Genomic DNA, 50,663 nt, shown 5'->3' on the forward strand with positions numbered 1-50,663 from the left:
TGGAGGTTTTCTGATGTATGTGAGGCGGTGTTACAGGGTGACAGGACCTTATTCATGGTAATGCTACACAATGTCATGTTTCTCTTGATGTAATGTAATGTCGGCCTCCTGTGAACTCTTATGTTCTGGCAGCCGCTGACGGCTCTGGCTAAACTTAGTGCAGCCAAGAATAGCTGTAATAACCAGGCACACAATGAGCGTGCTATTAACCAGCTGCGTCTGACATTTCTGCCGTTCCTGGTGAGCTCTGCTTCCTGGTAAATGCCACTTGCTCTATTTAGCTTAGTGTATAGATTATAGAGCGCTGCGCCAACTACTACTCTCATCATTCTCCTCACTCCTGTCTTCAGGGACCTCAAGAATGGGGATTATTCTCCTCTAAAGCATTAATAATTCTTACATAAAATATTCTACAATCTGAGTCTATTATAGTGAACATACACAGAGCTATCGTTTTATGTTATATTATCATATATGACATATCATAATATATCATGATACATATGTATATATACAAACAATCATATTTTATATTTTTCTATTTAAGTAGTTTACATTGAAGGTCCTACTTTACATCCTGTATTATACTCCAGAGCGGGGTCATTGTGTACATATATTACATTACTTATCCTGTACTGATCCTGAGTTACATCCTGTATTATACTCCAGAGCTGCACCCACTATTCTTCTGGTGGAGTCACTGTGTACATACATTACATGACTTATCCTGTACTGATCCTGAGTTACATCCTGTATTATACTCCAGAGCTGCACTCACTATGCTGCTGGTGGGCTCACTGTGTATATACATTACATGACTTATCCTGTACTGATCCTGAGTTACATCCTTTTCTATACTCCAGAGCTGCAGCACTAATGCTTCAGGGCTGATATCTCCCAGCCTCCTAGTTTGTTCTGTATAGTTATATTATGAGGTTTGATGTTTATTCTGTGCCTGTGCCCTTTCTTATATATGGAAACTCTCTGCCCCCTGCAGCCCTGTGCAGCTGTAGACCCTGGTGTAGTGGTGCTGGTTTGGTGTTGCTCTGTAGCTATCGGCTTCCTCCGTTGTGTGGTTATGCATCCTGTGGTCCGGTGCTGTGAGTGCGGTCAGTCCCATCATGTGCGTCCGCAGCTTCCTGTGCGGTTTCCTTGTACTATAACGCTCGCTCCGGCAGTCACTGCCACAGCTGTATATTTGACATCAACCTTACATTACTGTTATCTACATGGGATCAGCCACAGGAAATCATCTGCTGCCTGCTGATTGTCAGCGCCCGACAGCACCACACGGCACAGTAGAGAGGTAGTATAGAGAAGAGCGTCCACCGCTCAGAGGATGGTGGCCTGGTTAGCGGAAGTATGGACTGAGATAATATAAAAATAAAGTACGCAGTCTTACTGTGTTGTTTCTGTTGATAAGAATTACTTTTTAGAATTTTTTATAGGACTCAGGGTATGACGGATGTCCACCATACAACTGTGCCCCGCAATCCCCGAACCTCTAGAGTCCGATGAGGGGCATTGGTAATACATCTCATACGCACATAGCAGCGCCACCTGCTTCTCTACATTTGCCTTCCAGCCCATAGCTGCATCACTGAAACTTCCCCCATGGTAGCACAAGCCTGTACCTCTTTTTTCAAAGCAATGTCACCCATGCAAAACCCTCCTCTCACTATTGTAGTGTCACCCATACCTCCCTTCCCCATAGCTGTGTCACCCATTCCTCCCTTCTCCATAGCGGTGTCACCCTTACCCACTTTCTCCTTAGCATTCTCACCAATGCCTTCCTTCCCCATTGCGGTGTCACCCATACCTTCCTTTCCCCATGGTGGTGTCACCAATTCCTCCGTTCCTCATAGCGGTGTCACCATTCCTCCGTTCCTCACAGCGGTGTCACCCATTCCTCCCTTCTCTATAGCAGTGTCACCCATTCCTCCCTTCTCTATAGCGGTGTCACCTATTCCTCCCTTCTCTATAGCGGTGTCACCCATTCCTCCCTTCTCTATAGCAGTGTCACCCATTCCTTCCTTTTCTATAGCAGTGTCACCCATTCCTCCCTTCTCTATAGCGTTGTCACCCATTCCTCTCTTCTCTATAGCAGTGTCACCCATTCCTCCCTTCTCTATAGCGGTGTCACCCATTCCTCCCTTCTCTGTAGTAGTGTCACCCATTTCTCTGTTCCTCATAGCGGTGTGTCATCCATTCCTCCCTTCTCTGTAGCGGTGTCACCCATTCCTCCCTTCTCTATAGCGGTGTGTCACCCATTCCTCCCTTCTCTGTAGCGGTGTCACTCATGCGTCCCTTCTCTGTAGCGGTGTCACTCATTCGTCCCTTCTCTGTAGCGGTGTCACCCATTCCTCCCTTCTCTGTAGCGGTGTCACCCATTCCTCCCTTCTCTATAGCGGTGTGTCACCCATTCCTCCCTTCTCTGTAGCGGTGTCACCCATTCCTCCCTTCTCTGTAGCGGTGTCACCCATTCCTCCCTTCTCTATAGCGGTGTCACCCATTCCTCCCTTCTCTATAGCGGTGTGTCACCCATTCCTCCCTTCTCTGTAGCGGTGTCACCCATTCCTCCCTTCTCTGTAGCGGTGTCACCCATTCGTCCCTTCTCTGTAGCGGTGTCACCCATTCCTCCCTTCTCTATAGCGGTGTCACCCATTCCTCCCTTCTCTGTAGCGGTGTCAGCCATTCCTCCCTTCTCTATAGTGGTGTCACCCATTCCTCCCTTCTCTATAGCGGTGTCACCCACACCTCTCTAAAATAGTGCCGTTTTTAAAAATGCAGCAAATGAAGCGTCACCCTTACATCACACAGTTACCCCAAGATGAGATCATACAATATGAAGAACAAAGGCCTATAACATAGACCCTTCATAAAAAGAAGATTCCCAAAATCCCAGATGGTTGTCACATTGATCACTATAGGGGGCAGTATGAAGTCCTCACTATTGTTTATGCTGATCAGATGTCGTTTTCCTGTATTATAGGGGACATCATGTTTAATGCACAATACCCAGAATTACCTCCGGATTTCATCTTTGGAGAAGACGCTGAATTTCTACCTGAACTTCTGCTCTCTCTCCCGTAAGTTTTGTTAGAGAACAGGCCATGAATATGAGATCAGTGGAGCGCTCGCTCCCAGCACCCCCACCATCAACTGGCGACAGGCCCGTATGTGCAGGTGCTGTTACCTCCTCATCACCTACCGTGCTCTGTTCTGTACATCTATACATCTTTGTTGCACCTATACCTGGTGCTGAAGTTTACTGTAAACAGGACTTTAGGCAATGGCAGGTACAGCCCTGCCCAGTGTACAGAGCTGAGCTGTTTTTCAGAGGCAGGCCCTTCAGTCAGCCGGACCCCCCAGATCTGATATCCTGAGGACAGGCCATCAACATGAACGGTGCATCACACGTAACGCATCCGCAGCGGATTTCACTCTGCAAGATCCGCAGCGAAATACGCTGCGGTATACGGTACAGTTATTCCCTATGGTCACTCCATTCTTGCAGCGGATTTTCAATCCGCTGTGAGAATGCAGCCCCTCTGCCAAAATAAACTAATTGTCTGCTGCATGTCGGGCGCTTGAAGTGGTACATACGTTACCTGCCTACTCTCCGGCTTGTTTCTCCAGCTCCTGAGTTAATGACAACACTATGCCAATCAGTACGTTGCGGTGGGACAGTGCACTGATTGGCTGAGCACCATCAGTAACCCTGGAGCTGGAGAAACAAATATTATAAAAAATATTTAACATCCCTGTAAAGGATATCTCATTTTAACAAAGTCTGGCATTTTTAATAGGGAGGGGAAGACATTGGGAGCTCAGATCTTGATTGGTTGTTAAAATTTCTGCTTTGCTTGTAGTATATGGATTTATAAAAAGCCACATGGGTTTATTGTTGCAATGAAAAAAGTTTTGATTGGTCAGGGTTTGTCCAGACCGTCAGTGATCCCTGAAAACAAATGAGTAGAAGTGCTCTGCTAAGCACAGCCCTCCCCATCTTCCTGCAGAAGACTGGTTCTAAAGTAAGACCATGTAAGTAAGTCTGTGTAGTCTCCTGGTGCAAGATGGAGACTTCCTATAGACATCTTAAAGGGGTTATTTGGCCTTTAGACAATTGTGTATATACTGCAAAGCTGCCTTGCTAAAGAACATAATAATCATGTTATGCTTACCTCTCTGCGCTTCCTCAGTGTCCCCTGCTGACTGCAGCCCTGACACTTCCGAGACTAACTCATCTTGTCATCTTGGGGTGACAGCCCGCTCAGCTAATCACTGTTCGCAACGATATCCTGCCTCGGCCAATATTGGCTAAGCGGGCTGTTACTTCCAAGATGAGTTAGTCTCGGAAGTGAAGGGGCTGCAGTCAGTTGGGGACATAGCGGGAGCATAGGGTAAGCATAACATGTTTATTCTGTTTTTTTAATAGGGCTTCATTATATACAAAATTGACTAACACTAGATAACCCATATGAGAGTCTGACCCAGACCCCAAACTTCATTTATTTTTAAGTGAAAGGACACTTTAAAGTGTCATGGTCGGTATAACTTTCAAAATTTGAATCAGCAGGAAATGTGATATAAAGCAAGTTTGCAATTTACATTATTATTATTTTTTAGTTATCATGCTTTAAAACAAAGCTATACTTACTGTATCCAGGTCCAGTCTCCTGAAGGCAGCTTAGTAACAGCTATACTTCTGTATCCAGGTCCAGTCTCCTGAAGGCAGCTATATAACAGCTATACTTACTGTATCCAGGTCCAGTCTCCTGAAGGCAGCTTAGTAACAGCTATACTTACTGTATCCAGGTCCAGTCTCCTGAAGGCATCTATATAACAAAGCTATACCTACTGTATCCAGGTCCAGTCTCCTGAAGGCAGCTATATAAAAGCTATACTTACTGTATCCAGGTCAAGTCTCCTGAAGACAGTTATACTTACTTGTATCCAGTCCAGTCTCCTGAAGGCAGCTATATAAAAGCTATACTTACTGTATCCAGGTCAAGTCTCCTGAAGACAGTTATACTTACTTGTATCCAGGTCCAGTCTCCTGAAGGCAGCTATATAACAGCTATACTTACTTGTATCCAGATCCAGTCTCCTGAAGGCAGCTATATAACAGCTATACATACTGTATCCAGGTCCAGTCTTCTGACGGCAGCTATATAACAGCTATACTTACTTGTATCCAGGTCCAGTCTTTAAAGGTAGCTTTTTAGTCTTGTGCTGGTTAAAAAAAAAAAAAGTAGTGCCATCTTTTCTATGATAAAATAAAATTAGCAATTTACATTCATTTTTTGTCATCACATCTACTGATGATTTAGATTGTAAAAGTTATAACAAAAGTGACACTTTAAGAAACAAAGCGTTATTGTTGCTATTACCTCCTGCAGATTCATAACTTTTTGTTTTCTTGTTAGTAGTTTTTGTTGGGTTTTAAGACAAACACTTTTTTTTTCCCTCAATATGTATAATGAGATTGCTATACAAGGTTCTATGAAAGGTTGTCATAAGCAACCCTCCTCCAACAACTACAACAGAAAAAGAGTAGTAAAAATAAAAAGATTGTCCTATACTTCAGTCTGGCATCGCCACTGCTTCTGCTTTAAGCATGGTCACATTGTGGAGACGCCTTGGATCTCAGTTACAGATTTCGTAATAGCGATTCTCTGTGTATGATTTATTTTTACTTCAATAAACTTTCAGTAATGTTTTTGCAATATTTTGGAGCAAGAATTTTATACAGTAAGCCGTAGCCACTATTCTACCACTGGATACATAGCTGTTTCTCAGTGCAGATAGGGTTAATAAACAGGAACATTGCTCACAGTGTCACAAGCTTCCCTATTAGAGTCCTAGTAGGTACTATACCTGCTCAGCGGGCAACTTCCTCATTGTCACCTCTGGCTGGTGCTGGGAAAGTCACAGGAAAATGAGACTGAGCAGTATTTCCTGGTAGAGGAATAAGTGATGTAGTAAGGCGTCCAGCACGTGACCCTTACCTGAGGTTGTTACAGTGACAGACAGATAATCCCTGCAGGACCACAGTGTAGCAGCCGGAGGGGCTGGTCTCCATGGCATGCACTTACCTGCTCCATACGGCACCAACCAAGAACGTCAGACAGAAAGAATGAGGGAGCAGAGTGTGAGACGTGTTCACATGTGTGCGTCATTGCCTCTGCCAAGTGCCAACACCACACATTCTATCTTTTTTTTTTTTTTTTACATCTCCGTAGCATCAATGTATAAGTCAATGGGGTCCATCATGCAATAGATTCATCGCTTTGTTGTTACTCTGAAGAGACCTAGCCATCAGCCCTTCTCCCCTTCTTATACGTTCTCCCTTCAAGGCCTGGAAACTGTATAGAGACATGTGTGCAGTGTTACCTTTCTACCTTATAATCAGTACACTAGAGCAGAAGCTGGTCCTGTTCTGCAGAGCCTGCCCAGCATGACAGTGGTTGTCACTAAATGTTGTGTTACTTCTCTACCCGTTGTCACTGGGAATTTACTCGAGAGGAAACGGTGTACGTTCTGTTTGGCATAGCCTGCACAGCATCACAGAGGATATTGGTTTATCAGGAGTGTGAGCTCCCCCTGTGCTTATTTGATTATTAGAAGTCCCTGTCTTTTGTTCCTATACACCTTCCACAACTGTCAGCTCACCCAACCATTCCCTTTATCAACATCATCTGTCGCTGGAGAGTCAGGATGCCCCAATACACTTTATACTTTCAGCAGAACCCACTGCAAGTCTACGGGATCCTTCTATAGGGGTACTCCGAAGAAAAAAAAAAATTAAATCAACTTGTGTCAGAACGTTATATAGATTTTTAAATTACTTCTGTTTAAAAATCTCAAGTCTTCCAGTATGTCCTGCAGAGAAACAGAGACGCCCATCTGGTTGCTTCCCGGAGGGATATCTGGCTAGTCCTGTGTTTCGAGACTCTTCAATGAGGCTCCACTGACTCTTCTTTTGCATATATATGTTTCCCAGGGGGCAATGCACCTAGGACTTCACTGCATTGAACGCTTTTACTAGCAAGCGGCAGTTTGGCTGGTCTCCCTGAGATCAGTGATCTGTTTCTCTTATGGCTCTACTAGGCATTGCTCCCACCAAGCCAGAATTCTGCTCCACATAGATGAGGGGCAACACCCCGAAACAGCTGTATGTGAATGGATATCTGGCCTTGTTTTTTCCCTTGCCATTACATTGACTTATAGGGCCACTTAATATGGTGGTTTTGGTGGTTTCCCTACAGGTCCCCCCCTTGGCTGGGTCCTTCCCGGAGGGATATCTGGCTAGTCCTTTGTTTCGAGACTCTCCAATAAGGCGCCACAGGCTCTTCTTTTGCATAGTATGTCCTGCAGGAAGTGGTGTATTATTTTCAGTCTGAGACAATGCTCTCTGCTGCCTCGTCTGTCCATAGCAGTAGCATTCCCCTTAGAAAACCCTTTCCTGCTCTGGACAGTTCCTGACATGGACAGAGGTGGTAGCAGAGGGCACTGTGTCAGACTGGAGAAAATACACCACTTGCTGCAGGACATACATCAACTGAAAAGTACTGGAAGACTGGAGATTTTTAAAAGGAAGAAATTTACATATCTGTATAAAGTTCAGACACCAGTTAATTTAAAAACATTTTTTTACTCTTGAATACCCCTTTAAAAGGTATGAGCATACAGTGGCATTACCCCAAACAATCTGCTTAGTGTCAGGAAGCCTCACATCACAAAGGGCTTTGTACTGATATACTGTTACCCTCTGTAATGCTGGGCAGGCTCTGTAGAACAGAACTTGCCCTGCTCAGCTTCTTGCTCAGTCAACTCACAGGTGAGAATTCATATAGTAGACACATAGTATAGTACATATAGTACAGTATACACATCATCTGACATGACCCTGATAGTTGCATCATATGTGATGGTGTGTATGCTGTGTTTCTTCCCTGTGTGTAATGACTGGGAGTGCACCATGGACAGGCTGGGCAGGACAAGTCCTGTTCTGCAGAGCCTGCACAGCATTACAGAGGTTGCTGTATATCAGAGCAGTGATCTTTATAGTGTGATTCCGATATCAGTCTGATTGTTTGGGGGCCGTCTTCTGGATAGCCTGAACAATGATTGGTTAATAGGGCGGCTGTAAGCATGGAAACAGTAGTATTACATAAAGCCCATTAAAAGTGCTTAAAGGGATGACTGTTGCCTTATTTTACGCTAGCATCTGTTTACCTGACTATGTATTTCCCACCGTATATATTTGCAATATGAACCTTTAATATAACTATTTATATTTAAATGTAATAACAAAATAAGTATGCATGAAACAGAGGACGTTGTGTTCCCTTTAAGCAATGAGACAAGTCAGTTTCCTTATTTACTGTACATATTGGTGATGTGGGCAATGTACAATGTCATCATCTATGGGGTTAATGATCCTCTGTCCCTGTGATTCATGGCTGATGACATCACTGCTGGATGACTCACCCCTTGTGTAATTGTGATAGCACTTACTGAGAACACAAGCGGCACTACTACAAATAGACAGATGTCACAGTGACGTGCGCGTCCCTGGTTGCAGGAAATGGCACTTTTTATTATCTGACTGAATGGAAAAGAGACTTTGCCATTCTTCAATACATTCCAGGCTTTCTATGCAATACACCCCCAGTGAGCCTGTAAGAGATTGTAATCCCACTCACCCATCTCTGCACCATCCACACCGGTAACTGCAGTTACATCATCCAGAGATGACATTGTGTAGGAATCACTGAACACACAGAGCATCATAACGTCTATTACACTGCATCATGTCCTGTATATCCAACATGTGATTTTTTTTATATGCAGGTAATGTAAGATGTCCTCAGTTACATAACATAGAAAAATAATACTGAATCATTCCTATCTGCCTCAGTGAAGGACATTTTTTCTGTGTTTGTCACCCATAATACTGCCTGCTATGTACAAGAATATAACTACTATAATATGCTCCAATACACAAGAATATAACTACTATAATGCTACCTCCTATATACAAGAATATAACTACTATAATACTGTTCCTATATACAAGAATATAACTACTATATAATACTACCCTATATACAGGAATATAACTACTATAATACTGCTCCTATATACAAGAATATAACTACTATAATACTGCCTCCTATATACAAGAATATAACTACTATAATACTGTTCCTATATACAAGAATATAACTACTATAATACTACCCCTATATACAGGAATATAACTACTATAATACTGCTCCTATGTACAAGAATATAACTACTATAATACTGCCCTATATACAAGGATATAACTACTATAATACTGCCTCCTATATACAAGAATATAACTACTATTGTTACATTATATATAAAAAAAAATAATAATAATAATAAAAAGTAATAAAAACCTCCGAGCTACACAGAGATGGTATTAATAAAAAAAAGAGATCATGGTGCAAAAAATGACACCTAATACAGCCCTGTAGGTGAAAAACTAAAACCGTTATAAGCGTCACAATTGGCCCATTTTTATTATAATGAATTGCAGAAGAAAAAAGGATTTAATTAAAAAAATATAACATAAGAGAATCTGTGTAAACCTACATATGGTGGTGGTCTGAATGACCTGTAGAATAATGGTATCATGTCATATCATGCATTCTTTTTTACGTTTTCAACAATTTTTATTTTCATAAATGATATTTTTGGGGTTCCATCATACATGTTATGGTAGAATAAAAGACGCCATTACAAAGTACACCTATTCCTGAAAAACAAGCCCTTACATGGGTCTGTAGATTACGAGCATGGTGCCTTGGATTACGAGCATAATCCGTTACGGGACTGTGCTTGTAATTCAAATCACTCTCAAACCAGAGCATATTTTCCCATAAGAAATCACTGATATGCAGACAATTGGTTCCACACCCCAAAAATAATGATTTATTATTCTAAATAACATGTAGAACAGATGAAAGAAACAATGAGAAACAGCTGAATATGTGATATTATAATTTACTGTACAGTATAGCAATTAGCATGTGGAGTATAATGTACAGTGACTGCATAAACCAGGAAAAATAGCAGCAGTTTGTAGATACAGAATGGAGGTGCAGATCCCCATAATGCAGTAGCATAGTGCAACAGGCTAGAATAGAGAAGCAGGGCTGCTGGCAGAGGTCTGTGTGGTCACATGACAGCAATGGGGAAGGGTGTGCGCTCAGCATGCACCAATCAGGGAGTGAGAATCACAGAGCTGTGCAGGAGGACAGTGACAGAAACTTTTCTATGCAGCAGTGTGAGTGTTAGTGCAGGCAGATTATAGCAGCAGTGTGTATAGCTGAGTGTAAGTGCAGGCACATTATAGGGTATTATAGGATTATAGGGCACATTATAGGATGGGAAACAAGGGCTGACAGAGACTGCAGGAAGAAATGAGCAGGACATATGTGGTCACAGCATAGCAGCACTTTCTGTGCGGGGAGAGGGGTTACAGCTATGGAGAGATTACCTCCACAGTCCTGTCCCCTGATACAAGCCTTAGCCTGAAGAGGATCTGCCATGATTTAGAAGGTGAGGGAGACTTCCTGGGTCAGAGTACAGAGCTGTAGACCCCGCTATGCAGACCATGCCCCTCCCCCTCTCACCCAGTACAGGGAGCTCTTACACCAAGAAATGCTTTAATCCAAGTTACAATTTTGAAAAACTGTGAGCTCTTCTTGCAAAACGCTCCTAATCCAAGTTACTCTTAAACCATATATACACATATAGTTGAAGAAGTCATTGACCGGTCATATGTGTCTGCTTGCAGAGTCTGGCAGAGTGGGACCCCTTGGATCCGGAGTGCCTCCTACAGGTGAAGGAGCTGGTCCAGCAGTATCACCAGTACCAGTGTAGCCGCCTAAATGAGAGCTCGCGCCTCATGTTTGAGTATCAGACTCTGCTGGAGGAGCCGCAGTACGGGGAGAACATGGAAATATACGCCGGGAAGAAGAACAATTGGGTAAGAGGACAACTCGTTTGTATTATCTGCTGTGTATTGCACAATGTTCATTTATGGTTAATAGGCTGATTCTGTCACCTGCAGGGGCGTTATACCTTATCATTTGCAGATTGGCGTTATACCTGATAAGAGTCTGGCAGATTGTTTTCCTCTATGGTTCTTGTCTACTCAGGGTAGCCGCAATGATCATGACTCAGCAGTGCCAGGCTTGTTGGACATATGGTTGATGCCATGTTTAGACTTACTGAGCCTATAGAAATGTTACATGGGACTGACAAAATCGTTCTTCATTAGGACTTCCATCCACGCAAAGATTTTCTTCATGGTCTCTCGCTCTGCATGTGGTATTATAGGCCATGGATTGCAATGCGCTCCATGTAATTTTCCCTCTGGGTTTGCTGCAGTTGGGTAGAACACTCTCTCCTGCTGGTTTCAGTCTATGGCCGGGTTTTCACCTTGCAGTCAGAATATTTTTGACCCCTGGTCTGTACTTCATTTGTATATTCGGGTATCAGTGCTGAATATCTTAGGGCCCTATTCCACCGGACGATTATCGTTCAGATTATCGTTAAATCGTTCAATTCTAAACGATAATCGTTTGGTTGAAATTGAAATGCAGTTAACGACCGAACGAGAAATCGTTGATCGCTTATAAGACCTGGACCTATTTTTATCGTTGCTCGTTCGCAAAACGTTTGCAAATCGTTCGCATTGAATAAGACATCGTTCGGTCGTTCGCAATAGATACCAACGCAATAGCGAATAAATAGCGAAGAAAAAAACTATCGCAATTACGATCATAAGTAACGATTATCGTTCCATGGAAATGACTGAACGTTTTCAGGTCTTTCGCAATAGCGGTCGTTTGAGATCGTTAATCGTTAACGATTATGCAAACGATAATCGTCCGGTGGAATAGGGCCCTAAGGTTCTCTAGTGATGGGTTCAGCTCTGTACCCCACACACCTCAGCTCCTCGGCCATATATCTCCTCCAGGATACACAGATCTTCTCCTTTGTCTAGTATGTAGATTCTGAGGATCTGTGGTGACTGCAGGAAGTACCCGCCTCATCCGCCAGGGCGCACTTTGTTGGGCTTCCCCAGAACCTTTTCCTTCTTGTATCTACAGCAGGCATGTCCAAACTTTTTTCGAAGAGTGCCAAATTTGATGAGTGAAATGCTATATGCTTTATAACACAGGCAGATAATAGCAAGCTGGATACCTAGGGGGCCGTAAAAGTTCGGAACGCGGGCCGCAAATGGCCCTCCGGACGGACTTTGGACATGTCTGATCTACAGGAAGTAAGCAATTTCCTAATTTCAGAAGTGTGTAATCTCTGTCCTGGGATGTTTTGTGTAGTCCATGATGGAAGGTGCTGCACGTGCGGCTTCCTGGTCCTCAGCTCTGCTGATGTCATGTGATGGGGAAATCTTGGGCTAATATTATACCAGTAAACAGGACCTCTATAGTTTTTGGTAAATGAAACCTAAAGAAGTCTGGGCTCTGACTTTTTTTTCTTCTTTCAAAAGAGCCAGGGAGGAGGTGGCTGAACATAAGAACTTGCACCTACCACCCCGGCTCTAGGGTTGGGGTCCGCTCTCCTCCGCTCTGTTTCCCGGTCCCCTAGCCGCTTCCTGTTCTGAGTGGGGACCTGGGTCGTGACGTGTCAGGCCCCCTCAGTAGCCTTAGCGTGGTCTCTGCCACTGACTGGCTGAACGTGTCTGACATGTTACCACTGGAATAGACATAAACACTGGGGAAGCTGTCTGTGTCACTAGTGCTGCAGCCTCCCCTGATGTCTATATATTGTATGTTATCATTAGAATAGACATTACACTTGGGAAAGCTGTTTGTGTCACTAGTACTGCAGTCTCCACTGATGTCTGTATAACACGTTATGGACAGGATAGACATTACACTGGGGTAGCTGTCTGTGTCACTAGTTCTGCAGCCTCCCCTGATCTCTATGTAGCACAAATTACTATTGGGATAGACATTACACTGAGGGGAACTGTCTGTCACTGGTGCTGCAGCCTCCCCTGATGTCTATATAGCACATTTTACCTTTGGAATAGACATTACACTGGGGAGCTGTCTGTGTCACTAGTGCTGCAGCTTAGTGGCACAGTTTAGCAGAATGAGCAGGGATAGCTGTCAGTCTGCACTGTGCTTTGGCCACTGAATTATATAACTTTATACCCCTTTCAAGAAATATTCTGGTTTCAGGAACATATCCACTAGATGCATATATTTAAAATCTCTACATCATTTTATCCACTAGGAGTAGTGTTGAGCGAACACTCGAAAACCTGGGTGCTTGGCTCAAATAACAAACTATTCTGAAATCAATAGGACACTTGGGCATTTAACTAGGCGCCCTCTGCTTTGCAGAGCAGAATGTGCCTGGTTTACCTCAAAGTAACCTATTGCATTTTTTCTTTCTAATTTTTGTGTATTTCGTCCCTTGAAGGGATGTGTAAAGGAAATATACAAAAATTCAAAAAAAAAAATGCAATAGGTTTCTGCAAGACACATACTGACAGACTTCCTATGTGTCTTGCAGAAACATCTTGTAAAACCTAAGCTATAGTGAAAAAACAATAAAGCAGCAGTACTTACCTGTCTACGCTCCTCCCGATGCCTTCTGGCTTCAGTCCCCCACTCAGTGACTACCCACTAGAGCCAATCACTGCGCTGTCCTGCCACAGCGCAGTGGTTGGCTGAGCAGGCTGTCACTGAGTGGGTAACTGGAGCCAGACGGCAGTGAGAAGAGCGGGGACAGGTAAGTATGGCTGCTTTATTGTTTTTGACTGTGATGGCACCCGTAAACAGTTACAGAACTATAATAAATGATGATGCCAGGAGCTCAGAAACTGTTAAAATATTAGTGTGAATATTTAAAAAGTGCCCAGAGGTACTTGAACGAGTATCAGACTCGATTGAGCAACCCAATGCAGTATGCCCGGCCAAGTATACTCATCCAATAATTTGGAAATTTGGATGCACCCGCATTCAAGTTTAGCAACAGTGAGGATCATCCGGCCAGTACTGCAGTACCGGCCGGGATGATCTTCACAAACACCGGCCGTTCTGTGATCTGGCCGATGTTGAACATAGCCTTAAAAGGGAATCTGTCTGGTCACGGAACGGCCGGTGTCTTACTACATGTGAACATAGCCTTAGTGCATTCACTCTTAGGGGTGGTTCACACTGAGCAAAGGTCATGACACTGACATGTCAATTAATTGAGCGTAGAGTGGCTGAAGCGGATGTGCGCGAGCCCTCCCATTGAGACAGACAGCAGGCAGGAGCTCTCTGCTGCAGAATTCTGAGAATTTTATTCTGTGTGAACAGCCCCTTATGCTGATTTTCTACAGTAATAAGATTCCAGTTTTTTTTCTCTTTGTCCAGTTGTCCACTTCTGTGATCATCACTTGGGAAACAATCTCTAACTTTTCGCTATATACCTTCCCTTCCTTTTTTCACCAGCTTCATTATGTCGGCTTGCAGTCAGTGAATGGAAACATTTTTCCCCTGATCATGTTGACATGGCAGAGCTACATGGCTGCGTATAAAGGAGAAAGAAAGCTGATACGCTGTCCTGAGCCCTGTATACATAGACATAGCCTTATACATCCTACAGCAAGCAGAGGACATGATCTGACAAATTGTACACGATCCTGACCCAGACCACGTCTCCTCTAAGGTGACAACCAATATGGCAGCTATTACATCTTCATCAGGAGAGCTCATGTGAGGCAAACCCATTTCACCACCTAGTTTTGGTGATACTCTTGGGTATAACTTGGTTGGTGCCTGACCTGATCTTGTCTTGTTCTTGTCTCACAGACTGGGGAGTTTTCTGCTCGATTCCTCTTGAAGCTTCCGGTGGACTTCAGTAACATCCCCATCTACCTGCTGAAGGTGAGTGTTTGTTCATGTGTGTGATGTGCAACTGATGCTTAGTGCAAGCGTGATGATGTGTTGGGCTCAACAAGTGGGGGAGGATTGTGGGTGCAACATCATGCTCCAAAATTACATTGACACCTCATAGGGGTTCCAAACATATACTACACAGTGTGACAATACACCAGCGGCTCAGGCTGTTTGATAAATGTCACACTTCTATACACAGTCTAGCTGTAAAGTTTACTGTCGTTAAATTTTTTTTGCAGAAATCAATAGTACAGGCTATTTTAAGAAACTTTGTATTTGGGTTTATTAGCCGAAAAATGCATTTTTATCATGAAAAAGCAGTTTGAAGCTCTCCCCTGTCTTCATGGTTCTCTTATGGAGAAGGGAGGAGTGGAGAGAGATGAGGCACCAAAACAGGTCAACAAACAATTAATTTACAGCTACATCACTGGGCTATCTCCTCTGAAGTCAGCACTGACCTCTCTGACCTCTGAATAGAGGCTTCCCATAGCTCTCGCTGTGTAATCCTATGCTCTCTGCTCTCTGCTGCCGACTAATCTTCCCCCTCCCCTCTCCATAGGTTACACAGGGCTCGACTGATGTAAAAGAGTCAAGATTTCCTGATAATGAGCAGTCAATGAGAGAGAGGAAGGTGGTGGGGGGGGGGGGGACCTGGCGAAAGTCTTTTTGAATGCAGATAATGGCATATTTGCCTAATAAACCCAATTACAAAGTTACTTAAAATCGCCTGTACTATTGATTTCTGCAAAAAAATAAAAAATACAACAGTGACACTTTAAGAGCATGATGATGTAATTAAAGTGAATGTACTGTCAGGTACATCATGTTAAGATTTTTACATCAATAGACCTGCCACTGGTGCTGGAATGCCGCAGCTGCGATCCTTTTTTTGAACAGCGGCCTTGTTCCCACACACAGCGCCAGTCTATTCCTGGGCACCGCCCCTGCCTTAAGCAGTGGATGCAGGCCTTCCCTCCCCCAGTGTGACAAACCCCCTTCCCTCTGTGATGCTGCTCCATTGGTTCTATTGGAGCTGCGTCACAGAGGGGAAGGCAGGCCTGCCTTCAGTGCTTCATGCCAGGCCAGGACCTGGGAATAGACCGGCACTGTGCATGGGAACTAGGCCGCTGGTCAAAAAAATGCCACACCCACTTGTCAAACAACCACCACAAGTGTCTAACAAATAAATCTGGTATCTGGCCTCTACTCCTTATAGAATGAAAATCTAATAAATCTGCGGTGTACATAGATCATAACTTGACCACTTTCACATCTCATCCACTTTGCTGCTACAGTAAAGGCTGCAGGTGTTCAGCATCATAGAACACTATATAGTCACTGCGTAGCAATACTGTATGGTGGTATTGCTGGTTGATAGTGTGTATTATGTAATGGAGGTTACTATGCACTGTACTCATACAGTAGAAATATTACTTATGTGTTGTATGGTGGCGTTAAATCACTATGTGGTGGTTTTTATTTGTGACTGTATGTGACTTCATTGTTCATTTAGGGTCCTGTAAAGCCCCCATTACACAGGGCGACTGTGAGGAGCACAGTCAGGGCGACTATAAGGAGTTTTGCTCCTCGTTCCTTGCTCGCTGCCGCCGCTATAACACTTGGCGGCATCGAGCGGGTAAGTGCAGGAGGGGGCACGGGGAGGTGCGAAGGGGCTGCCTGGATGATCGCTAGATCGCCCGGGCGGCCCATAGGGGATAGCGGCGGTCTGCTGCTGCCGCTCCTATTTCACAGAGCGATGGCAGCAGATCGCTGCTATCATTGTTGTTTGTCTTTCAACATGTTCAAAGACAAACGACCGCAACGATCGGCCGATATCGTTCTTGTCGGCTGATTGTTGCCTTCTACGGCTGATAATCGTTACATGTAATAGGGCCTTTAGGCGAAGTGATCTACAGGATGAAGCGTGTGCAAACCTGTCAGGTCAGTGCTTTCTTCCTCCTCATTCCATGCTGCCTTGACAATCTTTAGATAGTATTATATAGTACTGTGTGGTAATATTATTGGATCACTGCCTGGCTGTAGTATATGGTGACTGTATAGAGGTATAATTTCAGTGTATAGTCACTGTGGTGGTAATGTTTAGTCACTGTATAATGCTATTACATTACTATATGGCTGCATTATTTTGTGGCGTTATGATGTTATTGTGTAGTCTTTCTATAAGAATATTAGTTAAGCATAGTATCGTTATATTACCTGTATGATAGGCAGTATTAATTGGTCACTGTGTGACTGTATTAGTTTGTTTAGCATAGTATAGTTATAGTACCTGTACGCAGATGGCGGTATTATATAGTCACTGTTTGACACTGATAGAATGCTGTAGTATGCCAGTCTGTTTAGTGGACAGCTTTTACATCATGTGTGGTACGGAACAGTACAGAACGTCAGGCTATCACATTAGTTGTGAGTCCTTTAGCCGGAACCCCCATGAGTTCACTTTGATTTAAAGCTGTGGAGATTTCCTTCCTCTTGGTGCCAGTGACACAACTTCCTTCTCCTAACCTGAGTGACATATCAGAAGATACAAAAAGGTGTGCAATCCCTTTAAATCCCTGTTCTTCCGCTTGACAGCCCTTAGGCTTTCTTATAAAACCTGCAGTGAAATCTCTGGAATAAGACAGACATGTGTGAGCGGTGGTGACCCGGAGCTTGGCAGCGTCACGTGGCACTAGCCGGCTATACATGAGTGCAGTGATGGATCTGGTGTGTATCTTCGCCGCAGGCACATCCCTGGGATTTCCTATCAGGACCAGTTCTGGCAGCTTACACATCTGGCCCAGATCCTGCCGATCGCTGAGTGGAAACCGGTGCACGTGACTCATCTCCTCTATCTGTGCTCTGGGACCAGACTCCTCTCTCCTCTCTTTTTGGGACTCTTTTTTGTTTGGGGCATTTGCCCAATTGCTTTTGTCTAGACATCATGCTAAAGGCAAATGAGTTCCTCCTGTTTCTTGCTCAGTCTCTCGGTGTAACAGCAGGATCTTCTCTTGTCTGTTTCCTGTCTTCCTCCCAGCACTGTTAAAGTCATCCTGGTGCTGTATCTGAGACTTTCTGGCACATAACCGGGGGGGGGGGGGTGTAAGATACACAGCAGATTCTCTTGTTATAAGATGCAGGGTAGTCGAATCCTCTACATATATAAGGCATTGGGACCTGCACCTATATGGGACCCATATGGTCCGCCTATATGTGCGGCTATGTCCATTCACTTTTGAGGGAAATATGGAAAAAGGCAGGTAGGTCTGGGGCCTCTGTTCTTGCCACAGATGCAAACCTGTCATCATTTTATTCTGCCTGACCTCGAGGATAATCCCAAGTGGCTTCTCCTCACCAGCCTTTGTTGATGGATGCTTTCTTATGAATGGATAGGCTGTATTCTAATCTAAGTGATGTCACTCCTGATCTCTACTGATGGATAGGCTGTATTCTCAGTGATGTCACCGCTGATCTCTAGTGATGGATAGACTGTATTCTCAGTGATGTCACTGCTGAGCTCTAGTGATGGATAGGCTGTATTCTAAGTAATGTCACTCCTATATTCTCACTGATATCACCGTTGATCTCTACTGATGGATAGGCTGTATTCTCAGTGATGTCACCACTAATCTCTAGTTAGTGGATATTCCTTAGGTTCAGGCTTTCTTTACCTATGTAACATAGATCTCGGTTTATCACCTTTTCTGCGGTCATAGTCTCATCTGAGGTTGGATCTGATCTTTAGGCCTCTGTATTTTTCTCCTGTGGTTATTAGTTCTTTGTTGGAGAATATAACCTGAGCGGATCAGAAGTGAAATCGCTCAGGAGTCATCTAAGGAAGCCGTATTAATTCTGTGCGGTGACATGGTAATGATGTGCGTCAAAAGTGGCTGGAAATGTGTTTGTAATGAATTCCTTGTGCTGTGCTGCCTGGCAGCGCCCGAGATCGGCTCTGCAGAGCAGAAGAGATAATTGGATGTTATTTATATGTGATTCACGGGCAAACTAGTGGCAGTGCAGACTGCTGGCAACGCCGGCCGCCCGGCAAACCTGTCACTGACTACAGGAACTGAGATGAAGAGTATCAGAACTAATGACAGAGATTTAACAGTGTTTGTTTTGCAGTTATGTTCTGTAAGTTCTTGTAATGATCCAGTCAACATGACTCAAAGTTACAGAAACCTGATGTTATTCCTACAGAAAAATGCCAGATCTGAACTTTTACCCATTACTTCTACTTTAAATTCTGCATGCTAACCCCCAGTGTAATCTGACATGTGCCATTCTCCATGGCTATGCTGAGAACCATGATGCTTTGTGGTAAATGGCAGCTTTTGTACATAATATGGGTTTCTACGATTAATGATGTCACTACTTATGACTGGTGAATGGATAGGGGGATTTTCTGAACACTTTCAGTACGCTACTACGTATGACAATGCTTTTTTCCCTGCCCTAATTCATGGTGTAAGCATCGGAACTAAGGCGTCATTCACCCAATACGTGCCACGATGACCAGAGGAGGATTGCGGCACGAATCCCCTACCAGTGCAGCCCCCCCCCCACCGCCTGGTATATTGTGCGCTCTTGTCATCACATCTGACTACTCACCTACTCCCCCATGCCGGCCGGCTTACACACGCTCCCCGGAAGTGGCCTGGACTACTCTGCCAGGAGAAGAAGGCAGCATAGTCCACGCCCCTTCTGGAGAATATGTAAGCTGGCCAGCACGGGGGAGTAGCTGCTGGACAGCGGCACGGATTATGTGAATGGCTGTATTCACTTGAATATTTCCTAAAATTGTCCGAGATCGCGGATCCGTGACCGCGGACAATTTTACGGGATATGTGAAAGCAAGCAACAAGCAGTACCTCAAAGGGTACTATTACACAAAACGATTCGGCTGATTATTACTCAGTTAATAAATACAACGATCAGCCGATGACAACGATCATCAGCTGATCGTTGACATAGGTTTGAACCTTTAATGTGGAATAGCGGTGCGTGGCCGGCGCCTGACGATATACATTACCTATCCAGGCTGCAGGACTCCTCTTGAGGTCTTCTCCCCGGGTCCCGCGTCCTCCAGCTTCAGAGCAGCCTGTCCGCGGCCAGTGATTGGCTCTGAAGCTGGAGAGCGCGGGACCCGGGGAGAGACGACCACAAGAAGAGCCCTGCAGTCTGGATAGGTAATGTATAAAGTTAAGCAAGGGCTGCAAGGACATTGGTAAGATGTCACTGCAGCCCTTGTTAACGACAATCGGGCCGTCTAATAGGCCCAGTAAATGAGCGCCGATCTAGCAGATCGGCGCTCGTTTACAGTTGTTATCAGGCCCCCCATTGGCCCTTGTAATAACATCCAAACAAATAGTATAATAACAGAGAAACGTTCTATACTGCCACACAACACTATACCATGGGTCACACCTCTCCCTGTAGGCGAGCGCTCTGGAAACTTTTTTCTGCTCAGTTCTCAGGTTGCAGCTTAGGTCCCATTCTTAGAACTATATGGGAAAATATAGATAACTAAAAAGAAAAGGTGCATATGCCTATGGTGGACAGTTGGGGCCGGGGCATGGTCACATGTCGGCCATCTTATGGACAGACTCACCACAGGGCAGGGCAGCCCAGCCTGGAGGAGGGAAGTCTGATGTCAGTACAGCATAGGGATCTGACGTCAGTACAGCATATACAGTGAGTACACTTACGGACATGGAGAGAAAGGAGCTGCTGCACCTCACACCTATGGCTGACACTGATGCCTCTCGGCTACATTTACAAACCAACGCCAGGATGTTGGTATATAATTTGATCAAACCATATTGTCTCATGTACCACGTGAAGGTCCCCTGGCTCACTTGAGTGCCTACACTAAATTAACACTGTGTCGGTCAGCGATCGCCAACCCTGCAAAGCGAGCGCAAGCAGGGAAGGGAGACCACGGAATGGCCCTGCAACCCGCTGTCACAGGAGCAATCCCCAAGGGCCCCCCCAAGCCCAGCAGGCGCCAGCGGCGAAGAAATCGGCCACCAAGCAACACACGTGAGAACAAGGTCTAACCACTTACCACTGCTCTTGCAGGTAGAATGGGAAGAATAGGAGGTATTTGCCATGTGTGCATAGATGCTTCCTGCTAATTGGGGTCACATTGGTCTTACCAGGAGGAGTGCTAGCGACTCAGAAAAGGGGAGAAAAGTAAAATACGCACATGGAGAGAGGAGCTGCTGCACCTCACTTCTATGGCGCAGGTCTCAAACCAATTTGATGTCTAATTGTCTAATTTGATCAAACCATATTGCCTCAGGTACCAAGTGCAGGTCCCCTGGCAAACAAGAGCTATTTAAAATCGTTCACCATATTACACTGAACGATAGTTATTACGATCATTACTACAATTGATTACTCCATCTGATCAATAGAGCGATGGATTACCAATGATTTTAGGCTCAACTCAAATTTTGCAATCAATGACACGTGAACGATTTTTTTTATTGTTGCCTGCATTCACATATCATTTAAATTTGAACGATATAACGATTTTTGCACAATATTCGTCCCATGTAATAGGGCCCTCACAGCAGTGTCCTATGTGATGAGCTCAGTGACACCTGCGTCCCTGGGCCCCACAGCTGGACTGGATCCATTGATCCTCCCCACCATCCACAGCTTGGATTTTGACAACTAAATGACATTGCGTGACTGGTTCCAGTTTCTTCGCCTGCTGTGGCTTGTAATCTGTATCATTACTGTATATAGGGCCATAAGATTGGATAAACCGCAAGGAATGTCGCTGAATAATTGAAGGATAGCGTCATCTCTCTGCTCTTTCATCCTTTCCTTGGCAATGGAAAGCCACATTGTCACCGCTGGACTCCTGGAATTACAAGGAAGTTACAACCAAGTGCCAGTGTCTAACTGGTACTAACTCTATGAGGCTAAAAAGTTTACATGAGCTGTCAGTTTCCCATTGTGCTACAGTACAGCTCCCTGTGTAAATAATACAATTTCTATAATACTGCTATGTACTCCTATGTATAAAAATATAACTACTATGATACTACTTCTATACACAATAATATAACTACTATAATACTGCTCCTATTTACAAGAATATAACTACTATAATACTGCTCCTATGTACAAGAATATAACTACTATAATACTGCTCCTATGTAAAAGAATATAACTACTATAATACTGCTCCTATATACAAGAATAACTACTATAATACTACTCATGTATACAAGAATATAACTACTATAATACTGCTCCTATATACAAGATTATAACTACTATAATACTACTCCTATGTACAAGAATATAACTACTATAATGCGTAAAGGTAGATAGAAAGTCCAGCACTCACCGATATCAGAGGTATGCAAGCTTGTATCTTTATTCCATCTTACGAAGTTGGCAGGGAGGGAGAGGGTGCGCGGCGTGACTCAAATGGCGACGGCCGTTTCTGGCCTCTGGGGCCTTTCGTCTAGCCGAGAGTATGCGCCGTGTAACAGGAAGGGGGTGTGATATAGGTAAAAGTAACACACGTGATCAGTGACAATATAAAATCATTCAAAGCAATAAAACATTACAGGAATACAGCCAAATCGTTTCTTTCGTTGAGGCCAAGGGGGCCAGTAGCTTCAAGACCTGCAATCCATAAAGACTCCCTTTTCAGTAGAGTCCGATGCTGGTCTGTACTGTTGCCTCTGGATTAACCCGTTCCAGACCTAAAAATTTAACGCACTTTGTGTCGCCCCCGTGTTCCTTTCGGATGTGTTCTATTAAGCGTGGTACTCCCTTTCCTGTGTGAACAGAGTACATATGCTCTTTATATCGATTCCAGAGAGGGCGTTTTGTTTTGCCACATAGAATCTTCTACATGGGCAGACCAGGGCATATACTGTGTACGTAGTTCTGCATGTGATGAAATCTTTAATGTAGCATTCTTTCCCTCCTAGATGAATATAGGAGGTACTCAACATTTGTGGGCAGTAATTACAGTGGCCGCATTTGCGGTTACCCTCGGGGAGAGATGCGTTAAGCCAGTGTGTTGTTTTCTTTTTCTTTGTGTCCTGCCTATTGTTGCTACTGAGCATATCCCCTTGTGGTTTTAGATGGTCTATGGGTAATACAAGGTTTGCGACTGGCAATATCGTGTAAGTCGGGGTCGCTCTCTAAAAGGAACCAGTGGCGGTTTATGGCTTGTCTTATAGTGTCGTTGAGTGGTGTTTTGAAAAATAAACATAAATCTTTTTTCATTCACTTTTTTACGGGAGGAGGATTGTAATAAACTGGATCTTTCTGTATCCAGAGCACGATTGAATGCTTCTTTAACCATGGGTTTTGGGTAGCCTCTGCGTGTAAGTCTCTCCTCCAAATCACCAGCCTGTTTTTTGAAACTATCAATGTCGCTATTAACCCTTCTGAGGCGCAGCATTTGGCCATATGGTATGGCTTTTTTGACAACTGGGGGTGCGAGCTGGTGAAATGTAGGAGAGAGTTACACGCAGTAGGTTTTCTATATACAGAGGTCTTGATACCATCATCTATTAATTCTACAGAGATATCTAGAAACTCGAGTGTGGGGCCACCGAACTTGGATGTAAGAACATATTTCTGTTATTACAGTTGTTGAGATATAGGACAAACTCTGAGAACAGGTTCTCATTACCACCCCATGCAATAAAGATGTCGTCCACGAACCTATAATAACCCTTTATATATGGAATAAAGGGATTATTTTCTGTGTATATAAGGTCGTGTTCAAGCTTAGCCAGGAATAAATTAGCGTACGTGCAGGAGACCGGCGTGCCCATAGCAGTGCCGATCTCCTGCCGATGCCATACATCTTCAAATTTAAACACATTGCTCCTTAAAATGAACATAAGGGCCTCCTTTACAAAGTTTCGCAGGGCCACGGGATTGCCCCCTTTTTTGAGGAACCAATCTACTGCCTCTACACCCGCATCATGTGGGATGCGGGTGTAGAGGCTCTCCACGTCTATGGAGGTAAGGGCCGTTCCAGCCTCCCAATGTATATTTTTAATTGCCCCGAGGAATTCACCAGAGTCCTTATGTACGACGAGGTGTGTTCAAGTATGGGTCTGAGGATCCATTCAATGTATTGGGATAGGCCCTCAGTAACCGAATTGATCGCTGAGACAATAGGGCGCCCAGGTGGTTTCTCCAAAGATTTGTGGATCTTGGGAGAAAATACCACCTGGGCGCCCTAGGGGAGTCGGGTATCAGTTTCTCTGCCGTCTCTCTATCCAGAGCCCCTGCAGCTACGTGTCTATTCAGAAGTGACCTGAGATCTTCTTTAACTTTCCCTGTCGGGTCTTTGCTCAGAGTAGAATAGGTGTTGGTGTCACTAAGCTGCCTTTGGGCTTCATGTGTATAGTAGGCTTTCGACATGACTACCGCTGATCCCCCTTTATCTGCCCTCTTTACTACTAGATCTGGTCTAGATCTAAGCCAGTGTAGGGCTCGCTTCTCTTTATGTGTCAGGTTACTGACTGGCTCGGGATATGTCATGCCTCCGATGACTCCACCAGAGGGGCAACGGCCGGAATACCAGGATCTACAGATCGAAATACATCTAGCTCTCGCCCTTTAGGAGGGGATACAGGAGAGGGGGCCGAAAACACCAATCGAGGAGCAAAGGACCGAGAAAGCGCAAGCAAGTCTCATGGAGGAGACACCCTACCCCCCAAATGTGATCAACATATCTGGGGTACCCATCGACCAGGACGTGGAATCACTACTGGCAAAGGGACTTAACTATGGCCTTACAGAAGGCTTTTCACCCCCGGACTTTGAGATAGATCTATTCAAGGCCATAAGGAAAATTAATCTTACCAAACACTTCGCTATCAATAAATCATCTTTGCAGCATAAGGCACCTGCCTCTAGAGGATCTATCGGGCCACTAGGATTTATCCCACCAGAGGGCTCTAATGAACAGGAGATAGCTTGCCTCCAATTGCTAATGCACGATCAGACCCCAGATACCACCGTACATGAGCCTCAACATGCACACTTCAGAGGTGGCAAAAATCTACCTTCACGCCCCAGGTCACACCGGCAGTGCCCTTGATCTTTTCCATAAATTAGTGAACCGGGACGTAAAGGCATTGACATATCCCGAGCCAGTCAGTAACCTGACACATAAAGAGAAGCGAGCCCTACACTGGCTTAGATCTAGACCAGATCTAGTAGTAAAGAGGGCAGATAAAGGGGGATCAGCGGTAGTCATGTCGAAAGCCTACTATACACATGAAGCCCAAAGGCAGCTTAGTGACACCAACACCTATTCTACTCTGAGCAAAGACCCGACAGGGAAAGTTAAAGAAGATCTCAGGTCACTTCTGAATAGACACGTAGCTGCAGGGGCTCTGGATAGAGAGACGGCAGAGAAACTGATACCCGACTCCCCTAGGGCGCCCAGGTGGTATTTTTCTCCCCAAGATCCACAAATCTTTGGAGAAACCACCTGGCGCCCTATTGTCTCAGCGATCAATTCGGTTACTGAGGGCCTATCCCAATACATTGAATGGATCCTCAGACCCATACTTGAACACACCTCGTCGTACATTAGGACTCTGGTGATTCCTCGGGGCAATTAAAAATATACATTGGGAGGCTGGAACGGCCCTTACCTCCATAGACGTGGAGAGCCTCTACACCCGCATCCCACATGATGCGGGTGTAGAGGCAGTAGATTGGTTCCTCGAAAAGGGGGCAATCCGTGGCCCTGCGAAACTTTGTAAAGGAGGCCCTTATGTTCATTTTAAGGAGCAATGTGTTTAAATTTGAAGATGTATGGCATCGGCAGGAGATCGGCACTGCTATGGGCACGCCGGTCTCCTGCACGTACGCTAATTTATTCCTGGCTAAGCTTGAACACGACCTTATATACACAGAAAATAATCCCTTTATTCCATATATAAAGGGTTATTATAGGTTCGTGGACGACATCTTTATTGCATGGGGTGGTAATGAGAACCTGTTCTCAGAGTTTGTCCTATATCTCAACAACTGTAATAACAGAAATATGTTCTTTACATCCAAGTTCGGTGGCCCCACACTCGAGTTTCTAGATATCTCTGTAGAATTAATAGATGATGGTATCAAGACCTCTGTATATAGAAAACCTACTGCGTGTAACTCTCTCCTACATTTTACCAGCTCGCACCCCCAGTTGTCAAAAAAGCCATACCATATGGCCAAATGCTGCGCCTCAGAAGGGTTAATAGCGACATTGATAGTTTCAAAAAACAGGCTGGTGATTTGGAGGAGAGACTTACACGCAGAGGCTACCCCAAACCCATGGTTAAAGAAGCATTCAATCGTGCTCTGGATACAGAAAGATCCAGTTTATTACAATCCTCCTCCCTTAAAAAAGTGAATGAAAAAAGATTTATGTTTATTTTTCAAAATTCACCACTCAACGGCACTATAAGACAAGCCATAAACCGCCACTGGTTCCTTTTAGAGAGCGACCCCGACTTACACGATATTGCCAGTCGCAAACCTTGTATTACCCATAGAAAAAACAAAACCATAGGGGATATGCTCAGTAGCAACAATAGGCAGGACACAAAGAAAAAGAAAACACACACTGGCTTAACGCATCTCTCCCCGAGGGTAACCGCAAATGCGGCCACTGTAATTACTGCCCACAAATGTTGAGTACCTCCTATATTCATCTAGGAGGGAAAGAATGCTACATTAAAGATTTCATCACATGCAGAACTACGTACACAGTATATGCCCTGGTCTGCCCATGTAGAAGATTCTATGTGGGCAAAACAAAACGCCCTCTCTGGAATCGATATAAAGAGCATATGTACTCTGTTCACACAGGAAAGGGAGTACCACGCTTAATAGAACACATCCGAAAGGAACACGGGGGCGACACAAAGTGCGTTAAATTTTTAGGTCTGGAACGGGTTAATCCCAGAGGCAACAGTACAGACCAGCATCGGACTCTACTGAAAGGGAGTCTTTATGGATTGCAGGTCTTGAAGCTACTGGCCCCCTTGGCCTCAACGAAAGAAACGATTTGGCTGTATTCCTGTAATGTTTTTTGCTTTGAATGATTTTATATTGTCACTGATCACGTGTGTTACTTTTACCTATATCACACCCCCTTCCTGTTACACGGCGCATACTCTCGGCTAGACGAAAGGCCCCAGAGGCCAGAAACGGCCGTCGCCATTTGAGTCACGCCGCGCACCCTCTCCCTCCCTGCCAACTTCGTAAGATGGAATAAAGATACAAGCTTGCATACCTCTGATATCGGTGAGTGCTGGACTTTCTATCTACCTTTACGCATGGTCTGAACTGCTCCATTTCTGCCCGCGCACCACCCATACAAGCCATTGATTCCACGGAGACCGCCCCCTCCACCTACACCTGTACTCCACACTGACTAAGGTTTGGTTTATTCATTACCCGGTTGTGCTGAGGTCTCTTGCTCCATACATACAATAACTACTATAATACTGCTCCTATATACAAGAATATAACTACTATAATACACAAACTGGAGAGAATGGAACGGCTGCACATCCCATCTATGGCTGATACTAATGGCGCTTGGCCTATATTAAAAATCAACACCAGAGTGTCTGTATATGAATTGATCAAGCCATATTGCCCCGTGTACCACCGCGCAGGTCCTCTGGTCCACACGGGTCCCTATGCTAACTCCACACCGTGACGGTCAGCGACCGCCACCCCCCACAAAGCGTGCCCGTGCAGGGAGGGAGGCCATAGAACGGCCCTGCAACCCCAATGTCACAGGACCAGACCCAAAAAGCCCCACCAAAACCCGGCCGACCAGTGTGAGGTGCAGCACTCTTTTTCTTCCCTGAACCGTATTTTGTTTCTCTCTTTTCTCCGTGTTTTGCACTCCTCCTGGTGAGACCCACATGACCGCAATTAGCAGGAGATACCTGAGTGCTCATGGTTTTAATCCCTCCTTTCTGTCCCATTCTATCCTTGATAGCTATGGTGAGTGCAATACCTTATCCAGACTTGTGCTGCTTGGGGGCAGCTTCCTCCGCCGGTGGTGCTTGCTGGGTTTTGGTGTGGCATTTTTGGGTCTGGTCCTGTGGCATGGGGGTTGCAGGGCCGTTCCATGGCCTCCCTTCCCTGACTGTGCACGCCTGCAGGGGTGGTGGTCGCTGACTGGCACAGTGGGACTTAGTGTAGGGACCCATGAGTATCAGATACCTGCACGAGGTACATGGGGCAGTGTGGCTTGATCAATTCACATACAGAATTCTGATGTTTTCTATGCAGCCGAGAGGTACTAGTATCAGCCATAGGTGTGAGGTGCAGCACTCTTTTTTCTTCCCTGAACCGCATTTTGTTTCTCTCTTTTCTCCGTGTTTTGCACTCCTCCTGGTGAGACCCACATGACCGCAATTAGCAGGAGACACCTGAGTGCTCATGGTTTTAATCCCACCTGTCTGTCCCATTCTATCCTTGATAGCTATGGTGAGTGCAATACCTTATCCAGACTTGTGCTGTTTGGGGGCAGCTTCCTCCGCCGGTGGTGCTGGCTGGGTTTTGGTGTGGCATTTTAGGGTCTGGTCCTGTGGCATGGGGGTTGCAGGGCTGTTCCATGGCCTCCCTTCCCTGACTGTGCATGCCTGCAGGGGTGGTGGTCGCTGACTGGCACAGTGTGGACTTAGTGTAGGACCCATGTGTATCAGATACCTGCACGAGGTACATGGGGCAGTGTGGCTTGATCAATTTACATACAGAATTCTGATGTTTTTTATGCAGCCGAGAGGTACTAATATCAGCCATAGGTGTGAGGTGCAGCACTCTTTTTCTTCCATGAACCGTATTTTGTTTCTCTCTTTTCTCCGTGTTTTGCACTCCTCCTGGTAAGACCCACATGACCGCAATTAGCAGGAGACACCTGAGTGCTCATGGTTTTAATCCCTCCTGTCTGTCCCATTCTATCCTTGATAGCTATGGTGAGTGCAATACCTTATCCAGCGAGAGTTACTAGTATCAGCCATAGGTGTGAGGTGCAGCACACTTTTTCTTCCCTGAACCATAACTACTATAATACTGCTCCTATATACAAAATTATAACTACTATAATACTGCTCCTATATACAAGAATATAACTACTATAATACTGCTCCTATATACAAGAATATAACTACTATAATACTACTCCTATGTACAAGAATATAACTCCTATAATACTGCTCCTATATACAAGAATATAACTACTATAATACTGCTCCTATATACAAGAATATAACTACTATAATACTGCTCCTATATACAAGAATATAACTACTATAATACTGATCCCTATATACTGTACAAGAATAAAACTACTATAATACTGCTCCTATATACAAGAATATAACTACTATAATGCAACAGCGAGAGAGAGTAGAGACTAGGGCACTCACCGATACCTCCAAGCTAATGTCTTTATTCCGATAGACACAGATCCATGGTGAGGGAGGACAAATGGAATGGCGGGCGCCTATACCCCGGAACGATGTTTCACGCCCACTCGGCGCTTCTTCCTGCCGGGAAGGTCACCTGACCTCAGGAGGGGGGTGTGTTAAATACCATCACCAAACAAAATAACAATGTGCAAACAAAAAGTGATAAACATGAAACATAATATGACGGCTGTTGTTATAATCATTTCGCTCATTGAGTCCAAGCGGGCACCGCAAGTACAAGCATATCAGGTCGGTTTCCCTATCATACCTCCTTTATTGCTAGCATTGCTGACAGTGCCGACTGTACTCTACCGCTGCATAACTACTATAATACTGCCTCCTATATACAAGAATATAACTACTATAATACTACTCCTATGTACAAGAATATAACTACTATAATACTGCCTCCTATATAAAAGAATATAACTACTATAATACTGCTCCTTTATCCAAGAATATAACTACTGTAATCTCTGGCATCTGGAATATGGACTGCAAACAGGTAGTTGTACCAATGAGACAGCTAAATCAGGCGGTGCTCCACTAAATAAAAGGAACGCAATGTGAGAGAGAGGAGAAACAGAAGCGGGCTCTTGACGGCAATGTGTGTCTTCAAATCGGTTTATTGAGGGTTCACTTCACCATGCGGGGAGGGGGGAGTGTGGAGCGGACACATCCTACAGGTAGACAAAAATATAACTACTATAATGGAGTACGGCAGATATAGCTAGCCCGCACTGCTGCCAGGAGTATCCCCTTAATCAGGTGAGCGGTTGGGCATATGGTGTGGATGAATGAAGACAATGGGGTGCTTGATGAAAAGGCAGATGTGAACAATGGTAAAGAAGAGATTCCAGCACTCACCAGTCAGCGTCTTTTAAACTTTATTCCAAATAGAACATCGCACAGGGAGGGGATGGTGGATAACTACTTTAATACTGCTCCTATATACAAGAATATAACTACTATAATACTGCTCCTATATACAAGAATATAACTACTAAAATGTGGCTCAGGGAAGAAACAGAGTGCTGCACATCACACCTATGGCTGATACTAGTGCCGCTTGGCTAAATAAAAAACACATCAGAATTTTGTGTATGAATTGATCAAGCCATACTGCCCCATGTACCTCGTGCCGGTATCTGATACACATGGGTCCCTACACTAAGTCCACACCGTGCCAGTCAGTGGCCACCAACCCCGCAGGCGTGCACAGCCAGGGAACGGGGCCATGGGACGGCCCTGCGACCCCCATGCCACAGGACCAGACCCAAAAACACCACACCAGAACCCGGCCAGCACCGCCGGCGGAGAAGGTCGCCCCCAAGCAGCACAAGTCTGGATAAGGTATTGCGCTCACCATAGCTGCAGCAAACAGAATGGGAAAAAAACAGGAGGGATTAAAACCATGTGCACTCAGGTGTCTCCTGCTAATTGCGGTCATGTGGGTCTCACCAGGAGGAGTGCAAAACACGGAGAAAAGAGAGAAACAAAATGTGGCTCAGGGAAGAAACAGAGTGCTGCACTCACACCTATGGCTGATACTAGTGCGCTTGGCTAAATAAAAAACACATCAGAATTTTGTGTATGAATTGATCAAGCCATACTGCCCCATGTACCTCGTGCCGGTATCTGATACACATGGGTCCCTACACTAAGTCCACACCGTGCCAGTCAGTGGCCACCAACCCCGCAGGCGTGCACAGCCAGGGAACGGGGCCATGGGACGGCCCTGCGACCCCCATGCCACAGGACCAGACCCAAAAACACCACACCAGAACCCGGCCAGCACCGCCGGCGGAGAAGGTCGCCCCCAGCAGCACAAGTCTGGATAAGGTATTGCGCTCACCATAGCTGCAGCAAACAGAATGGGAAAAAAACAGGAGGGATTAAAACCATGTGCACTCAGGTGTCTCCTGCTAATTGCGGTCATGTGGGTCTCACCAGGAGGAGTGCAATACACGGAGAAAAGAGAGAAACAAAATGCGGGTTCAGGGAAGAAACAGAGTGCTGCACCTCACACCTATGGCTGATACTAGTGCCGCTTGGCTAAATAAAAAAACACATCAGAATTTTGTGTATGAATTGATCAAGCCATACTGCCCCATGTACCTCGTGCCGGTATCTGATACACATGGGGTCCCTACACTAAGTCCACACCGTGCCAGTCAGTGGCCACCAACCCCGCAGGCGTGCACAGCCAGGGAACGGGGGCCATGGGACGGCCCTGCGACCCCCATGCCACAGGACCAGACCCAAAACACCACACCAGAACCCGGCCAGCACCGCCGGCGGAGAAGGTCGCCCCCAAGCAGCACAAGTCTGGATAAGGTATTGCGCTCACCATAGCTGCAGCAAACAGAATGGGAAAAAAACGAGGGATTAAAACCATGTGCACTCAGGTGTCTCCTGCTAATTGCGGTCATGTGGGTCTCACCAGGAGGAGTGCAAAAACACGGAGAAAGAGAGAAACAAAATGTGGCTCAGGGAAGAAACAGAGTGCTGCACATCACCCTATGGCTGATACTAGTGCCGCTTGGCTAAATAAAAAACACATCAGAATTTTGTGTATGAATTGATCAAGCCATACTGCCCCATGTACCTCGTGCCGGTATCTGATACACATGGGTCCCTACACTAAGTCCACACCCGTGCCAGTCAGTGGCCACCAACCCCGCAGGCGTGCACAGCCAGGGAACGGGGGCCATGGGACGGCCCTGCGACCCCCATGCCACAGGACCAGACCCAAAACACCACACCAGAACCCGGCCAGCACCGCCGGCGGAGAAGGTCGCCCCCAAGCAGCACAAGTCTGGATAAGGTATTGCGCTCACCATAGCTGCAGCAAAACAGAATGGGAAAAAAATACAAGAATATAACTACTATAATACTGCTCCCTATATACAAGAATATAACTACTATAATACTGCTCCTATATACAAGAATATAACTACTATAATACTGCTCCTATATACAAGAATATAACTACTATAATACTGCTCCTATAATCAAGAATATAACTACTATAATACTGCTCCTATAATCAAGAATATAACTACTATAATACTGTTCCTATATACAAGAATATAACTACTATAATACTGCTCCTATATACAAGAATATAACTACTATAATACTGCTCCTATATACAAGAATATAACTACTATATTACTGCTCCTATGTACATAATATAACTACTATAATACTGTTCCTATATACAAGAATATAACTACTATAATACTGCTCCTATATACAAGACTATAACTACTACGGTATAATAGTGCCCCTATCTACAAGAAAAGAAGTGACATTGATACCTATAGGGGGCAGTACTATGTTAGATATCTTCTAGAAGAAGTGGTGTACACAGTCCTTATCTTTTAGTCTTCAGTCACTGTGGGTCTTTGTTATGATTTATAGTCGAGCTGATTTGCTTTTTAATGTAACTTTTTCACCTTTCTGGATACATAATAAGAGTACACACGACTTTCGGACTCTTGCCCATTGTTTGTTTCCCACCATTCATCTTCCTGAAGCACTCTCTGCCATTTGAGTACATCTGGTACACTGTGAGGGGGATGAGGAGCGCTCGGTGTTGATCTCATGGTTATAGTGAAGTATTAGTATCCCGCATTGTTTGAGTAACCCGTCCGGGGCGGCCGCTCATTTGCTGACTTGCGGCGCTCGGTAATTGTCTCAGTATGTGCGGCTTTATTACCAGGGTAAACATCAATGTCTCCTCTCTGCAGTCACTATTGTTTACAGACTTGAAAAGAAGTGGCGGTATAATAACCCTTTCATAGTGAACTTTTGACATGCTTGAGGCGTGATAATGCACCGCCTGTGTCATACAGTGCAGTGGCCTGTAGTTACCTACTATCAGATGGAAATAGAAACCTAGAAGATTGTCGGCAGAAAAAGACCACTGGGTCAGTCTAGTCTGCCCGTAAGTTAGGGGTCTCACCATTACTGAACATGGAAGTTTATGTAAAAAACTGGGTAGTCCCTTTTAAGCTTTATTTTTAGTGATGTCACCGCTGATCTCTAGTGAATTGCTGCCTTTTTTATTGATGTCACTGCTGATCTCTAGTGATGGATAGGCTGTATTCTCAGTGATGTCACTGCTGATCTCTAGTGATGGATAGGCTGTATTCTCAGTGATGTCACCGCTGCTGATCTCTAGTGATGGATAGGCTGTATTCTCAGTGATGTCCCTGCTGATCTCTACTGATGGATAGGCTGTATTCTCAGTGATGTCACCACTGATCTCTAGTGATGGATAGGCTGTATTCTCAGTGATGTCACCGCTGATCTCTAGTGGTGGATAGGCTGTATTCTCAGTGATGTCACCACTAATCTCTAGTGATGGATAGGCTGTATTCTCAGTAATGTCACTGCTGATCTCCAGTGATGGATACGCTGTATTCTCAGTGATGTCACCGCTGATCTCGAGTGATGGATTGGCTGTATTCTCAGTGATGTCACCGCTGATCTCTAGTGGTGGATAGGCTGTATTCTCAGTGATGTCACCGCTGATCTCGAGTGGTGGATAGGCTGTATTCTCAGTGATGTCACCGCTGATCTCTAGTGATGGATAGGCTGTATTCTCAGTGATGTCACTGCTGATCTCCAGTGATGGATAGGCTGTATTCTTAGTGATGTCACTGCTGATCTCCAGTGATGGACACTTACCACCAGCTTAATTAAAAAAAAATATGGAGAAAATTCATTGTGAACATGAATTCACAGTGATCGTTTCAGAACTGTATAAAAGCCCCTAACCTCTGATAATGTGTTCACTGTCCTCGTCCCCGCTCAGGTAAGTGTCTGTGTCTCCTGCTGATCAGGTGATGTGAGACAGAAAGCAGACATTGTGTAACCGGAGGAATATCTGATCTGAAAGGCTCCCAAAATTCCCCTTCCCCTTGTTGCTTATAGGAAACCTATCCTCATCATACATACTGTTACTTCCTCCTCATGTCTCTGTTTGGGTAAATGAAGCTTAGCAGCCTGGGTGGTAAAGATGACATCACGTCGCTATTTCACAGGGCTGTAATATTTGCTGATCATCGCATTTCACTATAATTTCCCAGGTGGTTTAAGGGGAACAACCATTAATGGATATTCAGATCTGAAATGTTTCTGTTATAGTTTCTTGCAGTGATATCTTTCTCATTAGTTTGTATTTAGTGATGTCACAGATCTGGTAAATGAATAGGCTGAGTGATGTCACTGCTGGTGAATGGATAGGTTACATCCATAGGTATTTCCATCACTGATCTTATAAAATTATTCTCAGTGATGTCACCGCTGATCTCTAGTGGTGGATAGGCTGTATTCTCAGTGATGTCACTGATCTCTAGTGATGGATAGGCTGTATTCTCAGTGATGTCACCGCTGATCTCTAGTGATGGATATGCTGTATTCTCAGTGATGTCACCTCTGATCTCTAGTGGTGGATAGACTGTATTCTCAGTAATGTCTCTGATCTCTAGTGATGGATAGGCTGTATTCTCAGTGATGTCACTGCTGTTCTCTAGTGATGGATAGGCTATATTCTCAGTGATGTCACTGCTGATCTCTAGTGGTGGATAGGCTATATTCTCAGTGATATCACTGCTGATCTCTAGTGATGGATAGGCTATATTCTCAGTGATATCATGCTGATCTCTAGTGATGGATAGGCTGTATTCTCAGTGATGTCACTGATCTCTAGTGATGGATAGGCTGTATTCTCAGTCATATCATCACTGATCTCTAGTGATGGATAGGCTATATTCTCAGTGATGTCACCTGCTGATCTCTAGTGGTGGATAGGCTATATTCTCAGTGATATCACTGCTGATCTCTAGTGATGGATAGGCTATATTCTCAGTGATGTCACTGATCTCTAGTGATGGATAGGCTGTATTCTCAGTGACGTCATCGCTGATCTCTAGTGATGGATAGGCTGTATTCAAGATACATCTCCTGTACAGATACATTTGCACTTCACACATTTGATAACTAAGTCCGTCTTTATGTCACGTGGCAGAATATACCAGCATCCCCAAGGTATCTCCACTGACCTTGGCTCTCAATGACATCATGGCGGCTCCATTCTCAGGCTGAGATACGTACATAGCCCCGCCTTATGTAACTTTTGTAATGTACACAGGTATATTTATCCAGGCTCCACTGATAAGCTTAGTGGAATTTTCCATTAATATCCTATAGGGAACGATTGTGTGTAGTAATAAAACACAAGGTCTGCTATCAGATAGAGAAATCCCCTTGATTCATTTCCTATAAGTTAACAGAGTCTTTTCTCTCCACCATTTGGTCTTTTTCTTTCTACCATATTGTTCTGTACATCAATAAATCATACATTTACTTTTCAGGGTATTCACCATAAAGCCCCTCTGCTCACTCTGTGGACATTCTCTTGACTATCCCAGATGTCGGACTCCAAACCATCAGTTCTTTATCTCCTTTCCTGTGGATAAAGTCTATGTATTAATCTTAGGATAACCCATTTTAAGCGGCCATATACATTGCATGACTAGCTTCCTAACCTAGTGATTTAGGCAGGATTGGTCAACCATGTAATAGAAAATGCAATACCACTCACAACCTGAGGACAGGGGTGGCGCTGTTTCTTGAAGAATGCAACTTTACTGAACAATGTTTCTTTGCTGAAGATCCCAAAGTGTGAACAATGGTGTAGATTCCCATTGAATACGAATAATTTGGGCACTTTTCCTAGGGTTCCCATGTTTCCCACCGCCTCCCATGACCTAATATTTTGTTAAAAAATTGTATCTTATGTCCTCAAAGAAAGCTGAAGAGTTCATTGTTTTCTGAAGGATTTTCTCAGGTTTCAGTAGAGGCAGAGCAAACACTCGGCTCCGGCCGTCCTTACAGATTACAGGGTGGGTCCCGGAGATGCCTGTCCCGACACGAGGAATATTATTCAAGAGACATAACCCCAGAGAGATCCATTAAATGTATCAATGATTGACTGTGGAGGCTGCTACAAGGCGGTCACGTCTGGGAGCTCCTGACTAACTTGTCTCTGCGTATTGCGGAGCAGGGTTTAAGGTTTTTATAAAGGGTACTTCCACCGAAAAAAAATTTCTGAACAACTGGTGTCAGAAAGGTATACAGATTTGTACATTACTTTTAAAAATCTCCAGTCTTCCAGTACTTCTCAGCAGCTATATGCCCTGCAGGAAGTGGTGTATTCTTTCCAGTCTGGCACACTGCTTTCTGCTGCCACCTCTGTCCATGTCAGGAACTCTCCAGAGCTGGAGAGGTTTTCTATGGGGATTTGCTACTGCTCTGGACAGTTCCTGACATGGACAGAGGTGGCAGCAGAGAGCACTGTGTCAGACTGGAAAGAATACACCACTTCCTGCAGGGCATACAGTAGCTGAAGACTGGAAGACTGGAGATTTTTATATAGAAGTAATTTACAAATCTGTATAGTAAGTATATCTGTAAGTGAATGGGGTTCAGTGTATGACTAAACCAGAAGTGCATCAGTAGAAACCCATGTGAACAGCGTGCTATTCCCCTCTTCTATCCCCCTGGAAAAAGGGTTAACTGGTAGCAACACTTAAGCACAGGGTTTATCGCTGCACTTTGCTCATGTGCTGCACATAAAAATCTGCTCCTATCAGTCAGATACAATCACAGAGCAGATTATTATCCCGCCGTTGCCGCTGTCCTCAGATGACAGACAACTGGAGACAAGCTCCTCCCAGTGTCTTAAAGGAGCCGAACGGAAGAAAATGCGAGAGAGACAGTTTAAAGGACAATCACTCCACTTTTCCCTGATCATGGGATATCCTCCACATCAGCTGTGATTTGTGGGGAACCTGGCAGTTTGGTTCCCTGCAGCGCCACCACAGGTGAAATGGAGCATTACACGTGCCCATTGACATCACTGCCTGTGTAATACTACAGGATAGGTCCTACATAGAAACAGATGATCTCTGCAACTTCTCTCCACTCTGACCTATGGATGAGGATCCTGAACAGAGGACCCCTAATAGGTTGTATGACATTGGGTCTTCTCACCTGGACTGCCCCTTTTATTGTATGTTGTAGACTTCGTTTTAATTTCTTACTGTAGGAAACTGCAGGTGTAAGCACTACTGCACTACTGAGAGAAGATGCACTACTAGGAGAGGCTGATGACTTTGTGCCTTTCTGAATTCTGTAACATACGGTGTTTTCATGAGGGGGGCGTTTGAAGATCCAGAAGCATGATTTCGGGGATATCCAGCCTGTTTCTAGCTAAGGTCCTTATTCTGACATTTCTACGGATCAGGGATTTCAGGGGCTTTGTGCCTCTTCACTGTTTACTTGTGCTGGTCCATGTGTTCCCCTACTGTCCCTAGTGACAGTGCAAGGTACTGCAGCCTTTTACTTGAATGGGACCTGCCCACTTAGACAGCTAATGTGAAGTGAGTCAGGTGCTGCTCACCCTCAAATCTAATATCGATAGCCTATCTTGAGGGTAGGCCATAGGTTTTTGTAGGGTAGATGACTCCTTCAAAGTGTTTTGGCATGTCGTCCAGATTGCATTGGGTCCTGAGATCTGCCATGATCTGGTAAGTTGCGCAGTCACGAGCTTCCAAGTCAGATATGGTGTCCAGCCGGGAATTGAAGCTTGTGGCCACATGCTTTCTCTGGTTATAACACTCAGGACTGGGACACATCATGTGCACATATCACAAGTTTAGACTGCACTGGGTTTAAGACCTCTCAAATGACTTTAACTTAAGACCCTATTACACAGAACGATTATCGTCCGTATTCGGCTGATCGTTGTAGTCATTTGTCTTTCAAATTGTTGAAAGACAAACGACTCATACAGCAACGATCTGCTGCCGTCGCTCAATGGATTAGGGGCAGCGGCAGCAGACCGCTGCTATATGCTATGGGCTGCCCGGATGATCAAGCGATCACCCAGGCAGCCCGCAGCTCCCTGTGAACCCCAGCCCCCCCCCACACACAGGCTTCGTAGTCGCCCCGTGGAATGGGGGCTTTAGAAGAGTTGTTGTCTTGACGGATGTGCAGGTGGGGGGTCCTATATGAACCTGTTCTCGGTGTTCCCCACAATCACAGCTAAGCTAATGTGCAAATGCAGCAGTGCTGAACTTACTATCTAGCTTGTGTCCACTCAGATGGGGTCGATGGGAGTCACAGATAATACTCCATCAGCTCTAGTACATCCGTCATCACTGAGAAGGTTACCAACTTGATGTTTTCAGCTTCAATTTCTCTATCAAAGGAGCCACAAGCAGTCAGGGTTAAAGCCAAGGGGATGGCAGAGGGACACTGAGGGACACAAGGCACTGGAGTGACACTGAGCATCCCTCTGCCATCATCCTCTCCTGCAGCCACAGCCCGCACAGCTCTGGGAGTCTGGTCGTGACATCATCATGTTATCCAGAAAGTGAAGCCTTGATGCAGTAGTAAGTGCAGGGAAAGAAGCATTTCCCATAATAAGTGTATATTGGGGATTTGTATAACTAAAAATTTTCTTTAGACTTCTCCTTTAATCACTTTTTTTTTTTTGCTACATTTTGTATAAAAGTGACAAGATGACAAAACCCCCCATAAGTCCTGATGTAAGGATGTCCCATAGAGCGAGAACACCTGTGACCTATAACAGTGAGGAAATCCTGAAAACCTGACCCAGGGCATCCCCTCTTTCCATCTGGCCTGTCCCACCGTCATCCATGGCGAGCCCCGTCAGGTAGCGTAACTCCACATAACCCCATCCAAGCTGTAACCACAAACCGACGCGCTGCCAAGTCTAAATATAGAGAAGGTGGGAATGTGTCAGGACTCTAATAAGTAAATAAATCCTCCGCCCGGTTTGGCCGCACACTTGTTTTTAATGCTGAGAATGTTGAAATATCACCCAGCGCGCTGTTTATTGCTATTTCAGCAAATGTCCCTCCCCCACGCAGTCACTTTACCACTAGCTCATATGCCAGTGTGTATACAGCCCAGACATCACTCCTTAAGGGAACCATTCACCCCGTGGCCCCCGGCAGAAACTGACATACAGTGACAGAAAGGTCATATACTTACCACATCGCTCCCAGTCCCGTCCCGGATCCTGTTGTTGATACTGAGAAATTGCCGATTCTTCTTCTCCCGCCCATTATGGTAATGAGCTGAGATGAGTCCAACGTCCATAGGAAACGACGGACGAGTCCAACTTATTCATGAGGTCCTCTTCTCGTCGCCGCCCATCCACGCCTCCTGGAACTTGATTGACGTCTTCAGTCTTCTGACGAATTCCCGCGCAGGCGCCGCTGCGATGGTCTTGTCACCTCTTCTCGCGCCTGCGCGGTAAACAGGATACGTGTTCGAGACAATCGGCGCACGCACAGTAAACAGTGAGGCTGCGGAGCGGCTTCAATTGTGAACTGCGCATGCGCCGAAAACAACTGTCACGGCGCCTGCGCGGGATCCGGCGAAAAGAAAGAAGACGAAGAAGAAGAGGACCCGGCGTCAATCAAGTGTCGGAGGCGGGAGAAGGCTGGACTTCGGACCCGGCGGCGCTCATTACCATAATGGGCACGAGAAGAAGAATCGGCGATTTCTCCGTGTCAACACGGTCCGGGACGGCATCGGGAGCGATGTGGTAAGTATATTGACCTTTATGTCAGTTTCTGCCGGGCCACGGGGTGAATGGTTCCCTTTAAAGGAGTAGTCCAAGTCATAATCAGCTTTCAGGTACCAGTCCCACCTCTGCGAATGAGGGTCGCCTCAGATCACACAGGACATGGCAGCTTGCAGTGTGTTGCACCCGTGAGACCAGTCAGAACCCAAGTAACCCCTGTCCACCCCCAAAAGTGTCTAGAGTGGGCATCAGAATGCAGTATAGAGCAACGGAGGAAGGCATCTGGTCTGATGGATCATGTTCTCTATCACAGTGATTTTCAACCTTTTTTGAGCCGCGGCACACTTTTTATACTTAAAAAATCCCGGGGCACACCACCAACCAAAATGGCACAAAATAACACTAAAACAGTACATATTATACATAGTTAATAATATAGATTCTAAATGTATTTATACTCACTCAGTGTGAAACCTGGGCCTGTTTTCTTCTCCCCCTGTGCTTCTCTCCTGTGCTTCTCTCCACCATACTTCTCCCCGCTACTTCTCTCCTGTGCTTCTCTCCACCATACTTTTCCCCCCTACTTCTCTCCTGTGCTTCTCTCCACCATACTTCTCCCCCCTACTTCTCTCCTGTGCTTCTCTCCACCATACTTCTCCCCCTACTTCTCTCCTGTGCTTCTCTCCACCATACTTCTCCCCCCTACTTCTCTCCTGTGCTTCTCTCCCCCCTGCTTCTCTCCCCCCTGCTTCTCTCCTGTGCTTCTCTCCACCATACTTCTCCCCCCTGCTTCTCCTGTGCTTCTCTCCCCCCTGCTTCTCTCCACCATACTTCTAGCCCCTGCTTCTCTCCCCCATTGTTTTCTCCTGTTTCACAGGGGCACCATAGTTTGGGGAGCTTTCCCCGCGGCACACCTGACCATGTGTCGCGGCACACTAGTTGAAAATCACTGCTCTATCATGTGGCCTGGGGATGGGATGGCATCAGGATGCACTATGGAAAGAAAACAAAATGGCAACCGTGATGGAAACCTTGTATCCTGGCATGTCAATCCAGTTGATCTTCTGTGAGATATGCTGGAAAAACAAGTCCCATCCATGTAGGCCGCACCTCACACCTTACAAGTTCTGCTGCTGGTTAGTGTACAGCGAACTTCAGAAAAGTGTCCATGTTGAACCTCAATGCTTAGCATTCAACTCCCGGCATCTGGAGAAGTTGGATGCTGCTCTAGGGAGTTCTAGAAAACATGGATACAGCCTATGGTCTCCTGGCAGCCTTAGGGCAGCATCCAACTTCTTCAGATGCCGAGAGTTAAAGGGGTACTCCGGCGAAAATCTTTTCCCCAGTAATTGAAACACATTACAAAGTTTTATAATTTTGTAATATGCTTCAATCACCTATCTTTTCCCCCCTCAACCCGCCACCAGGAAGTGAAGTAAACTCATTCTTACCTAATGACTGTTGTCACCAGGCTGCTCTGTGGCAGCCATTTTGTGACAATGATGTCATCAAGAGGGAGGCGGGTCTAAACCCTGTTAGGCCAGCCTCCCTTTGTCGGATGGCTCAGGTTGCTTAGGTCTGATTGGCTGAGCAAGCTGTAAGCCATCTAACAGTTCTACAGAGTCATAGACATCACAGGAGACAAAGTGCATCATGGGAAAGCCCAAACCAGGAAGTGAAAAAAAAAAAGAAGCCACCAACCGGAGCTTTAGTTCAGGTTTTTTTTTTTTTTTTTTTTTTAATCAGCGCCGGAGTTTTCCTTTAATTGCCAAGCTGTCATATATGGGGATTGGGGTGGCGGGGGATTTGGTGGACACACCACAGCTAGGGGAGTTCTGGGCCCAAGGAGGACAAATAACAACCAATCACAGCTCAGCTTTTATGGACTGTGATATCAGACCGCACTGTGTAATACTACATCACTCCTATGGTGGCGCATCAGGGAGACTGCCAGGTTTCCCCACAAATTACAGATGATCGCTGAAGATCACAGCATGGGGGTTTGCGGGAGGTGGACTCTTTTTGATCATTTTATATTTAAAGGGGTTATCCAGCGAAAAAACTTTTTCTTTCATATCAACTTGTTTTAGAATTTTATATAGATTTTTCATTTACTTCTATTTAAAAATCTTAAGCCTTTACATACTTATTAGCTGCTGTATGTCCTGTAGGAAGTGGTGTTTTCTTTCCAGTCTGACACAGTGCTCTCTGCTGCCACCTCTGTCCAAGTCAGAGACTGTTTGAAGTAGTGGCAAATCTCCATAGAAAACCTCTCTTGCTCTGGACAGTTCCTGTCTCTCAGACAGAGGTGGCAGCAGAGTTCACAGTGTCAGACTGAAAAGAAAACACCACTTCCTGCAGGACATACAGCAGCTAATAAGTATGGGAAGACTTGAGATTTTTAAATAGAAGTAAATTGAAAATCTGTATAACTTTCTGAAACCATTAATTTAAAAGAAAAAGATTTTTGCCAGAGTACCCCTTTAAGGGATCTTCCAAGAAACAGTGATTGTCCAGTGTGGTGACTCCTCTAAAGGTGTAAAGTCTTTTGTATGTGTCAGCCCTGCAGCAGTGTGAGCTGTGGTGTTATGTCAGTGTGTATACAGGATTTGGTCAGTCCACACTCGGGGTCCTCATCCCGCTGACGGTCATGCTCTTTTGTGTCAGGGATGGATTTAGAGCTATTGTGACTGTGTGGAGCAGATGTTTTAGCTCTATGCCCGGGAGCAGGCGCCGCTGTCAGTAATCCCCGCTTCCAGTAAGTGAGGAGCAATCTTCCAGTAGGTGGGATTTTGTCCTGTGACCTGCGCTGCACAATATACAGGTCACCAGGGGTTCACTCACTTTGTGGGGCTTTATCGTATACAACACCCCATAGATATGAGACAAATATAAGATGGATAGATAGATAGATAGAAGATCGATAGATAGATAGATGAGTCAAATCATCATATCTTTTCTTTTGCCTTTATTTAGCAGTCACCAGAACACAGTGCGCAGCTTTAGATGTGACTGGAGTAGATGACCTGATGTTTTTGGACTTCTATCCTCCTCAGTGATATTTCCCTGTACATTACAGCGGCTGTGTGGGATTAGCCAGTTATGCAGCGTCTGTCTGGCCGGCACTGCTGGGAATGTGCGGATGCATTCCACAAGCCCACCATATCGCATCAGCAGTCATATACATCCTATACCTGCCTGTCTTTGCCGTCATAATTTCCTGGCATTGACGTTGTCGTCTTCAGCAAGTGGCATATGTTCCAGGATTTATGTCAAATGGTTTGACAGCATCTCCTCTGACGCAGGATCTGTCACCAGTTGTCTCTTGATTTCTTACACGTAAAGGCTATGGACACCATTGCAATTAAATTTTTTTTTTCTACTTTTTATTTGCTTCCTAAATAACTTTACATGTAGGACTTTATATATTTTTTATATATATATATATATATATATATATATATATATATATATATATATATTGTGACAATCTGGGGGTTACTCACTTGCTGGGATCGCCATCTCCTGGGCCTGAGACGGTTGGCACATCACAAATTGCAGTCCAGTCAGCGCTGTATGCTTTATACTGACCTCAGTCAGCTTTATTTATCAGTTCAAAGAAAACACAAGACATAGGCAACACTGCCAATAAAATAAAGCCTAGGCCGTCTAGCCACTGACTAACACCACAGCTTCCCTAGCTGTCACTTATGAGCCTAATGCTCAATATCACCAGCTCCACTGGTCTCACCCAGACTTGTCTGCAGCTCCCACAGGCCTAGCACTGCCTGTGTTCTCCCACCCTGGGAGTCTTCACCTGGGAGCCATCACCTGAAAAGCTCTGGAGTCTCTAATAGAGCTCCACCAGGTGGTTTCAGAGCCTAATTAGCTCTAGGGCTGGAGTGGAGTATCTGGACCAGGAGCTCCACCTTAACTCCAATTCCCACTCCAGAGGCATAGAACTGCCTCTTACAGCCCCACCATGCCACACAATATATATATAATATATATATATATATATATAATTATTTTTTTTTTTTTTAATTATTATTATTTATTTTTTTTTTACTGTTGTAGAAAATGTGTAACACCTTAACATAGCTGCTCCTAGCCGTCTCTCTCTGCTGTACCGCTCCCTTCTCTTATTGTTAGAGGTAGCAGCGGGGGGGGGGGGGGGGATATACAAAGCAGATCAGCAAATGAAAAGGGAAATGCATCCAAGTTATCAGGGAGGGCAGATCACAAAGTCTATAGATTAGGGAGGAAAGCTCAGATAAGTGTAGATAGAGGAGGGCACCTACATAAGACTCTGTGGAGGAGAGGGGAGGGTCCGTAGACCCCGCAGCACCATTACACACTGATTTCTATAGGAGAGTGTTATAGGCATGCTCTGTGACCTGTGAGGTAAGCTGTGCCTGTCAACAGCTGACCTCTATGCAAGAGTGTTGGAGGTGTGCTATATGAGTTACTCTAATTACCTGTTGTCAATAATGGATCCTGTGTTATCTATCCACAGCTTTATAATTGAGATATTACTTTAATTGTAATCCAGATGCGATTTAAGCAGTGGTTGAAAAAGGTCTCATTGACAGAGCTGAAACGTTGCACTGTTGTTTCATGAGCAAATAAAAACCCGCTACCTTTTTTTCACCATTCTTTGGATGGATGGATGGATGGATATGTGAGATAGATAGTCGTATATGTGAGATAGGAGATAGATAGATAGATATATAGATAGACAGGTATATAAAATAACAGACATGATGCATTCTGTGTGACGTTCTGTATCTTTCCCTCCTCAGGACGCTAATGAAGATCCTGGAGAGGATGTGGCGTTGTTGTCTGTTAGCTTTGAAGATGCAGAAGCGACACAAGTGTTTCCTAAACTCTACCTGTCCCCCCGAGTAGAACAGTAAGTGCATCCAACACCCGGCACTGAGCTGAGTGATTTTCTATCTCTGACTGGTTTATTATCCATTACCCTGAGGTGACTTCTCCTTTATGTTTGCATTTAACGATGTTTCACAGGAAAGCCCAATACTCAGCCCTGTGCCACCCATATACTTACCAGTGTAGTGCCACGTCCCCAGCCCTACAGCTGGTATATCTTCTGGTCCTGTGTTAATCTGTCTTTTTCAAAAGATTTCCAGGTTCTCAACTGCTGTATAATGTCCTCTGTGCTGCTGCCACTAAGGGTGTGTATAGAGCTATAGAAGAGCAGGCTCTCCCCTATGTGTGCAATTGGCTAAGCAGGACGTTGTCAGAAGTGCAACACAGCAACGCCAATTGGTAGATGTGACAACTGAACTGTGGTTTATTCCACTCGGAGCTGTAGGGCAAAGTATTGGTATTTCCTAGAAAATCCATATAATTAAAGAATATGTCATCAGAAAATGAACTGTTGTTTAAATGGTCAATTGTTTTGACAAAGGTCATGTAAATCAGTAGTGTAAGCAAATAAAAGAAACAGTAATTTATCTTATCAGAAAAAAATGCCTCTTTCTCCTCCTATTAAGATACTTTAATCCTCTCTCCCCGACATGCTAAACTTTTCTTTATATTAGTAGTATGGGGAGTAGTAGCAGCAGTAGTGGTGGGAGCGGGAGTAGTAATATCAGGAGTGGGTAAAGTGGGCATAAGGGACAGAGCTGCGTCTGATGACAGTCCTAGCAGAACTGCAGTATAAAGCATGGCAGACAGAGAGACATCTGATAAGAGTCTTAGCATGTCTAGTCAGAGATGTCTGATGAGACAGTCCTAGCAGAAAGACATCTGATGACACAGTCCTAGCAAGGAGACAGCTGATGAGACAGTCCTAGCAGAGAGACATCTGATGAAACATTCCTAGCAGGATACATCTGATGAGACAGTCCTAGCAGAGAGGCATCTGATGAGACAGTCCTAGCAGAAAGACATCTGATGAGAGAGTCCTAGCAAAGCTGCAGTATAAAGCATGGGGGGCAGAGAGACATCCGATGAGACAGTCCTAGTAAAGCTGCAGTATAAAGCATGGGGGCAGGGAGACATCTGATGAGACAGTCCTAGTAGAGGGGCATCTGATGACACAGTCCTAGCAGGGAGACAGCTGATGAGACAGTCCTAGCAGAGAGACATCCGATGAAACATTCCTAGCAGAGAGACATATGATGAGACAGTCCTAGCAGAGGGGCATCTGATGAGACAGTCCTAGCAGAGAGACATCTGGTGAGAACAGTAGCCCCCCCCCCCCCCCCCCGGTGGTCAGTGACTTACCTATGTGGCTGCTCTGTGGCTCGGTGTACGGTTGCCCCGGTTGCCGGCGGGGCTATAAATCTCAGGTTTTACAGGCCTCCAGCTCCTCCATAATCACAGGAGACATAATGTTCAGCGATTTTATGAAGATTGTAATAAATCCTTCTCCAACCGCAGAGAACAAAGGGCGCTCTTGTGTAACGCTCCTGTTTACGTGTTTTCACAGGCCGGGTTAGTGGGTTGTGCGGGGAAATGAGCCGCATTACACGCCAGTCCCATCTATTTTTCACAGCCACCGGTTAACTCTTCCCATGCTGGTGTCTGCTGATGGGGGGTTACAGGCTGGGCCTTTACTTGTACTGTATGGAGGGGTCTGGGGGGTTAGGAGGGTGGCCATGGTGGTACTCCAGGTGTTACAAGTCCCATCATGACCCCAAGCCCCAACATTACAAGCCCCATCATGATACAACAGCTGGCGAACCACTTACTGGGGAACGCTAGAATAATAAATTGGACATGCTGAGAGTTGTAGTTTCACAACATCTGGGAATAGGTTGGGGGAAAGGGGGTAACGGTGGAATGCACCGCCTTCTATATACATGATATATATGCCACCGATATACAGTAGGGCTACACTACTTGACACAGGGCATACTGGGAGTTGTAGTTTTGCGTTATGAAATGTTTTCCCACTTTCTATTATACTTTGTTTAATTTTCAATACCCATGCTTGCTGCAGGTGAATAGAGACAATGTTGCCAGAGTGTGTCGGAGTTGGAGTGTGGAACTACGATTTCAGCTCCTGGATCTATATAAACTTTATAAAGATAGGGGTGTATGAGGATGGATCTCCGTGTAGTTTGCAGTAGTCACGTGTCCTCGGGTGACCCAGAGCAGGGTGTAACTTTCATTCCTCTCTGTATTTGTTTCACTTCTCTGGGGACTGTGTTATATACAGATCCTCACAAGGTGACTGCTGGACGGATGCACACACCAGGTGTGCACACTCCCCACTGCCTCATAGTGGCTGCACTTCATGTTTTTTTTTTTTTTTATCCCTCTAATCCCTATATTATATAGTTATTTTGCATAGACATGAAGATCAGTATAAAATCGCCTTAAGTACTCTGTGCTGCTTCGCTGTGTAACTGGCTGTCTGATCCTGCTGCTGTGTACCTCTTTCTGTCTTCTTACCTTTCTGTTCTGTATGCTCCAGGCTAAATCATTTTTTACAGGTCCCTGTCTCCTAGAACATCTGCACACACTATTCCTGAAATCCTCTGTACTGCTGGAGACCCTGCTTCTTCCACTATGTACCTCACTCAGTGTAGTCTGTGTCTATCCGCTGTTTTCTCAGCCTCTAGCATGGAGTGGTCGATCGGTTTATAGATGGTGTATGTGTCAGGTGACCGTAGCAGGTGACCTGGTAGGGGAGAAGTGTTGTTAGGTACAGCATGGTGACTAACTAGATAAATCAAGACTTTTGTGTGGGGAAGACACAAGTCCTCAGTGTTATGGGGGTACAGGAGACGTATATAGCATATACGCATTGTTTTTGTGTGTATCCAGTCCTGTCCCTACAAGGTGCTCTCACTATACTAACTACTACGACTCCCAAAGTGCATTGCTATCCATCATTGTTTTCCTGCCAGTTCCCTGCCCAGGGCTGCTGCAGAACGGTGAGCAACAGCTGTATTCATCCCTGTCTGCTCCTCTGCCTGTGGTATTGTTCAGCACAAGGCAGTAAGCTGTACACAAATGTTATTCTTTGTATTTTAGCCAATGAGAGTAAGGCTATATTTACACATCTGTAGAGCAGCCTGTGACTGCGGCCCGCGGCCGCGGCCCGCACTACAAATGTGCATCTGTAGTGCTCTGTACCTCACGGAGCACTGCATTGCCACTTCATTAGTGTAGCGATCCGTACACACATGGCCCCGTACACACGTACAGATGTGTCAACGGGGCCATTGAATACAATTGGTTCTATGTTCTGTCCGCAATTGCGTGCCCGCATTTGCGGACAGAACAACAGACTTTTGCAGTGGTGACCGTAAGTGGTCACCACTGCAGCCCCACAATTCCTCCAAAGTGGCAACATGACCCTATTCTCTTTTATTAGCTGCAATTATTGTGACATGGTAATAGTCTCTGTGTAGACCTGGCCTATGTCTCTGTTCACACCTGTTATGTCATAAATGATGAGGGCAGTGCTAGACCGCCACCATAGACTTATGTTGGATTTCAGTGTTTTCCATAGTTGTTTGTCCCTACCACAGACCAGACTAATGCAAATCTGGTGGTACAGATAGGAGTATGACGGGCAGGTTGGTGTCAGCTTTCAGATGCCACATTGCATTGTTGCTGCTATACTCACTTTTGTTTTCGGAGGCCATTTCCCAGGCCCCATCACCCACCTCGGCATTACGGCATTAAGGTCACACAAGCAGCGTCTGGGCTCGTGAATTCTTCTGGCACCAGGACTTTACGCTTTGCACATTTATGCGGAGATCAAAGTGTAACCACAAGAGATGCATTCCTTCCATCCATCGCAAAGGAAAGTAAACAGAAATAATTCGGGGAGACTGATCACAGCAACCGGGAAATAAAATGGGAATCTGGCAGCGTTCACGCACTTGTGTTCGTCTTTTACGGGATTTAGAGAGATAATTGTATAATAAATATTGTCATGCTTGAGGGGGGATGGATATACAGCCGTCCACAGGACCATCTGGAAAATTGGGGGGGGGGCTTGTGTTTCTGCTTTATCGAAATCAACACTGTCAGATAGGCCTGCGGGGCCCGGGACGTGCCACGCTCCCCGCCTGGGACGCCATCCAGAAATGGTTTTCAGAAAGTACACTCAGCAGTTTTCTTCCCTGTCCTACAAGCTGGGAAACACAAAACACCACACCTTAAAATGTTCAGCTCTGCAGCGAGCTCCCACCTCTCTCCTGGCAGTTGTTATAGCGCCCTCACCCAGTATCTCAGGAAATCTTAGCAGGATGGTGGCTAATGAAACAGCAGGTCCTGTGCCCCACTGCCATCATGGGTCCTTTGCCCCACTCCCATCATGCGTCCTGTGCCCCACTGTGATCATGCATCCTGTGCCCCTCACTCCCATCATGCGTTCTGTGCCCCACTGCGATCATGCATCCTGTGCCCCTCACTCCAATCATGCATCCTGTGCCCCTCACTCCAATCATGCATCCTGTGCCCCTCACTCCCATCATGCATCCTGTGCCCCCCATTCCTATCATGCATCCTGTGCCCCCCACTTCCATCATGCATCCTGTGCCCCACTGCCATCATGGGTCCTGTGCCCCACTGCCATCATGCGTCCTGTGCCCCACTCCCATCATGTGGCCATGCACATATAGCTATCAGAAGGCCCCAAAATTTTGCCCTCCTCCAGGCCTCTCTGCCCACTTTTTCAGACTCCTTAGTCCCTACCTCCAGGTGTTTTTCAGTCGTCTTCTGCAGACTCCTCTATCCCCTCTCCTGACTTTTCTGTCATACTTCCAGACTCCTCTGTCTCCTTCATATTCCTCTAATCCCCTCCTCCAGACTCCTCTGTCCCCTTCTTCATATTCCTATATCCCCTCCTCCAGACTCCTCTGTCTCCTTCATATTCCTCTAATCCCCTCCTCCAGACTCCTCTGTCCCCTTCTTCATATTCCTATATCCCCTCCTCCAGACTCCTTTGTCCCCTTCCTCGTATTTCTATATCCCCTCCTCCAGACTCCTCTGTTCCCTTCTTCATATTCCTGTAATCCCCTCCTCCAGACTCCTCTGTCCCCTTCTTCGTATTCCTATATCCCCTCCTCCAGACTCCTCTGTCCCCTTCTTCGTATTCCTATATCCCCTCCTCCAGACTCCTCTGTCCCCTTCTTCGTATTCCTATATCCCCTCCTCCAGACTCCTCTGTCCCCTTCTTCGTATTCCTATATCCCCTCCTCCAGACTCCTCTGTCCCCTTCTTCGTATTTCTATATCCCCTCCTCCAGACTCCTCTGTTCCCTTCTTCGTATTCCTGTAATCCCCTCCTCCAGACTCCTCTGTCCCCTTCTTCGTATTCCTATATCCCCTCCTCCAGACTCCTCTGTCCCCTTCTTCGTATTCCTATATATCCCCTCCTCCAGACTCCTCTGTCCCCTTCTTCGTATTCCTATATCCCCTCCTTCAGACTCCCTCTGTCCCCCTTCTTCGTATTCCTATATCCCCTCCTCCAGACTCCCTTCTGTCCCCCTTTCTCTATTCCTATATCCCCTCCTCCAGACTCTCTGTCCCTTCTTCGTATTCCTATATCCCCTCCTCCAGACTCCTCTGTCCCCTTCTTCGT

At 45.3% G+C, this 50,663-nt stretch overlaps 1 protein-coding gene across 1 annotated transcript; it reads left to right on the top strand.

The window, feature by feature from the left end:
* Positions 1-132: 132 nt before the first annotated feature.
* On the top strand, positions 133-45,425 carry LOC138775009 (BRISC and BRCA1-A complex member 2-like; the record flags this gene model as incomplete). Its single annotated transcript, XM_069955768.1, has 4 exons — positions 133-240; positions 10,838-11,029; positions 14,880-14,954; positions 44,894-45,425. Coding segments are annotated over 4 exons (489 nt in total), but the record flags the coding sequence as incomplete, so codon positions are not given.
* Positions 45,426-50,663: the final 5,238 nt, after the last annotated feature.

The sequence above is a fragment of the Dendropsophus ebraccatus genome, unplaced genomic scaffold (genome assembly GCF_027789765.1).
Source record: "Dendropsophus ebraccatus isolate aDenEbr1 unplaced genomic scaffold, aDenEbr1.pat pat_scaffold_1238_ctg1, whole genome shotgun sequence".
Taxonomy (NCBI): Eukaryota; Metazoa; Chordata; class Amphibia; order Anura; family Hylidae; genus Dendropsophus; species Dendropsophus ebraccatus.